Below are 72,089 nucleotides of genomic sequence, written 5' to 3' on the forward strand. Positions count from 1 at the left end.
TGTCTGGCATATATGTCCCCGATATAATGAAAGCATCTTTTCTATTTGAGCTGAAATGTATGCTACCCTTGAATGCTCCTGAATGTGCGTGTCAGAAGTTTATGCTAACTATTAATGGATAGCCAGGTGTTCCGCAGTGTGCTTAAGAATAATCTGCTCCACATTTCACCTAATTGCAATTTTTGTTCAAATAGTCTTATTGTTGCTGCCGCATTGCTGAATATTGCGAATCTCCCGATGGTGAAGCTGAGGCGACGTAGCGAGAAGTTGTGCAACATTCGGAAAGCGTTGATGGCCTATCTAGTAGCAAGACTGCCACACGGCTATATTCATGACCATCTGAAAAACGAGCCCATTTTTTGTTAAGCCATCAGCATATCTGCTATTTGTGCTGAGGGGTGTTATTTGAGTTAGAGCCCCGTTAACTCAAAGGTGTAAATATGAAGCCTTTTTTAAAAAAAATAGACGGGCCGATGATACCACGGTGTAAATATTGTACGTAAAAGCTAGAGCAAAGCTTTTCTTTCAAGTTGCTGACGGGTGAAGAGAATACAAGGAACGAAAAAATACAATCGGAATACCCGCATGCGGAAGCTAGCCTTGGACAGCGTAGGACAAACGTTGAAAGCCAGTCACCGTTCTGAAAATCTTGAAGGCGAAAACAGCAATCACAACGCCTGACTGTGCTGCCTTCCCTAAATGTAAAAGGGGACCCAGTCGCGTTCAAATAGTCAAAAAGCCAGTCTCCGCGTGGAGAGTCGTGAGGATCAGTGGCCGCCGCCAAAACAAGCACGGGCGCTTGCTCAGACCGGACAGTCCGCTTGCGCGTCACCGCCGGCGCGTCGACCGATGACTGCGACAGGGTCGCCCCTGGAAGCAAGTAGTGTAGCGGCAGCTACAGTGGTGCGGCGGGTGCGGCGCCGAAATCGCGGCGGCGGGGCCTTTTCCCTACTTGGCCAAAACGCGCGTGCGCGTGGGCCGTCGCCAGCGAGCAGCAAGGCCGCGTACAGCGCAGCAGCGCAGCAGTCGACCGGGTGCGGGCCAATCACGGGGCTGCTCGCTGCATTCGGGCGCCGCTCGCCTTCGCCCCCCCTCAAGCGCAGGCGACCCAGCCAGGCCGGAATGGCGGACACAGCGCCGGCGGCTGCGATGCTTGGACTCAAGATGGGCGCTGCCCTGTTCTTCTGGATTGTCCTCGGTCTGCTGTGCTGCAGTCGAGCCGACGGCTACGCCGAGGTAGGCCCTGCACGTCTTATCGGCTCCAGATAAACCATATCGTTCCGATACCATTGTGCGCCGAGCGCCTTCACAGCGACATGCCTGACGCACGCACGACCGACAGGCGAGAGGCTTCACGCGCAGGCGGCGCGCCGTGTTTCGGATCTCGCAACGACAGGCCCGTGTTCAGGCTAACGGCGAGCCTTGCTTCAGCTATGGGGCGGCCGTTCTAAAGCGCGATGCTCGTTGGTGGGGCAATCCGTGACGGCACTTCCCGAGCAGTGCGGCTCCGCGTCGCAGGTGGTCCCCGCTCGATAACGTCGTCGCCAGGGCGGGGCGGCCGCCGACCGATCGCTTCTGCTGCTTCGCCGTGTGGTCTGTGTGCCGCTCGACTCGAAGGACCTAGGTTCTGGCTCAGGCTTTAGTCGCCTTTTTCTGTCGCCGACCTTGATTGGATGATTGCAACCCGCAGCTGCAGGTGCCTCGGACCTTACGCATTTACTGGCAACTTGCCCTCCCTCTTTTCTATTTTTTCTCTCTCTTTGGTGCCGTTTCGTCTCGTTATTGTTATGCACCGATAAGCAGCAGAGCGGCATGCTCACAGGCTTAACAAACAAGCCGGAGTAACGCTTGAGAGTACTGGTGGAATCTCAGCAGCAAGTATCAGTGACCGAGTTTCGCTATTGAGTACCGTTTGTCAGTCGGGACAGACAGGGGTTCCATCGAAACGCCGAGCTAGGACTAGTTTATAACCGCACTCCATGTAGTGCTCCGTTGATGTGCTCCCTAGCGTCATAAATCAAAGCGTCACATGCCAATTACAGGGAGCCTGAAAGTGGGCAGTACGATTGCCCTGCTTAACAATGTATTATCATATACATTATGCGTCGCCCTACAGTGGGCGTAAGAACTAGTTGCTCGCTTAGGAAACACCCTCGCTCTGCTTTTCTGCATTGTTCAGAGGTGGAGCCGTAAAACTAACTTATTTGGCACTGTGATATATCTGTGGCAGAGGGTGTTTTGGCACACTGCGCGCTTCAAATGAAAGTATATGTACTGATTCAAGCAGAAATCAAGACGCTCTCGAAGTAGGCATATTTTCATAAAAATATTTGTCACCCACAAGAAGGTGGCAGCCCAAGAAGAATACAACACATTCAACACATAAATGTTATTAAAAAGTAATTTGAAGGAAATTGGTGTGCTGACATTAGTTCTTAACCCCTTTAATGGCTGCTATTTATATGGCCCTTTTTTTTTTGTTGGGACACTTGCAGGCGTATCGATCCTTAACGTGTGAACAAGTTTCATTAGTTAATGTAAGTAAACAAACTAGATATTTTTACACTGTACATAGAACATTTTTTAACTGAGGCCTGGAAAACAGCCTCTTGTCTACATTCCATACCTTATACCATGTAATCATGTTTAAGTGCATCCAGAAAAAATTGTCTTGAAATAAAAGTTATGTGCTAATAACTGGCCTGCCTTAACATAGCTTTATGTTACCTTTGGACGGCACTATGGAAAAAAAAACGAAAATTTTATGAAGTATCACAGCAGTAGTTACCTTGACAACTAGTTGGTCCTACTAATTTGGGCCATGTAGGACCTGCTCATTTTTCGAATGTGGCATATTTACTCTCATCATTATTTCTGATAATTACCTTTACATACTGAAGCTTTAGGCAGTGGCAATAAAAGCTGCTCATTGTAAAATAAGGATTCAAAAGAAGCAGCAGATCTTGCAGCGTTTCTTGAAGATTACATAGTCATTTTTGTGCACTTATGGGGTAACTGCAGGATGAGCATAAGTTACTGGACAATTGCAGTTGTAGGACCCATCATGGCATGGCTCCTAGCTAGCCTCAAGGTCCCAAGTCCTTGGTATTCAAAGGGTCTTGTTCAAAGACAAACCTGACTCTTTCTTGAACTTAGGCTGTGTTTGTGTATTCAAGAATAAGGGAGCAGAATTTTGTAAAGATTATTAATAATAATATTTATTTGCACATAACTGGACAACCATGGACGAAGTGCGAGGCTGTGCAGACAGGTGAAAAGCCTGTGTGCAAGTACACCTCGCAGCACGCCGTCCACAGTAAAATATTGTGTGGTTATCCCATCCCTGCAGCTACTCAGTTCTGTCATTCAAGTGTAGTGTCGCTGTTTACATTAGCAGTACCCAGTGCCCGACAACTGCCTGACACTAAACTTGAAAGGGGTTCTGACAATAACAATATCAGTACCCAGGTTGTGTCTATCACAAAGGAAAAATCTGCAACTCTAATTGCTTTGAATCAGGGAAATTGGTACATAAAGCAGTTATGGTGAAGCTAGCAGTATGCCAGAAGAAAGCAAATTTTTCAGCCTGGATCTACGGAGCGCATGGATTTCAATTCCCAAACTTTATGGATATAACGTTCCCATAAACTTTTGATGCAAAAGGTGCATTGACATTTTCAAAGTTGTGCTTTAGCTTTTCAATTCAGGAACTTTGTAGGTTTAATGTTCTTATAAACATTTGACGCCAAAGGTGCATGGCTTTTCTTAAGTCGTTCATCGGATCATACGAGACAAGCCGAATCAACACACTATCAGACAAGTTGACAAAGTATGCAGCAAGGTCTGATGAGACGAAGCGTTCTGGTGGTTCATTTGTGCCGTCATGTCACAGGAAAGAATAGCAAAATTTTTTTTCAACCGCGCCAAAGCATCCATGTCAAGACACTAATGCCAGCAAAGGTAAACACATTCTTATTTATTTTTCTACTTTGACTTTGATTCGCGAGCACACATTGAGTCACTTCACTTGTTCTCGCTACGAGCGGGCTGCCAGAGCCAGCCAGAGCGCATGCGTTTTTCTCGTGTTGCCCCGACCACTGCGCAGCACACTTCGGTGCACATTTGTTTTTCTCTGAGTGAGTAGATTTTCGCCTGGCAGAATTTTGGATGCTTTCTGGCTAGCAGACGAGAAAAAGAAACAATGTTTGATTGCCGCCATCACTGTGGGGACTCGACAGATTGTTCACTTGGACGCAACCTCTCCATAAAGCCTTGTCTCGCCGATGTAGGGGTTCTCTGTGGGCCAAGTGGCTCGCGTTTTCTTCGATATTCCTTCGGTGGCCAACATGCTTTCCTTTGCATTTCTTTTTTTTTTTTTTTCATTTCGGTGCCTCCACCCCACAAAAGAAAATAAGAAGCCATTGTTGCGGCGCAGCAAATTGTCACGTGGTGTAAGGTCGATATTGTTACTTCTTTTGCGGAAAGTAATGGGGCACGGGACGCTTCAGTTGCCGGATACTATTATTATATTGTTGCAATAGCAGTTATAGGGACACTGCAGGCGAATTCGTGCCGTCGTCGTCGCCCTCATTTTCCGTTATAAAGTCCAAGGGCAATAACATCGTGACCGCACGCTGCATGCTGTATCTGCGCGTAAGAGCGAGGGGGGGGGGGGGAGGATAGTGGCATGGGTGAGCGGACGATAGTGGCTGTCTTGTGTGCGCAAGGGAGAAAAGCGGGGAGGAAGCGTGCCGCCTTCCCTCATGCATGACACATACATCAGGGGGAGTGGAGGGAGGCGGGTGGACCCTTAGGGTTCTGTGAATCTGTAATTGCGGAATATGTTTATTTGCCTTGTTTGGCGAGTTATATACAGTGACTTTTTCTTAGATACGTAGATTTATTGGAGACTTATACGTATATTCAAATATCTTGTTGCGAGGTTTTGTGTATACGTGCAGCAAACTGTTTCCAGTGACACTTTTTTGCCCTTTGTCAAGCTGTGTCTTCGCATTTGTATATTCCATTGTATCTTCGCATTTCTAATCTACGAGGGCGAGTCGATGAAAGTGAGCCAACCCACCCCGCGCAATAATAGTTCGGTTCATTATCTGTGAGGCATGCACGTCGCACACAGGCATCTCTCATTTACAAAAGTGACACGCAGGTGTGAGGATAAATGTTCTTTAATGCTCTCATACATTGGGTTGAACATTGTTGCGTGACATAATGGGCGCTCCAACAGTTTAACAGCATGGTGTCGTGAGGTTTTTGACAGCTGAAGGTGTTTCCCAAAAAGAAATTAGTAGCTGTATGACTGGCGTGTACATTGACTGGTGCATTTCATTGGCCACTGTGAAGCGTTAGAACAAACGGTTCAAAGAAGGACGTGAAAGATTCAAAGATGACCCAAAACTGGGATAAATTATTATTATTATTAGATATGAAAACATGCAAACACTCAAAGGAAACGGGGAGGGAGCAAGCTGACAACTGCCACTGAGAGTGGCACAGTATCTGCCTACCCTTTCGGGAGGAGAGAATGAAAAGAGAAGAGAAGAAAAAGATAGGAAACAGAAATAGGAAATAAACAAATGGCGGGAGACACAGACAAAAGAAAGTAGGAACACGAAAAAAGCGACTATACACGGGAGGCCAAATCAGTTTTCTGCATGGAAGTTAGCAAGGCTCTATGGGCTTGGTCGCATTGAGCAGCCAGCACTCCCTCTCGGAAACAGGCAATCAACAAAGGTTGTACACTCGAGTCCCATCAGTCCATATTCCTTAATTAGCAGTGCGCGTTGTGTGACGAATGCGGTACATTCCAATACAAGGTGTTCAAGTGCCTCACAGGAGCCACAGGACGGTGCACGGCAGACTGTCCACACGTCCACTCTTCATTTCACTAACCGTGCTTTAGCACTATGAGGTAAGCCACAACTACGAACACGCGGATGGAACAAGCTGTTTGCAACATGGTCGTCTGGGTGCTGCTTTAGGAGGTATCGGCAGATTAACACATGTTTTTTCAGTCATACAGAAAATTTCTTGGCAGTCACTCCCGTTGTGAGAACAAGTCGAAGTTAGGCGAACAGCCTCTACATTTCCAGCAATACCCACTTGTGAAGGTACCCACTGGGCAGTATGGGACACCCCACGAGAAGTAATTTTGTTGGCGGACTCTTATATACTGTGTAGAATTTGGCTATTGGCATCCTTTCTCAACAGCCTGCTAAGGGCAGCACGGGAGTCTGTAAGGGTGACGACCTTCGATGTGCTTATTTTTTCCTGTACTTACTTCAGAGCAACATCAATTGCTGCCAGCTCTGCAGTTGTTGATGAGTATGGATGAGGTATTCAAAACGCCCTTCTTATGTCAGTGGAAGGGCGGAAAAAAGCTGCTGCTGCACCTTAAGCATTGCTGCTTATTGGTGCGTCCGTAAATACTTTAAGATGGTCTCCATATTTTTCAAATAAGCGCAGCTGGGCCAACTGGAATAGTGCTGAAACAGGTTAGTCAGACATTTTGCATATCTCGGGAATCGAAAGATGAATAGGGAAGGGGCATTTGTTGTTGTGTTTCTTCGGAGTTGTCAGTGAGGTATATCTTCTAAATTGCCAGCAAGGGCAATGAACAATGCCGCCATTTTCCCCATGTGGGAGAATGGTCGCTGAATCTGTGGGTAATAAGGGCTTGTCTGTCTGATGCTCGATGCAGACACTGCGGCTGACTTAGCAGGTGCAATCTGCAGACCAGCTTCATCCATGTACTCTGATGTGACATTCAGAGCCAGTGGTGTAGCTAGGTCGTCCGGCACCCGGGGCCCATAGGTCTTCTGTCACTCCCCCCCCCCCCCCCCCCCCCGGGGGTGTATCCAGCGGAAAGAGGTGTGTCTTCAGACGTATATGACACCCCCCCCCTGGGCCCTAGCACCCGGCCCCCCCCCCCCCCCCCCTGTTGCTACGCCATTGTTCAGAGCTCTCTGCAAGATTCCCCGAAGATGTGGACCGTGGTGTGAAAGACCACTGATCCAATGTGCGATGTCATCACCATAAATTGCTATGCCTATTGGAAAGTCACATTCTTGAGGCAGTCGGCTTAGAAGCTCTGCATTTATGCTGTTGAAGAGAAGCGGTGATAAGACGCTGCCTTGCGAGACACTACACTTAACAATGTGAGATTCACTTGTTGCTCCTCCAACGCATTCTTTCATTTTGCACTCCGATAAAAAATGGCCCACAAAACAAAGCAAACAACCCGAAATTCTCAGTCATAAGTGCGAAAACAATCGCCATATATGGTACCGAATCAAATGCTTGCTGTATGTATAGGAATAGTATATATGCAGAGTGTTTGTTTTCTCGACCAGTTTCAAGCGATGGCCAGAGCCACCATGCAATCACCCCTAACACAATTGCAGAGGTTGATGAGCTGATTAGACAAGAACGGAGGATGAGCATAGATGAACTGGCAGAGCGTGTGAACATCAGTTATGGTTAAATTCACACCATAATTCATGAATGTCTCGGTTATCGGCTCTTGTGTGCGTAATGGATGCCCAAGATTTTGAACCATCGCCAGAAGATGGAGAGGTTCGGCGCTGCCTTGACTCATCTGATCTGGTATCACAATGAGGTGACGACTTCTTGTCTGCAATTGTGACCGGGGATGAGTCATGATGCCACTACTACGAGCCTGAAACACAACAGCAAAGCTTACAGTGGAAACATACGAATTCAACACCCCCAAAGAAAGCAAAGGCCATTACTGATCGAATTTGGTAAACCTGGGGAGGCTATGAATTATTTCCGATATTGTGAAATGCTGGATTGGCTGCTTGTTGCGATCAAGAACAAACGACATGGAAAATAGACGAATGGGGTCACCTTCCTCCATGACAGTGCCCATCCTCAAGTCGCTGATGTGGTTAACACAAAACTGGCAAAGTTCAAGTGAGAAACGCTGCAACATCCGCCATACAGCCCTGACCTGTCATCTTACGGCTTTTACATTTCGGGGTGATTGAAGAAACAGCTCAAGAAAACCAGATTCGTGTCGGACAATGACGTGAAAGTGTCACTTAGAGACTTCTTGGCAGCTGCATGTCACCCACCGGCGCGTTTTTGATGTTCACACCTCATCATTCACTTTGCTTCAAGATAACAATGTCACCCTCCTGACCATCACGAAGTGGCCACTTATCGATGACAGGGCCCTTGTGGAGAACTCCTGAGGAAAAGCATCAACGGCAGGCGTTTGCCTCCTATTGTGACACAATGAAGACAGGTGCATGTGTCCGAGGGGTACGATGAAGACAGGTGCACAACGTACCCGAGCAGCATGTGGAAGACCAGTGAAGGGCGATAGAGGTGGTGAATGATTTGGCATTTGTGATTGAACAGTGGATTTCCTCAATGAGGGAAAGAAGGGTTATTTAAGGCCATCCTAGCCCCTGTGTTAATCGGAACCGCTCGGGCTCAGATAGTTACAACCATGTACCAATGAAGTGAATACATTCTTTTCAACTTTCCTTCATCCTCATGATGCCTGTCTTCGTCGTTGTTTCCTGATTCTTGTGGTGAAGAGCCACCTCACCTAGTCAAGATTTGTATCACTGAGTTTCAGTGCAGGGAACGTGAAAGTTGGTGCCTGAATGCTTGATGTCGCTGAGAAAGCGATCCCGGCCTGCAACTGCTCAAAAATTTCCAGCGTCAAGCCTGCAAAGACAACAACTTAACAAAATCTAGCATAACCTCGCAAAACCTACAAACAACTTAGCCAAGCTTACCATAACCTCGCAAAACCCAGAAACGACTTAGCCAAGCCTAACAACTTAGCAAGATCTAGCATAACCTCGCAAAACCTACAAAGAACTTAGGCAAGCCATGTAAAAGCTAGGTGATCACAAGCTCCACTGTTGACTCCAGCCTTGCACCACTAGTGCAAGGTGCGCACATTTTTTAAATCTAATAGTGCATCCTGTCTAATTTACCTACAGCTTACTGGTGGTAGTGGTAGAACATTATGGACTGGCATAGTAACTTGGCATGCTATAAACCACCATTTCTTTTTCTTGCACTTGAACTTCCAAAGTGATAGACTGTGAGGGAGTTTTCATAAAAATGGTTGAGAAAATGTTGGAGAAATCGGCTTGTTTGAAAGTGCTAACGTAATGGTCACCCAGGTGGTCCCTCATTCATATCATTGACAGCTATGGTCGCCATTTTGACTTACTGTATTTAGTGAAACCTCCATGTTCTTGATCAGAAACCAAACTAGAATTTAAAAATATTATTTTAGAGATGGCAGAGTATTTTAGAAAAAGTTCAGTGAAATGACGTTTCTTTTTTTTTTCACATATGTAATGGCTACTGCAGAGAATATAATTTTTTTTACTCTTTTCAGTAAAAATTTGATATTCGTAATTTACTGAACTCTTAACATTAGGTATTCAATTCTGATTGCTTTGTTTGTAGAAACAACTTGTTCGGAGAAAGGTTAGTTGGTAGTTACATAATAGGCAGTCATTTTCTCTGGCCCTTTTCATAGCAAGTTTCATTGTAACACACCTTTTTATACATGATCTGGTCAGAGTCTAGTCACATATTAATGTCAAAGACATTCATGCGAGGCATTCATGTGCATAAGAGTTTCCCCTTTTCAGTTCAGTAATAACTAATTTGCCATTATACAAGTATTATGGAAGTTGTGGGTTTGGATCCCACTGGCAGCAAGTTGTTTTTTTGGTCCAATTTCATTTCCCTTGAGCTTATAATTTCTACACTTCAACAAAAATCAGCCCGTTGGTTTCCTCTCGTCTTGTTCATATGTCAGCAGAACATGATTGCTTGAATATATTTTGTTTTCATGATCTTTATGATAAAATTTCTTTTGCCTCTGAAAGCCACTTTTCTTGTTGCTGAGTCTATAATTTATACAGCTTGTGGTAATGATTGATCTTTGTGGGCTTTCTCCAAAATTGTAAAGTTGTTTGAGTAGCTTGTATACATTTTTGTGGCATACTGCATGAAAATGCTGCTTTCTTGCCTATGCAGACTTCTTGCATATTGAATGCAAATTGTATGCCTTAAGTACTGTAGATGAAATTAGGAATGAAGATCAACTTGAATTTTTAGAAAGCTACAGTACAGAATCCCTGCCCTCAGAGCCCATCTTCAGAGAGTGTTTGCTATTGTTTTCTTTTTTATATATAAACATTCATTACATTTGAAAGACATGAATCTCTGAAGAGTGTAGGCGCGAACTTCTGTTAACATGTGACAATTTGAAATTCTCGTGAGACTGAAAAGAACCTGAAAAGACACCAGTGTTGCAAGATCGCGCAGCAACATTTTTCATTGTATTTGGCGGAATAATTCAGCGACTGCAGCAAGGCATGCACATGTTTGCTACTTCGTGCTGCGGTGTAAAATTAGCAGATACTGAATCTTTAGCCAGAAAGGCAACAAATATAACCAAACTTGTGACTTCTTCGACCATTTCAACTCACTTAGGTACATTATTGTACTGTTTAACCTCTACCATTAATTTTGTTTGTGCCTGATTTTTTTTACAAGTAAAATTAAGATGACAGTACAGTGATAATTTAATTTGTTTAGATTTATGCAATCTTTAAGTTTGCAGCTCTTTTTGAAAGATAAACTATTTAGCACTCAACAATCTTTCATTGCAAAACATTTAGACTGATGGTCACTTGAGACTGATGTTTGTCGTGGGTACCATTTTTGTGGTTAATTACAGGGCGAGTGAAAATACTATTCATAAGAATGGACTATCCCCAATTTATTGTAAACAAGTTTGTTAAACAAGTGCATGATATCTCCAAATGAATTTGCCTTAGTGAGTGGCATTATAGTAACTGTATATCTTTGAATTAGTTTGTACCTTGCTCGAGCAGAGCTTGTAGTTTTATAATTGACTGAGGATATGTACTTTTTGTAATCTGTTGGCTTTATGTTGAATATTATCAGGCATGCAACACTTTGCAACAAGTTATTTAGAGATGTTTAGCTCTCTTGAATAATTGTCCAGGCCGATTTTTTATGAGAGATCTTCTTACAAACTTGCATTATTTCTGAGCCATGCTATTCTAAATTGGACAATTCTAATTTTATTCTAGGCTTCAACCTTCCAGTCCCTCAAGTCGTACATATTTTTCAAGCAAGTACTGGAGACACCTCCTTAGATAAAACATCTATTGGGATAAAATCATTGAATTGCATGTTCTCTTGCGGAATATTGCCTACACTTGATTGATGGAGAGGGCTCACTGATTATTCGAGAAAATTACGCTTTAAAACTGAATGTTTCTTTCTAAGTTCTTGTGCCCAAACCTTGGTAGCAATGAAGCATCATGTCCTGAAGCTTTCATCATCATTTAAAGATGTTGAATATCGCATCTCAATTTTGTTTTTACCGTGTTTAAGTTACTACGTCAGAATTGATCAAGTCTAGCTAGACTTGTATATTCTGGATGAATTATTGAAGTTTGTCACAGTGAATGCACAAGCCACAGCATGTGTGTCTCAGTATGCACTTTCATACAGCAGATTAGTGCTCTGCGCAAGAGGATAAAAACTACCATGCTGCACATTGGTGTGCTCTTCGGTAGAGCATGGAAGGAGGCTACATAGACTGAATCACAATTGCAGCTTCCGCTTTCCTGTAGCCAGGCTGATCTGATTCTGAAATGTCCACTGAAAAATAAAAACAGTGACATTTGAAGAAAGCTTAAACTACTGCATCGTTATCAAGTTGAGTTGTGACCTTCCCATATCGGCCTGAGAGCTGCACTTTTGGTAGTGCACAGCTGTGCTCTGAACAAGTGTTCGTTGCATGTCTCTTGTCAGGCATCAGCATCAGCAGCAGCATCTGGTTCAAGTGTAGAGCCGGATGTGGGCCACTTTCAGCCAATGGTGGCTCTGCTGTGTGGCCACGGGCGACTCAGCAACCAGTACCTGAGTGAAAACCAGCGCTGGGTCTCGGATCCTGACCCTAAAGCAGTCTGCACCCGAGAGAAGCTCAGCATCCTCGAGTACTGCCGAAAGGTGGGTGAGCGGATACCATTGGGAACGGCTTAAGGCCTGGCGGCTATGATGAGACAAGGAATGGATGATGTTCAGTAATGGGAAGCATTTGGCTCTTGGAAGAAAGAAATGTGGGGAAGGCTCTGCATTGGTGGTGCCATGGCTCAGCCATGTTAGTATAACAGATCAGGAAGTAATACACAGGCGTTTTATTAAGCGTTCTACTGCATATCTTATCACTGCGACAAAAGTTCTGCGTGGGTTTTGAGATTAGTGTTCCATTGTTGCAACAGCTTGTCATGCGATAATGCTGAAGGCTGTGCTTTTGGTGCACTGCAATGTCACTGCTCATTGTTTGACCAGTGGAAAATGCAGCTTTCAAGCTTAGACTCGCAGAAAAAGTCAAATTTGGTCAGTTGCATTTACATAATTAAAGGCATGGTTAGCTAAAATTCTACTCAAAAACACTTGACTAGATGACGGCCTCTTGAAACAAGGGTGAAATGTGTTCTGGACACCATCTGTGGTGCTGATGCCCATCTGCAGGTTCTGCTCAGTGGGTGGTAGATAAGAAAAACAGTTGAGTTAAATACGAGACTCATGGCCATAAATAACCTAAGCTGTTTATTAACTTGGGAGCTTGTTGATATATCTTAATGACTTTGTGTTGGTTTATTTCACTTCGAGAAGGGCCCCTGTGCCACCGTAAAGGCATTTGCCACTTACCATCTCTGGCATAGCTGCATGGTCATCTGAATGCACGTTGAATTGTTTTCATTTCCACAGCTTATTTCAGCATTGCGTTCACAGTATATACAATGCTGCATGAATACACAAAAAGCTTAGAAAGGCTTGACCAGGTCTGTACCCTGTTGTGCAAATATTCGTTATGAAAAGAAGCTTGTCTGAAAAAGCACGCCTACATTTCTGCATGCCATACTGTGTTACAAAACGTCCAGTTTGGTACTCATCAAGAAATAAATTTCACAGTATGTTCTTATAACTGTAGCATTGATACATTTTGATATTAGTATATCTTAGTCGTACAAGTATTAGCATTAAGAAAAATGTAGCCAAATAATAGTTTGAATCAAGAAAGAGAAGTAAGGTACCAAAATATGAAACATTATTGGGAATGAAAATATGCATCGATAATGTACTCGAACTGATTAATGCACTTAATAGCACACTAATTTTAATGACTGGTGTGCATGATGTGAACTGTAGATGATCGTCGCATCTTTTGTAGTAAATGTAGGTTCCTTCTGTTACACACTTGAGCTCTCTTATGAAGTACAATCCAACCATGGAAGTTTACATACTGTGGGATCTGATAAAACATTGAATTTTTAAGCAGCTTGTGGGCATAGCCAGTAAAACCATACAACACTATGTTGTGTTGTTCTCATATACAACTATAGTACAGGCTGGAAATTTGAATACCAGGCTTTGTTACGGCATTGTGGAGACATTTGGGTTTTTCTTAAATTCTGTGTTTTGTAAACTTGCAGTTGACCGTCATGTTATTATCCTCAGTGACTTGTACCACGCATTTAGTGTGTTAATTTGTGGAGGTGAAAGGCCAACTGCAACTAAATTTCGGGCCATTCAAGAAGGCTAATTTCAGATAGCATGGATAAAAAGCAGGACCTGAGCAAAATTCATTTGTCCGAAATACAAGTGGATGCATCACAAAAAGTATCACAAAAGTAGACGGTTGTGATACCAAAATTGTACAAAAGAAAGAAAGTCACAGACGTTTGCTGCACACGCAGCACAGTCACAGCATAAGCTGGAGGTGCGGCTACATAGCTCCATTTTCTGCACTACGCAGTACAGGCCTTCACGGCGAAGTATCTTCGCCGGAGGCTACTTTATGGGACTTAACATCATTATACGGCAGTCAGCCAGTGCACATGTTGTATGCTTAGGGGATTTTTAATGGTAGCTAACAAGAAAACTACATAATTACCAGCTTTGCTAAGATTGGCTCAGTACTGTGTGCTACTCATTTGTTACCAGTTCAGCCAAAGTGAGGCCTTAAACTAGGATTTAACCTCTCAGGTGTACCCCAAGCGTGACATCCGCAACATAGTGGAGTCGAGCCGCTACTACCGCCTTGACGGCTGGTGCAAGGCCGGCCAGCACTGCTCCAGTGGTGAGGGCAGCGTGCACTGGGTGAAGCCCTACAGGTGCCTCGAAGGCGACTTCCAGAGTGATGCCCTGCTGGTGCCCGAGCACTGCCTCTTCGACCACATACACAACCAGAGTGTGTGCCAGAGCTTTGACGAGTGGAACCGCACAGCAGCGCAGAGCTGCCGCGGACGCGCCATGCGCCTGCGCAGCTTTGCCATGCTGCTGCCCTGCGGCGTCGACATCTTCTCTGGGGTCGAATTTGTCTGCTGCCCACCTGCCTCATCGCCATCGTCCGACAGGGACTCGCAAGGTGTGTGTGCTCCACTGTGTCACTGCTGTTTCACAGTGTTTTCAATAAGGGAAACTTAAGCACTCAATATTGAGTAACAACCATGTAAAGCAGACAGTGAAGCCAGGGAAAGTTTAGGGTAAGTGAATTACTTTATTATTATAGTTTTTATTCAACCATAGAATAATTATAGATAAGGCTTAAACTTGCGGTACATTTCACACTCTTATGAAGTATTAAAACCGAATTCTAGAGTTCTACGTGCCAAAATCATTATCTGATTATGGAGCATGCTGTAGTAGGGAACTCAAAAATTAATTTTGAACACCTGAGGTGCTTTGAAGCGCACCCAATCACATGCATTGTTGCATTTCACCCCTATCAAAATGCAGCTGCCGCAGCTGGGATTTGATCCTACAACCGTGTGCTTAGCAGCATTACGCGATAGCCACTAAACCACCACAGCGGGTTCTCTTATTAAGTATAACAAAAAATGAAAGGGGCACAAAAGGAAACGTTTGCTACTGGTGCGAGGCAAACCTGCAACCTGTATGTGACAAAGACTGTAGCTTGCTGTAATTGAGCTACAGCTTCTACTGTTCCTCTGTCCATTTTCTTGGCCATTTGTGCACACTTGAGGCAAATAGCTTGGAGACTACAGATGCCACATAAAGTGAAAAGAAAAAAAAGGGTATTTTTCACAGCCCTGGCATGCACACTGAAATCAAGAGGTTCAACTGGCACGTTCATGTTCTAGAGGTTAAATGCACTATCACAATTCTACATTGCATTGCTGCTGCCGTGGTCTTTAAACTTTTGTGTTGCAAGAGTTTTATAACCTTGTCTTGGAAGTGTTCACTGAAGTGCAAAATTCTGTATTTACAAACAACGAACTGGGGAAAAAAAATGTTTTCCTTAAGGGAATCTTGAAGCTGTAAAAAAGAACATTTAAAAGAAAAGTAAATAAAATTCAGATGTAGAATGAGTTTTATTGCATTTTGTTTGGCCAGCAGCCAAGAAAGGTTGTTGCTATTTTTGCCCACTCTTACACTTAAGTTCACTTAAAGCGCTTAAATTTATGTTTGCTTTTTAATTTGGTTTTCTGTTCTCCATTGTACAGCGTGATACACCTAGTTGACTCCCAATATAATATACAGTCAAATCTCATTACTACGAACCCCACATTAACGAATTTCTCAAATTTATGAATACTTTAAAGATCCCCGCCAGATTGCCTATATTTTCAATGTAAAAATATTTCAGAACTACAAATTTCTATACAGTGCATATTTCAGAATAACACACATAGTTTATTTTCCCCTTTATAACCGAGGAACATCAGTATTACGAATTCAGCTAAAAGTAACAGCACCACAACTCTCGCATGAAACAGAAACCATGAGTGCAATAGCTATCATCATCATCATGTTGAGTCCCAACTGCTTCACCACAAACTTCACCAAGAACTTCAAGAAAAAGGTTTGGTGATGTTCGCGCAAGATCCAACAATGAAGTCAAAACCAAGCTACTGCGAAAGCAACTACTTTCGCCAAGAAGCAAAAGCAGTTTTCGCTGCAGGACAAATTGGACATATTGCAGGAAATCAACGCAGGGAAAAAGCAAATCGATGTGTGCAGACAGCGTCGCATTGCCCCACCGACAGTCACGACCATTTTGAAATACCAAGACAAGATTGAAGCTTCACCGGGAATTGCAACTCGCTCGTACGAGGAAGTGGCTGCGACTGGGAAACATTAAAAATGTGGACCAAGCTGTTCTCACGTGGTTCAAAGATGCCAGACTGCAAAACGTTCCTATGTCTGGCCCAATGCTCCAAGAAAAAGCCAGCGAATTTGCCGATGCACTTGAAATAACTGGGTTCAATGCCAGTGCGGGTTGGCTTTTTCGTTTCCACCAAAGGAACGGAATAACTTGGCAGCTAGTCTCAGGCGAGGGAAAGGCTCCTGACAGAGAAGGTGCGGATTCCTGGCGCAATGATCGTACTCTGAGAACAATATTTTCAATGCGGATGAGACCACATGGTTTTATCAGCTCCTGCCAGACCGGACGATGCAGTTCAAAGTGCAGCAGTGTAAAGGAGGAAAAAGGTCGCATCTTCGCGTGACAGTCCTGCTCTGCTGCAATGCAACAAGCACGAAGAAAATTAAACTGCTCATTGTTGGCAAGTACGCGAAGCCTAGCTGCATGAAAAACGTCATGTCGTTACCGTATGACTACTACGCCAACAAACGAGCCTGGATAACCAGAGAACTCTTTTCCGAGTGGCTCATAAAGCTCGACGACCAAATGAGGAGGGATGACTGAAGAATTCTACTGGTTGTGGACAACTGCTCTGCTCACATTGTGAATGTTCGCTTGACATACGTTTGCTTGGAGTTTCTGCCGCCAAACAACACGTCCTTGCTGTAGCACCTAGACTAAGGCATTGTAAAGAGTATGAAAGCAGAATTTCCTAAGCCCCTTGTGCAGCGGTTGACTATCAACCTTTGTCTAAAGCAGCCAAATGCAATAAATATTCGTCAGGCAGCGGAAATGCTCACAGGAGCTTGGTGGAACTTGAAGGCGTCCACCATTAGCAACTGCTGGCGAAAAGCAGAGCTTGTTAGAGCACCTGTGCAGCTTGAAGATGACCTGGAGGCGATCGACAACAGCCCAGGAGACCTGTGGACCGTGGTTGCGGAACTGCTGCCCACCGTCTCTTCCTTCGACGACTAAATGGAGAGCGACAGCGCAGCACTAACGGCAGTGAACCTGACAACCGAAGAGATTGTTAACTGCATTCACGACGTCTCCAGTGATGATGACGACCCGAAGAAAGATGACTGTAGGTCACCGAACACAAAAGATGAAATCGTGTCGAACATTCATGTTTTAGTGCACATGAACAAAGTCCGCACTTTCATCGCTCGATGCAATGATGTAACCGATGAGGTATTGTGCAAAGTGGAAGATGTAGACGCATTCCTAATCGGTCGTGCATGCTGCACGCGCCAGAAGAAAATCACTGATTTCTTCAAATAAAGCAGCCTTGAAGGGAGTGAAACTTTTTTATTTGAGAGTATGCTTGTCTGCACACGGGTCTACTGCCAAGGTATGTCATTTTCATTCCTAGGTTTGACCACTGGCTTATAATCGCAAGTTTTTCATTACAACAATATTTCAAGATAACGAACAATTTTTGGCAGTCCCGAGGGATTTGTTATATTGAGATTTTGCTGTAGTGATTAATGGATATAACGAATTTGGATGGCCAAGCTTTATTTTATTGGGCCAACCTACGGCGATCATGAAACCGAAAGTATGAGATCCAAAGCAATATAATATAGCAAAGCGAATATTTGCTCGCTCACAGTTCAAGACATGTTTCGAGAGAGAGAGAGCCATTCTGGAGAGGCACTGCCGAGTCATGGAAGTCAAGCGAAATCTCAGAAAGTGATCCTATCACTGACCAAAGCGCGCCGCATTTTATTGCGCGAATCACGGGAAGTGGTGCTTGTAGTGGTAGCTTTGTCGTCGCTTACGATTGAACACGTCTAGCAAACCGTAGCCCCAGCATATGATGCTCATTACCACGATACGCCTTCAATATTCAGCAACTGCAATTATGCCTCTTTTCTCCATTTTAATAAATTAACATTTGCAGTCGGGGTGTGCAAATATTAAAATTTTCTAATACGAATGGAATATGAATATTTAGCGTCGAATATCGAATAATAATATGCACATGCATTTATTAGCAACTTGGTTCATTTTAACATGTTCAAACATTGCAACTACATTGTCATTGGTAAAAATATTAAACTAGTAAGCAGTTATACCAAAATATTGTGTATTTGGCTTATGTTTGCATTGGAAAATTTAATAATCTCTGCTAGTTGTCTATTCTCGTCAACCTGCGCCTTATTATACTGCATCAGTTTCCCGTAAGCTCGAAGGCATTTGACCCTGTACCAGTCGTCACTCATTGTATTTGCTGTAAAGCAATAAACTCAGGTTTGGTGGTGGAACTGGCAAAAGAGTGTGCCTTCGCTGCTCGCAAACCCGGGCCCCTACTACTACTGAGAGGCCGGCTTTCCTGCAAAGCTTAGACGTCCAGTGGCTAAGCGTGTTTTACAGTCGAAATTTTGTCAGCAGCTTGAAATTAGCACAAAATTCAGCACAATATCAGACGCACTTTCTTAGGTTAGATAAAGATAAACGCTGAGAACCATGTTTGCTCCCGCGCAGCCAGCAATATATTCGATTTGTTTCGAATATTCATATCTAATCGACTATTCGAAAATCTTTGAATACCTAGTTCTCGTGTACGATTATTAAGAATATAATATACAGTATTCGGAATTTTCAAATATTCGCTCACCCAAATTTGCAGGTAAGCTAGCGTTCACGTGTTGTGTGGTGCAGTGCTTGCGTGCAATTGATCTGTTGTCGGGGAAGCATGAGTTTTGCTGGGCTCTCATGGGATCGGCATTAATTATCATAGCTGTTAGCTCTGGAATCAGCCACAAGGCACTGAGTGGTCGATCTCAGCGATAAAGGCGGTGCGGCAGCTTGCAAGTCATGTCGGACAATGTGCTTGACACAGTGCCAGGAGGACATTGTCTGCACCGATGAGTCAGTTGCTAGTTGCGCGAAATGTTGCAAAAGTGATTTCATCTCCGAAAGTGATCAGCCTTGAATACTGCTCTTGCTAGGTAGCTTGCAATGCCAACACATGGTGTTATGGTTGTGTTTATCTAATGTAGACACAAGCTTGGATTATTTTTTTGTCTTTTCATTAATATTAGTGTCTACTTATATAATAAATATCGGATATAACCGAGTGATTTTAGTGGCTGCTGTGACTTCGTTGTAACGAGGTTTGACTGTATTCACAATGTAGCGAAATGCAGAAGTGTCAAGCAACCTGACTACTGGCAGTGCATGTATTCTGTCCAGAGCTCTGAACAATGCCCTGGGTTTTTCCATTCTGCTTTCCAACTAACACTTGTTAGTTTGCCACTAGTTAAGTGCAAACTGGCGTGTCACTTCTGGTAAACAACTGTGATGCCAGCAGAGCGCGCCGACATAATCTGACTCAGTATCCATAGAGAACTGATATCTTTTATCCATTAATCGTTTGAGGGTCGATATTTTTAGCCATATGCGATTGCCCAGGGTTGATTTCTTTTTATTGCAGATTGCAATTCTTCTCAGGGACCCGTTTCGAAAAAAATTTACTGTAATTTTTCTAGGTTAACCGTAAAATGAAAAAAAATTATTTTGCATTGGCACATATGTACTGTTTATTAATGAGTAACAACCATAAAAAAAGGATATAAACTTGTAAGAATTAAATATTTGATGCATTGTTAAGGACATAAGGCTTAGAAAATGCACACACGAGAGTATATCGCAAGTGTCAAATGTTCCTGCTCCTACATATTTACGTCCATAGCGCAGTCGAACTGCGTAGGTGAGCGCACTCAAGAAAACTGTAGTTGTGTGCCCGTCAAAACAGCAAAACATGTGACGAACTTCCGCTAATCTTCATCTTATCGCCAACCAGAGGCAATTAGTTTTTGCAGGTCTCCAATAAAAGAAAAGAAAAGGAAATGCATGCACAGCGGCATCCTTCCTATGTGCACCCCTGTGAGCACTAAATGAGCGAGAAACAGGCGTTCGCCCTTTGAGCGGTTAGTAACGAGACAGCCATCAGTTTTGCGAGCGCAAGAAGCCGAAACCGCCCGCGAAACAAAACTTAAACCGCCACCCGCCCGTGTGCTAATGCGCGAGCGATAGTATATAGATGCGCCGGAGCAAACTAGCTCTAAAACAAACCGTGCAACAAAAAACCGAGAAAGGGAGGCGCGAGAAAAAAATTCCTTGTATTCCCACATAGTGGCAGCACATGCCAGAAACGAAAAAGTTAGGAAATTGGCGCTAGTTTTAAACGTAAAGACGGCGCCATAAATATATGCTATTAACAATTTTGGTCTTGTTCGCGGTGCCGTATATTTACGTCATTGACCCTCAGAGGTTTAAATGGTCCCTGCAACAGCTTTTATTAAAGGTATGGCAAGATATCTTAAATATTTTAAAACAATGTTTTTGAATGTGCTTAGTATGAACAGAGTTATCAGCTCTGAAGTGCAGTTGCTGCCACACGTTCATGCCCTTCGTGTTCTTTTTTGTAATTTCCATTTCACTCAAAAGCTCTGTTGCTGCACCGAAGTGATTGTCAAAGGCCATAGTAGCATATCATTAGTGATGTCAGTTTACACCGCCAGATCGCACTACCACCCATCAGTAACCTGATTGCTTTACTTTTGGTTTTGCCAGATACACTGCTTAGTCGTAACATTGAAATGAATCTGGCCATAGGCTATCATGTTAGTAGGCATGAAAAGTGGCTGCGTTCTGAAGAGTTTAAGCAAACATGTGGTTTTTTGAACAAAGGTGTACTCTTCCTACTGAAAGTAATGACAGTACAGTTGACTTCTGTTCATTTGACTCTGACAGGACAGACAAAATTGATTCATTTATCCGATGGGTTGAATTAAACAAGTGAAGAAAAAATTACAAAATGCACTGCAGATTCATTTACTGTATTTTCCCTTAGTCTAAAGCACCCCCAAATCAAACGCACGACCCATTTATGTGTGTTCAAAATAGAAAACTAACATAGAAATGACATTAAGGCTCCTAAAAGTAGAAATCGAATGTACATCCAAATTTTTAGAATGGCAGTTAATTTCGTAAAGTCAGCATCGCCGCAGTGCAGTCATGTTATGCAGCAAAGTGTATGAATGTCGCGAAGGCGGTTTGGTTTCGTTTCCAATTGCACCTCTCAGCCAATTTTCGTCCTTATTTCCTTGAAGAAAGAAAGACGGATGTTAGAGCCATTGAATTACCGTAATCAGACATTATGAGCTTTCGTTTGCTTGAAAATATTCCTAGGGCAAGCCAGAAATAGGCATTTTCAACAAGAGATGACGTGTGTTAAATGAATTCACTATACCTTAAGCTCCGCCAAGACAGATTCCACTAAAGGGGTTATTATTGGGGTCACCATAGGGCTCAGGTGCGTGTGTGCTGACTGGTCAAGTTCGAATTATCCGGCGAATTCCAATTTTATGATCGAAATAATGAACTGTATTCCACAGCCGGTGCCCAGGCCTGTAGAAATGCCTGGGCACCGGCTGAGACCTTCACTGTGGAATCGAATTAAATGCAAAATTAGCGGACGTCTACTGGACTAGGCTCAAATGTTCATAACAGTATCTTATAGCAACCGAGAATGCCATGTCCAAAAAGTTTTACCCTTAAGAACACACAGTTGAAGCCGACATGGTGAACAGCAAGCAAGGCGAAATGGACGGAAACCGAATTCAAAGCTAATTTTGAGTTGGAAAGCTTAGTAGTATTCTGCATTGATCTTTAAAAAAGGCGTCATCCCATACCCGATGCAGCTATGCCAATGTATGTTGCACTGTGTTGCAGGCAAGGACACTTCTAGTGAGGATGACTACGATGACGACTACAGTGACGAGGATGACGATGATGATGGAACCACGACCACTTCAACCACTACGACCACAACAACCACTGAGGGACCAGTGGAGCAATACCTTAGCCGTTACGACAGCCGACACGAGCATGCAGCGTTCCGTGCAGCACAGCACAGCCTCCAGGAGAGCCACCGGGCACAGGTCAGCGGCCCAGCATTGACACAGTTTGGCCCTCTGTGTGCCTTGTCAGCTAGGCTCTCGAGCAATATCAGATGCTAGCAGTGAGCGTGTTTTGTTGCTAAATAAAGGGATGTGAGCCAGAGTGATAAGTTTTGCTCGTGAAGAGCTGCAGCAAGAGAAGGCACTGGAGATCGGGATCTTTTACTAAACATTGTTAACTTTTTTAGGACAGGCAATATGTTACAAACACTTCCAAGTCTCCTGAGTAGCACTTGAATTGCACCCACTGTCGCGAAATATTGGGCCTTCATTGACTCCACATGCAGTGCTTTGTTGTACAGCAGTGGGATGAAAAGCCCCGTAACTTGAAACTTAACTCTACAATGTGATGCAGGTGACACGGGTGATGCGTGAGTGGAGTGAGTTGGAACAGCACTACCAGGCAATGAAGGCGCGGGACCCAAAGGGCGCAGAGGAGTTTCGGCGTAAGATGAGCGCACGATTCCAGAAGACTGTGCAGGCGCTGGAAGCCGAGGGGTCGGCTGAGCGGCACCGCCTAGCAGCGATGCACAGGCAGCGTGTACTCACTACTCTTAACCGGCGCAAGAAGGCGGCCCTTGATTGCTACCACCACGCACTGCAGGAGAAACCACCAAAGGTGAGTCAGCACTGCTGGTGCAGTCCAATATGCTTGATCACACTGCCCGCTTCAAATGTGCTGGGCCTTCATTTAAAGACAGTGCTGTAAAGACAATGTCCCCCTTTCTTCTTTTTCTTTTTGGAAAAGAGGGAGTGCCAGCTGTCAGTAAATATACAGTAGCCAACGGACTTTTTGGACTCCAAAAATTCAGACTTGTTAGATATTCCGGACTTACCCCGCCACGTTACACATCATCTACCCGGACATCTACCCAGACGATCCGTGCCCCTCATGCGGGGTCACGGCGACACTCGCACACGTGCTCTGGGAGTGTAGAAACTCTCCGCCCTGCTTTACCTCGGACAAGTGGGAGAAGAGCCTACGAAGCCCGCTCCTACAAGACCAGCAATGGGCTGTCCAGCAGGCTCGCACAGCGGCCGCCAAGTACTCCCTGTCGTTCCCTGCATGGGATTCGCCCACTGCGCGTTGATGTGCGCCCTGCAGGGCCTTTATTAAAGTTTGTCCAATCCAATCATAAATGCATCGTCAGGGTTCCCACAGAGCTAATGCATTTTTGCGACCAATTTTTCGGACATATTTAGGTGCCACAGTTCAATTTTCCAGATTAAATTGCTCGTTTTGAGCCGTGCTACCCATAGAGTTTCTCGCTATATTACCTAGAGGGAAATCTGGCACTGCTGCGCTATGGTATGCATGGGAATGCCAGTATATTGTGACTTCGGATTGGCATCGTTCTTGGAGAGCCAGGCAAGCACTACTCCGTCTGTCACAATGGTTAATTTTCTACTAAAACAGCATGTAAAAAGCTGTTTTAGCTTTATTATTACACAAAAACATGTTTTGTTCAACTATGAGAACTTCTTATTGCATGTACAATTATGTGATACATAAAAAGTATCAGCGGGCCACTAAAGTTGAAGGACAGACGTCAAGATTCACGCTTGCTTTGAAGCAGTTTGTCATCTGTTCTTGCTTTTCTTCGCTTGGTCATGCATTGTAGGTGAATAAGCTTCACTAGAAGTAATATGCGTGAATGCATACATTTTATGAAGATTGTTTCTTCATGTGTCAGACGCTGTTGCATCTTTGTGTGTGTTTGTGTGGCTTCACGTTTGTGGAATCTGCACCACCTCCTGTGCCTTCACGAGAGCCAAGTGGTGCGAAGAAACCTCGCTTGTTTCTTTGATCTTCATGGCGATCTCTGCCAAGGGATATCACCAACGCAGTGACGCTCTTGTCGACTGCATACGAAGACTTCACTCTTGTGCAAATCCAAACAAATCTGATTGTCTCCAAGTGATGGCGGGGCATTATTAGGAATTTTCTTAACCCTTTCAGGGTCAATGACGTAAATATATGGCGCCGTGAACAAGTCCAAAATGGTCGATGCCGTATATTTATGGTGCCGCCTGTACGTTTAAAAAGCTTGCCAATTTCCAAATTTTTTTCTTTCCTGGCATGTGCTGCCACTATGTGGGAATACAGGGAATTTTTTTCTCGTGCCTCCCTCTCTTGGTTTTCGTTGCATGGTTTGTTTTAGAGTTAGATTGCTCCGGCGTGTTTTTATACTACCGCTCGCGCACGCACGGGCAGGCAGCGGTTTGGGTTTTGTTCTGCGTGTGGTTTCGGCTTCTTGCACTCGCAAAACTGATGGCTGTCTCGTTACTAATTGCTTAAAGGGCGGCCGCCTGTCTCTCGCTTGTTTAGTGCTCACAGGGGTGAGCATAGGAAGGATGCTGCTGTGCATGCGTTTCCTTTTCTTTTTTTGGGGGGACTTGTGATATCTAATTGCCTCTGATTGGCGATAAGATGAAGCAGATGTTTGTCGCACGTTCTGCTTTTTTGACGGGCACACAACCACATAGTTTTCTTGGGTGTGCTGACCTATGCAGTTCGATTAGCCTATGGACGTAAATATTAGTGTAAGAGCAGGAACATTTGAGACTTGCAAAATATTCTCGTGTGCACATATTCTAAGCCTTGAATTATAACAATGCATCAAATTTTTAATTCTTATAAGTTTATTTTCTTTTTTTTTTATTGTTGTTATTCATGAATAAAGAGTACATATATACCAATGCAAAATATTTTTTCTCACTTTACAGTCACTCTAGAAAAATTACGGCATTGAAATAGGTCCCTCAGAAGAATTGGAATCTCCAATAAAAAAAATCGACCCTGGAAGGGTTAAGCTGCTCAAAGCCTAATAATTCGGGGGGGGGGGGGGGGGGGGTGTAAACAGAGTTTTTCGGACTGTTCAATTTTTTTTACTATGTTTCGGTCTCCGCGAGGTCCGGAAAATCGGTCGGCTACTGTATGATGGGTTACTAGTAGGGCTGGGTTGGCTACCAGTAAATATATATCTGATTAGCTCAGTTAAGGCTTAAATAATTACATACATTAAGGCACACATTGCACTTGTGGAATTAAAGATGGTAAAGCGCAACACTGTGTAGGCTTAGTAGGAACCATGAGACTAGTACCAGTTTTAAGATAGTCCGCCATGGTTGCTTTGTGGCTTTGGCTTTGTGCTGCTAAGCAAGAGCTCGTGGGTTCAAATCCCAGCTGCAGCGGGCACATTTCGAATGCCTGTGTACCGTGCATTGGCTAGAACCCCAGGTGGGCAAAATAAATCAAGAGTTGCTTCGATTTTACAATTGCAACAGGTTCTCTAAAATGGTTAACATTATAGGTCCATAGCAAATCATAAATATCCACTTGGTTATCACACATTTACTGACGTCTTCCGCCACTAGTAATGTGTTCTTAACCCTCTGCAGTGGCTCAGACGTGCTGTTAAGCACAAGGTCGTGGGTTCAATGCCACCTGCAGCAGCCACGTTCTGCTGGAGGCAGAACGCAAGAACGCTCATGTACAGTACTTTGGGTGCACATTAAAGGACACCAGGTGGTCATAATTAAACTGGAGCCCTTTACTCTGTCGTCCTTCATAACCCACTTTGCACTTTCGAGATGTTAAACTCCACAATTTAATTTTCTTTAATATGTTCCTGTAAAAAAGGATGTTATCCTTTTCGCTGCCTCTTCCCATTTGGCACTGCCCTAAATTTGCCAGTGCTGATATAAGGCAGCTGTGACTGTGGTTTGGTCACTTTATAAGGGAATTTTTGTGACTGGTACACTTGAGATTTCAACTTGATAGTATTGTGATGATAAGGGCTGCTAGCAAGTAAAACAGCAGCACTGTGAATCATATGCGGCGAAGAAAAACTTGACTCATTGCTTTATGTCATGCAAATGACGTAGTTAGCTGTACACAGTCAGCGTCCAATTTTTCAGACTCTCTAGGACCCACATAAAAGTCGGCAAGAACGTTGCAGTTTCACTCGAAAGGCGAAGCATTGATTGCAATAGCAAGTTATTTGACAGCTATACAAATACAAATTAACTACAACAGCAATACAACTACAAATACAAACACAAATTATTAAGGGTAGTAGTTTACCAGGCACGTAAACTGCTGTAACTAAATTAACAAGCATGGTATCACACGCACACTGGCATACATGAACAGATTTTACTCGATGACCGTGGACACTCGCAATCAGGATGTTGATGGGATGAAGAGCGTTAGCACCGGCAAGCAAAATGCTGCCTCTCTTCATTGCAAACTAGGCATGTAAGAACACAGCGCACATGAAGCCATCAGCAACCTTGGCTGCCTAGCCTTTGCACCTACCGCAGATTAACTCCAAGATAGGGCACACATTGCCACAGCCATAGTAGAGGAGGAGAAGCACACTAACCTGCCCCCTATCTTGGACTAGCGCGTGCGAAATGATTCCGCAGATTCTCCCCTCGCTTGTATGTTTGAGGTCAAGCCACCACCTTTCTCGGCTTCCTTTGCATGCTTTCCTAGCACCTACAACACAAGGTGCGCAGCTGCAATTTTATCTCACTTGAATATTATGCGGAAAATCACAGCGACGCCAAGATCAATGACTACGGCAGCGGAAATTTGCTTGGAGTGTCCATATAATTGTTATCACAATATAATTAATGCATGCCTTTTACTAACCCCAAGGGTTGAAATTGCCACAGGCATGTCCGAAGTAGCTCTGAAGGCATACCGGTACACTATTAGAAGTGCCAGTGTTCGTACTGTGACAGAAGACGGTGGGTGCACATATGTATAATTAAGGAATACATACTGTGTCTCGTGACAGCGGCCCTGCTCGACTTTTATGGCGCGTTCACACTGAGACATTCGGCATCTGGAGCGGCGCAGAACCCAGTTCGGCGGCGGCAAGATCCGCCGGAATAGCCCCTACCGTGCCAATTGCTCTCGGACCGATTTTTGCGGCAGGTGTTGCCGGATTCCCTCACAGCAAACAAATCGGAGTGCGTCTCAGCAATTCGAAAGATGGCAGCCAAGCTTGACGCACTTGTCATATCGCAGTCTTCGAACGCACCGCGACATCGGAAATGCTCTTCGAATTGGTGCATAACCGGCCAGTCCTTTTCGACAAGTACCATGCAAAGCACAAGGACTAAGCGACCTGACAAGGTGATGTGACCAAGCTACGCGCGCTCTTGCAAAGCAGGACGAACCCACCAACGCCGTTGGCGTTGGCTCTTCAACGAATGCTTCTGCGCATCACGCAACGCCAGATAGGTGCTTGCCAGCAGGCCTAGCAATGCTGCCTCTTCTTGCTCAAGGTTTATTATTGTGGTTGCAAGCAGTGATGAAGAGGCCAAAATAAAAACACGCAAACTCTACCCGAGCGGAGATAACTGCGCAGTTTTCTATAGGGTATACTAGAACGTGGGAGTGGGGCCACGGCGGACTCTCCGCTGAGGATTTTTTTATTAAAAGATTTGTGGCACCACCGTCGCCTTCACCTGGATGAGCAGCTCCGCATGCCGGTCGGACGCAGTCCCGTCGGAGACCCTACCTCAGCTGCATGGAGCTTTGACAGGCATTTCACTCTGCTGCATGTAGTTCTGATACTCGGTGGCGGAAACAGTGATTTCCTTCTCCGCCGGCCTGCAGTCAATAAAATGGAGAAAGAGCGATGGAAACAATGCTAACGACACGAAAACGATAGTGCATCAAGCAGACGACAGCCACTCAGCCCGTGAGCTCGCCTCAGCCAATGGGCGCTGCCGAAACTGGTGAAGCTTCAGGAGAAGGCGACAGCAGCGCGGCCATAATTTCAGCGTTTTTTGCAACGCCCTCTGCGCTTGCCAAACCGTCCGCTGGACCCACTTCCCCATTCCAGTACCCTCTAGCTTCGTGTCGCAGGAACATCCGGGATATCCCGTGCTTGCTTGGAGGTGAGCGTTCTACACGGCAGATGGCTCTGAATAGCGTTCCAGCGGCACGGTGGGCAAGCAGTGTGCAAGACGCGAATTTCGGTGGAAGGAGAATTCCGTTCGCTGGGGACGCTGGATTCCCCAGTGTGAATGTGCCATTAGTATGCTTCACCGCAATACATTGCATGTGGTTGACCGCATAGCACCGCTGTACTGCGGCGAAGCTCACTTTTGTGAACTAGCATTATGCAGTGTTGAACTTTTGCTGTGCTTTGAAGCCATTGGCAGGGACGTCAAAAGTGGAGTCGGCGTAGTTACTAAAGGTAAAGGCGGCGAATTTTTTCAACGAAAGAAACATGGCACCCAACAGCAAGAAGCTTATTAGCGAACGTTCAAGAGCCTAGGCCTAACGTTGCTGCAGTGGTGGCTAAAGCTGCCGGCAGATCAACATGCGACAGCTCTGGTTTGAGGCTGCGAGAAAACCAAAATGGCTGCGGCAGTGGCTTCGCCTAATGGCGTTTCGGACCTGCGGTCATGGCAAATACCATGTATACTCGTGCAGTCGCCGCAGGTTTTTTTTTTTTTTTTTTTGAAGATTTTGGGTGAATATAGGGCATGCGGCCATTATACAGGTAAAAAAGGCACAATTTTTTTTTATAAAGGTTTAGGTGGTACTTTCCTTTATTGAACTACAGTACTCACTTTTACTGGCTCTGGCTATTCTTGGCTATTCCCGTAGCGCATCACCTGCTGGCTGGAATAAATGGTGACACCCCACAGACCAGCGATGGCAGCATCTCAGAGGCAGCCACTGAATCTCTGAGGCCGTGCTTTTAATACCTGGAGGTGGCGAAAACTGGGCACGGCTGCCTTTTCTCGCCACTGATTTAAAAAGAAAAGCTTCTGAATTCCTGCACCGGTTCTGGTTGCGGCTTTTACACAGATGTGGCCATTACACAAGTATATATGGTACTCTGGAGAATTAGACGGCGATGGGTGTAGGCCTCCGAAATCTTTGACGTTTCTATGCATTGGCTCTATGGAGTGCATGGCAGTGATGTGAAGACGTCCGAAAAATCAATTGTTGACTGTATATCAAGTATGACATGTACATATTGAAACCTGAAACATAGTTTTACTTCCCTTGTTAAATTTTCTGCCAGATGATGTAGATGCACGGTTCCCGCACCTAGCTGCAAATTTTTGTTAAAAAGGGCCACCTCATTTATGTCCAACATCTTTGTAAATAACTAAATCCTGCATTGTAGCATTTCGGAATTGCTAGCACAGCTGCCATCATTTGTTTTCTTTGAGAACTTGTGATACCTTTTATCTCCAGAAATTTAGTGGATTGTAAATACGAGAGTGAGGTGGGGTTCTAGTCGCCTAGAAACTTGCACTGTGGCAAGCGAAAATTTTTCCAAGGTTCTACCATTACAGCTGCGCATCAGCAGCATGAGGCTCCAATGCTGCAGTAACTGCTGTCCCTTTGCACCTTTGTGTGCCACTAACATGTTGTGCTGCATTCATAACGGCAACAATAGCAATGCTTGAGTGGCCGTTGCATGGCTTTCTAGAGCAAGCTTGTTTCAGTGGCGCTCACTTTATTCATCTTGATATCTTTCTTGCGGTTGGGCTTGAGTGGGAGGCGTGCCCAGTTCCATCGCACTTTTGTGCTTTGGAAGGCATATTTTTTACCTATGTTTCTTTTCTTGTGTGCACCCTCATTTCATTTCGACTGGATTTGAAGGGCTTGCTTTCATATTATGGTGCTTTCAAAAATGCTTGTTACCGCAGTTTGGACTGGTATAAGTGGACATTTGTAAAAACCTACATGTGGTCGTTATAACGAATAGTTGTTATGCAGTCAATCCCGAATATATCGGACTCAAAAGAGATTGTAAAATAATTTGATATGTCAGTAATTTAAAATATAAAATATGCCTGTCAGAAGCTTATCTAAAAACACCACACGTATTGGACGATCTCCTGAGACCGTGAAACATGGTTACTTACCAATATGTTTCTCCAACGCCATGTCGAAATCACTAAAGTTTACTTATTTTGTGTGTGTGCTTTTCTTTATATAGATTTTTTTTTCCAGGTTGCTCATGCTACGGTATGGTCTTTGATAATCAAACTGTTAGCAACACTAACTCTAAAAGCCACGTCACCCGGCCACGAGACTGCCGTGTACCTTGCATGCATCGAAGTGCTTGTGTGTTTTTATGCATGATAAGTTAAAGATGGGCACAGTGCGGATGCAAACCAGCCTGTATGGAGATGCACCATGCCACCATCAGCTCACTTGTACCGTTGTGAATCTCGTGTGAACGTGCTCGACCACGTGTCCATTAAATCCGCTATTTAAAAGGCTGATCTTCACACGTCGGCAGGGAGTCAAACAGGCAGGCACTCAGATAGCAATGAGTCTTGCGTACTTCGGCCACGATGGGCCTTTCTGCAAAGGGGGATGTGGCATACCATGGGTTTATTCAATCCAAACTGTGATGTAAAGATCTATCCAAGTGGGAATTGGGGTCAGATCTGTCCTAGCTGCACTCAGAACTCTAAAATGCCATTCAAGAAAACTAGAAAAAATTTATTCCGTTGCCAGGATTTTGGAATAGCAGTCTCTGCTGCTTGTCAAAGGGATCAAGGAAACTTGAAAAACATGTAGTGCTGTAGCAGCACAACTATTGCCTGCAAAGCAGACAAAGAAGAAAATGGGCTCGCGTGCACACTAACATGAACACACTAACATGTTCTATTCTCCACACTTTCTTGGGTAGCGCACATATCAGACCAAGAGGCCGTTTGCGATTTTGAAGCAGCATGGTGATCCTCTTTTCGATAATGAACGACTGCAGGCAGTATCCTTCACTGAACAGCAATTAGTTCTTTCCACTGTCTGTATGCTTCTCTGCAATTCCTGGCTATGTTCCTGTGAATCTTATTAAAGCATTATGGAGCATAAATAAGACCCTTGCTGCACGAGCCATCCATATTTTGACACATGAGCGCACCTTACTCATTTTTCCTCCATGGCATGCACTGCCTTCAGATTCAATGCCTTCTTTGACAGCATCTGCCAAAACAATGCTGTTTCTTCGGAATTAATGTTTCTGATGACGCAAGAAGTGATCGTGGTGCCATCAGAAGAAGTGCACTTGTAGTGATGCAGCATGGCACACCGTTAGATATGTGGAATGTGGTGGTGAATGGGATTTCGATATACGTGTAGCAGAGTGCTATACCTTTGCATGGCAATTTCAAGCGGATGTTAAAACGGTTTGATATAGACAATAACTCAATATATCAGTGTTAGATATATCCAGGATCCACTGTATCTGGAATCATTATAAATCCATAGGATCATTGTAAGACTGTAGTTTGTGCAGATGCAGAACAGAGCAATCTTGCAGCATAAAGAATTTGCATACATCCATTCTACTACATTTTTTTTTTAGAAAGAATGCAATTCCTTATTCAGATACATATTGTGAACATCCCTCCCCTTAATTTTGAGCTTCAAAATGCAGTTATGCGATGGTACAGAGCTGGCAGAATGATCCCATTAGATCCCATTACCTGCTACCACAGTTCACTATGCACAAATGCAGCTTCCTGATCTAAGGTCTCGTTTGGTCACTTTAGGGGATGCTTTCTCTTTTCTGCAACATGGTGCCTCATGCAGTGCTTCATTACGCTAATGGCCATCCTCCCCAACGGCTTAGGCAATCAGTGCCGTATACAATCCCTGCATTGCATTGTATTCATGCAAGCATTGTGTAATTGGCCTCACTCTGTCAATATCACGGGAACCAAGTGTAGCGCTGACACTAGCGCATAGGTAGCCATTCAACGTCTCTGCAAATTATTGATAACCATGCGCAAACATAAGATTCTTCAGTGTCATCAATGACACTGCAAGGGGACTGTGTCATTATTGCTCCTCTTGGTGCATGCACTCAGACCAAGCGCGTGGAGCGCTGCCTGGAGCGGTTGCTGCGGGCCCTGGAGAAGGACAGGAGTCACACACTGCACTCGTACCGGCAGCATGGAGGGGATGCCGAGGAAGTGCGTGCCCACCTGACTTCACTGGACCGCCTAGCCAACCACAGCCTGGACATGCTTCCCCAGTCACTCAAGGGTCGCCTTGGTCAGCTTTGGAGCACCCTCCGGGGGGCCACCAGCAGCGAACCCCTGCTGCCACCTCCACCACCGCCGCCACCGACCACAGCCGGTAGGATGTTGCTCTGGGCTTTGAACTAGCTCATGCTTCATGACTCAGCATGACTGCACAAACGCTGCAGAGTTAAAGCTCATAATAAGGAAGGCACATATAATACGAAAAGACCTTAGTTATGTCTAATATTTTTTGAGCAAAAGCTCTACTCCTTGAGGTACAACTTGCTGCCGACGCCCAAGTGTGAAGGTCACGTCACGGGATCCACTGCGGAGAGGCATCACAGCTGCGTTCGTTCGAGCCTCACCGCTGTGTACCACGTCACTAGGCGAGGGTTTCAAGGTCTAAATATAGTCTGACGTAGCATGAGCGCATGCACACATTAAGTCACATTGACAAGAACAACAGTGTCTATGGTTCGATCAATGGTTCGACGCACTGGTGCAGTCACAGTAACCGGATGCTACCAACGCACTCCAGTGGAGCTGCGTTGAGTGACGCTCGCCCGTGCGCCGATAATGTCGGTCGATAAACGCGCCTTAACAGCTGCTTCAGCAGCACTTGGTCGCTCAGTCTCGCCATGGATGAAGCACGCGTCAGTGTGAGCGCGTCAACTCTTCGCCACAGGCTGAGTTTGAGCACCCTGCCGATACAGCTTGCTGGAAAGAACCACTGAAGAACCGCGTCTAACCATGCTTAACAGAGCTTTTGCTCGTATAACTAAGTTCGAGCCACGTTTAGCCCCATCCATCTTTTTTAAGCGTGTGTTCTTTACGCATTAATGTCAGCAAAAAATTGCTTGTTTTCTCTGATAACATTATATTGATGTTTGTTATGTCGAGGTTCGACTGTATTTGCTCAAATTCAAGGATATTGGTCTTCTTCATATACAGTAGCATACCTCCAAGTATCCCAGATTATCTGGGAGATACCGGGATATCGACCATTTCTTCCAGTTGTACGGCTGACAGTTAAATCTCCCTGAAATTGCAATTGTGCCCCGTTTCTATCCGTGTTGAGTGCTTCACCTGGCCACATTGGCAAAAAAAGTCCAATCGAACTTCATGGCGCATAGCGTTATTAAGAAAGTAGTAAGGAAACCCTAGACGGATTATTTCGTTAACCGCCATGCCGCTCATTACGCCCTAGTGGCCCTAGTCTCATACAGCTAGCGAACGAATGCCACATTGCACAACTAACAATACTAGGCTCTCCATCGTTCTCTTTGGTGTCAGCCACTTTGGCATTGCATAGGCCTACTGTCAGACATGGTTAAGCAAGGAACGTGAGCACAAAAAGTATCTTCAAGTATTTTTAAAGTAGTACTTGACAGAAGTGATGTTGGGTATTTTGTTGATACCACGGAGCAATGCAGATTATGAGCGGCAATTGAACATCGTCAAAAAGACAAGAACATTGTTCTGCTTATCCATGTACGATAAGACTCTGGGAAGCACGCTGCTTGCAAAACATTAAAAAAAAGGAATTTGTTACAGTCAAACGTATTCTGAAGAATTTTCAAATGCCCACTGTGGTCTCTAATGAGGATCAAATTCCATCCGCCGCGGCTGCATATTGATGGAGGTGAAATGCAAAAATGCCCATATACCGTGTAATGGGTGGACGTTAACCATTTGAGGGTCGATGTTTTTATTGCAGATTCCAATTCTTCTTAGGGACTTATCAAAAAAAATTTGCCGTAATTTTTCTAGGGTGACTGTAAAGTGAGAAAAAAATATTTTGTGTTGGCATATATGTACTCTTCATTCATGAATAACAACAATAAAAAAGGAAATAAACTTACAAGAATTTAAAATTTGATGCGTTGTTATACACATAGTTCAAGGCTTTGAAAATGCGCACACGAGAGTATTTCGCAACTCTCACCTGTTCCTGCTCTTGCACTAATATTTACGTCCATAGTGTAATCAAACTGCGTAGATGCGCGCACTCAAGAAAACTGTGTAGTTGTGTGCCCATCAAAAAAGCAAAACGTGTGACAAACTTTCGCTAATCTTCATCTTATCGCCAACCGGAGGCAATTAGGTTTCGTGAGTGTCAAAAAAAAAAAAAAAAATGGAAACGCATGCACGGCAGCATCCTTCCTATGCGCACTCTTATGAGCACTAAACGAGCAAGAAACAAGCGGTAGCCCTTTGAGCAATTAGTAACGAGATAGCCATCAGTGTTGCAAGCGAAAGAAGCCGAAACGGCCTGCGGAACAAAACCCAAACCGCTGCCCGCCCACCCGCTAGCGCGCCAATGCGCGAGCGGTACTGTATAGATGTGCGGGAGCAAACTAGCTCTAAAACAAACCATGTAACGAAAACCGAGAGAGGGAGGCACGCGAAAAAAATTCCTTGTATTCCCACATAGTGGCAGCACATGATAGAAAAGAAAAAGTTGGGAAATTGGGGCGCTTTTTAAACGTACAGGCGGCGCCATAAATATACGGCATCGACCATTTTTGGGCTTGTTTGCGGCGCCGTATATTTACGTCAATGACCTTCAATATTTGCCTTCAATATTTGAAGCCAAAATCAGCAGCTACAAAATGCTTGTAAAAGTGAGACCTTGATGTTCCTTTGGTCATTTGTAGATCTGTAAATAAAGATCTAATCAAGTTGTCTATGGGCAGATATGTGTGTCTGTCAGTAGTACTTGAATAAATCGTCAGGGGACACTCCGCTCCGGTAAGAAAATCTCCCAGATTTGGTTTCCCCAAACATGGCAGGTTGAAGGTTGAAGGTTTGAAGGTTTATTTCCGCAACTGGTGTTGCGAGGACAGCCAGGGAAAAAGCTGTATAGACAGCTTGAGAGGTCCTGGCTTCCTCTTACAGTGCAGCATTGACGGCGGCGGAGTACAACAACAGACAAAACTTGAGGAGAAAAACAAAAAAAGCAAAAAAAACACGTACGTTCGGTACAGAGAATGAGACATACAATTTCAGTACGCAGTACATTGTACTTGTACAGTACAAAACTACGCAAACATTTGGGGCAATTCTTTCAGAGAAATATTAGATAAATCAATATTCTCGTAGCAGTACAAATGGTTCAGAAGTGTCGGAAAGGTATGCTGCAACATTTGTTTGCCATAGTTTGTGCGGCATTTCTTAACATTCCAAGGTTCTGTTGTGCGGGTATCATACACAGTTCTGCTCTGCTCTAACCCAGCAAGTCTAAGCAAGGAGTCATCATTTTTCATCATGGCGAGTTTATATTTATAGCACAGTCTGTAGTTATACATGGACTTCATCTGTATAATGTTGTGTTGATGGAAAAGGCCAGCAGTGTGGAAGAAATACGGCACTTTACATGCAATGCGTATAATACGTTTTTGTAAGACACTGAGTTTGTTAATGTTTCCAGCTGTTGTTGTTGCCCACACCATACATCCGTAGTTGGCTATGGAAGAGAACAAAGAGTGGTAAAGTAACAAGTTAACTGATGTAGGAAAATTAAAGCAATTGCGGCGCATGATACCAACTGTTCTGGAAAGTTTCTGAACTACGTAATTAATATGATCATTCCACGACATATCTGCTGCAAAGTAAACGCCCAGAGTTTTCACAGACTGCACAAATTCTATTCTGGTATTGTTTAATTCAATTAGAGGAGGTTCAAAGTGTTTGTGACGTGGGTGAAACATGACTGCTGCAGTTTTGCTAACGTTAATTCTTAAGTGATTATCAGCCGCCCAAGTATTTATTTCTTTTAAGGTTTTATTAGCTCGATTTGCGAGATCAGCAGTTGAAGTACCCGAAAAAAACAAGCTGGTGTCATCTGCGTAAATTATGTACTTAGCAGTGCTGTCGATGTGGACAATATCATTGACATAAAGAACAAAAAGAAACGGACCCAAAATGCTCCCTTGCGGAACGCCGGAAGCTACCGCTTTCAACTGGGAGCATTCACCGGCAATACTAACAAACTGAGACCTATGTCGCAAGTATGAGGCAATCAGCATATGGGCTATGCCTCTAATACCGTAATGATCCAATTTTTTAAGCAGCACAGAGTGATTAACAAGGTCGAACGCCTTTGAAAAATCTAGAAATAATCCTAGTACCATGTTTTTTGATTCAAAATTTTTTAGTATGAATTCTTTTTGAGCAAGGAGAGCTAACTCAGTAGATCTGTTTTTACGAAAGCCATATTGAGCTGTAGTGATAATGTTGTATCTTTCACTAAAACAAGATAGCCGTTTAAGAACAACTTTTTCGAGGCCTTTAGAAAACACAGGTAAGATGGATATCGGGCGATAGTTTCCCACTACATTTTTGTTCCCTTTTTTATATATTACTATAACTTTTGCCCTTTGCATAAGACGCGGGAAAACGCCGGAAACTAAAGATAAGTTGAAGATATGGGCAAGGCAAGGTGCAAGAATGTCGATAGTAAATTTTATGGGCTGTATCTGGAAACCTGACGCATCTGTAGCTTTACTATTATTGAGTGATAAAAATTCTGTAATTACTTCATTTACTGTAACCGGCATTAGAAATATTGTTTCGCTATTTCGGGCACTCATATTAGACAGATTTACATCGCTGTTTGATGTGTCCGCAAAAGAAAGAAAGTAGTCATTAAAGGCATCTGCTAGGTCAGCACCTTTTAATTCAATCCCTTCATGAATAATTTTTGTGGTCGGTTCGGAAGAATTACCAAAGATAGATTTTAAAACCTTCCAAACTTTTTCGGACTGTCCACCAGTTGAATTGAATCGGTTATAAATATATTGCTTTTTAGCGATGCGAAGTTGCTTTGTAACGAAGTTCCTAAATTTTTTGAACGTTTTCAGCGCTTCAGGACACCTACTTTTTAAAAACAGTCTGTAAAGTTTATCTCGTTTTCTTATCAATTGCAACATATCTTTGTCGACCCATGGTTTTCTACTTTTCTTTGATTGGGAGAATTTTTTCAGTCGGAAGGAAGCATTATAAATGTCAGTAAATATCTCTAAAAATTTTTCGTATGCTTCATCAGGGTCGGTTTCCTCAAAAACATGTTCCCAGTTAAGAATAGATAAGCGTTCCTTGAACTCGCATAACGTCTGATCATTTATAACTCGAGTAATGACGTTTGGTCTGGTTGTCGTTGGGAATTCGGAGTGAGATTGACAGATATTAAAATTGGCATGTGATCACTCAGAGCATAAGCGATGGTGCCAGATTTCAAGCTATCTGTTTTGAAGTTTGTTATGAAGAGATCTAAAAGTGTTTCTGATTCTGTCGTAATCCGTGTAGGTGACATGATGACATTTTCACAGGAGTGAACGTTAAGTAAAGTATTGAACTCGATTGTTGTGTTATTATTGGCCAGCATGTCAATGTTAAAATCGCCACCTAAAATTAACTGATATTGGTTCATGTTAACAAATTCTAGGAATGAATCAAGAAATAAAAAAGCAGCAGGTATGCAGTAGAACCTCATTTATACGTTTTAGAAAAGAATTAGAAAATTCGTACTAGCTGGGAAAATATACAATTTGAAGGCAGACTCGGCCTTAGTTGACATACACACAATGTGAATCATTTCAGCATGAAATGCTGACATGCGCCGAGCTGGTGGGGGCCCAAGTGGCCCCGAGATGCACATTGTCGTTTTCCTATTGCTTAGTCTTCTAACGAGCCAACAAGAAACCTGAACGAAATCACGCTGGTGGGCAGTGCTAGAATACGATGCCGTCAAAGCGAAACATGACACTCACTTCACCCCGCATGCAGCAGGGAACAGCAGCATGTTTGGGTTATTGCCTATTAAAGCTGTGTGGTATGTTTCCAATGGTACTATACGTCCCACACCCTGAGACAGATAGGTGAAGATGCTTATCGCACTAAGGCTGGCGGCGATAGCTTTGAACACGGCGTGCAACGACCTGGGAGGAGATTTGCTGGTACTGGAATTGGAAACCGAGTGTGCACTGGTGTTTTCACGTGAGACAGGTGGGCAAATATTGTGTCGAAGCTGCTGCGGTTCGCAGCTACGGTTCTCGATCACGCACGTCTCGCACCTTTTCTTATTTACAGGGGACCTAGCAGCCAGAACGCGTATTATATATGATAGAAGTTCGACGATGTACTGAACGTTGGTGCCAAAGGATAGTGTTTTCAGGAAACATATTACCCGGTAGAAAAAAATGATAACTGTGTTTGGTCAATTTTTGTGTTCGTGATTGCAAATGTTGCCGCTAGAAACATGTATAAAGTGGTACAATATCAATAAGGTTCTACTGTATATGTAATGTTATTTTCATTCCTGAGTTGTCATCACACCATAAGCAACACCATAAGCAAAACAACCTGTGATAGCCTCAAACCACACAGAACATTTTTGGTATGTGCAAACATGGCACAGACCTCCGTAGACAATGTGAGCCAGCACAACATGTTCTAGTGAGCGCTGCTGCTTCGAACAGAGGACATTGAGGGGGAATGAGAGAAGCAAACATTGCGCCTGAATTATATCCGTTCATACTAGGTTTTAAAAAAATTAGTTCTCTAATATGTTCCCTGGAAGGCACCCCACTTGTTCCAAGGCATTTTTGAGGCTTAAAAAAAAGGTGATTCAAGGCCCCTCTAAAGTGTTTTGCACACATATTGGGCATGACCTCAACATGAACATGGGTGCCTACCAAGTGCCAAAGTGGCTAAAGGCACAGTGACACATTTCTTGCATCATTTTCATCTGGAATGCTGTCACAGAGGCTGTCAAAGTGCCCTTCATTAAATTGAGCCCATGGTGTGATATTCACAGAATCTACAGAAATAGTGTGTGGTACTTAATGAAAGGGTTTGAAATTTTTCTTGTAGAGATTTTATTAAATCAAAGGTCATTTTATCAATGCATCATTGCACATGCAATTTACTCAATAGCTAATTATGAGTGGGTGAGCAAAGGCAAAGCCTGAGCCCCTGCAACACCTTCACTATGATTTTGTCATGAGGCTTTACTCGTTCGCCCACTGGTTAATCAGATTAGTTCATCTCCATTCTGTCGTCATTCCTTTGTCCTTGTTTAGTTAACTTTAGCACTGCTTGAGCCAAAAGGTTACTGAGCAGTGGAGAGTGTTCCTGCCTTATCTTTCCAGTATTTGCATGGTGCAAGGTTTTGTCGGAGTAGTGGTATCAGGGCAGTGTACAGGTGCTAGGCTACATTCATGCTCAAATACCCGGTAGTCGCAAAGGCATTTGTGTACTGCTCACAGATTACACACTGTTCCAAAAGTCTGTGCGCTGCTGCACACCCAGATGATGGAGGTCCCTCTTTTTGCTGGCTCACTGCAGAGGACTCAGAGTCGGTGGAAGACGAGAGCATTTTGCCAGCCAGCAGCAGCACGCTGGCCCCGCCAGTTGCACCAATGGCCCCCGTGGCACCGACTGCTCGACCAGCACATGCCCAGAGCCAATTGCTGCAGCACGCCGAACCTGCATACACACTTCGGCGGCCCTCGCACGCCGATGCCTTGGGACGGCTTAAGTGGAGCGGCAGCGTATACATCACACTTGCCTTTGCCGGAGTTGCACTACTCACCGCACTGCTTGTTGGGGCTGTGCTGCTCAGACGCCAACGCTCGCCCCATGCTCGTGGATTTGTACAGGTCAGTCGATGTTGTAGGGTTTACTGTCCAGGCAATAATTAGAAAAGTGCCTCTGCCATCTCTGGCTTCATTGTCTGTCTGTTTATATGGTCACAACTAACAAAAAATTGAGCTCCTTGGATCCCCTTAATTCTCTGCCATAGCATACTGCGATTTCTAAAAGAAATATTGGTTCTGTAGTTATCCAGTCACCACGGAGCTTGGTGACTGAGCTGGATGATGAGTATAATACATAGTACATGGATTTTTAATTTGTTGCGGCTTAGTTGAGAAAATGCCATGTGGCTTTTTTTGTCATTCCTTGAATTTCATATGTTTTATGCCAGTAACAGGTTTCATTAGACCACTTAAGTGTTATAAGTTCAAAACTAATTAATTTTGTCATGTGGTTTACAGTGCACGCATATTGCTACACCTAGGTGGAATTTGCACTGTAATACATAGCGCTGGCAACTATTTTCGATAATTTAAGGTTTTTATAATTAATGTTCTAAAAACAGCATCATCGAAGCATTCGCTTTCTAGCATTGTACTAATCATTGCCATACAACAAATTTGCAATGACAAATTGGGCTAAAATCTGAAACCAGAAATGTAGTTGAGCTTATAAGGGCGGTCCTTGGACACCACCATGTGGTACGGCCTCTTATGCCCATGCCGTATCAAGCATTGTATGGGTGTGGCATGTGCAGACACTAGCACCAGATTTGTTTGTTACATTGTTATTATAAACTGCAGCCTCTACAGCAGCTCAGCATGGTCCATTTATTTCAAGCAGATGCTACCATTTGTAGGACTTTTTAGTAAGGCCTGCTGGAAAGGACACATCAAACTGCTGAAAAGAAAGCCTCAGGATGGCTTTCAGTCATCAACCATCAGCTTTTCAGTGAATGCAGGAATTTCAAGGTCATCTTTTATATTACAATGGGCTCTCTTTAAACAGAACCTCAAGAGACCAAGGAAATTGGTTGTTTATCAGGAGTTCCATTTACTGATAGGCAAAACTGAATACAGTTGCATGAATACAAAACCAACCTACCATGAGGATGGTGTTCCGTTTAAGAGGCAGTTCCATTCAAGCGATTTCTGTTTATCGAGATTCCACTGTACTGTGGTGTTTTGTGCAGCACACACGATAGACATTGGTTCAGTTTGTGTCCCATGTTGGAATGATGCAAGTCTTTTTGCGACACATGTGGCTCCACTCTATCAGCATTTGGCAGCGCCTGTTTGGTCTCACCTCGGACACCTTGTGCTGCAAAGCACATTAGAAAGCGCCTTTAATATTTTTCATATGCTTCATCTTCCGGAACCTTTGTTGGGCACCCACTTGCGTGCATCTGAAGGGTCCTTTTTTCTGCATGCAGAGAGCACCTTGCCTGCACATCCCGAGTGCCAATCTTGTTACCTTTCTGCTCTGTGCATTTAACTTCCAAAACACTGAAATTCAGGGGGATATCTTGTTGAGGTGTTTGCTGCCTTTTACTGCAGGTGGGAGGAGGACCCACAGCTTCTCCTGAGGAGCGCCATCTGACGGCCATGCAGGTCAACGGCTACGAAAACCCCACCTACAAGTACTTTGAGGCCAACTGAATACAACACACCATGCCCCTCTCTCTTTCTGTACATAGGCTCCGTTGCGGCCGCTTAGGCGTCTTAAAGTCCGAGGGCAAGGCTGGCGCTAAAGGGACGTGGCCCGGGAGAGGAGCAGATGACAGTGCAAGCAGGGGGACGTGCCCCAGGGTTGTTGTTGTACCACTTGCGAGAGGGGTGGGATTTATGTCAACAACATGATGCCAGGCAAGATGACACCAAGTTTGAGGCACTTCTTCCCGAGAGGTTGTGCTCTAGGACAGGTTCGTGGAGCAACACAGTGGAAACTGCGGCTGGCATCTAGCAAATTTCTAGCAATGTGTTGTCAGCTCGTGTGCATGTGTGCAAATGAACGTCTTGTCCGCAGTCTCCACTTCACTGCAGCACCGAGGTGTCCTCGAGCAGCATAGGGTTGAGGCTAGGTAGCCGCCACCAATGCAAGGATTCACTTTTTATTTAGAGATACAGTCTGGAAAGAGGGTCACAAAAACGGCATGTTGAATAATTTATTTGTGAAGTGTGCGTGTCTACTTAAAAGAATTTCCTTCCCTCGCTTTGTGTTGTGAAAGATGTGAAATTCATTAAGGTGACGGTAGTGATTGACACTGTCAAGGCAGCTTGGCTAGCTGTCACTTTCAGAGCACAAAAGATTATGGGTGTTGAGTACTCGTCTTGATGGGGGGGGGGGCACTGGTTGTTTTAATTGGAATCGGGGTGGCCAGAGCATAGGTAAACGGTAATCCTCGGGTTGGTGGCATGCCACTTGTGTTCTCCGCTCTTCTTCCGGTTGGAGTTTCTGTAGCGCCACTTTCTTTTTTTTTTTTTTCTCGACCCTTAAGGTGTCGCACCACCAACGAGCCGAGCTTTCCAGCAGCTAAAGGCCTAGGCATCTTTTTGTACAGGTTGTCCAGCGTTAGTGCCTCTCTGCATGCCCCCTTTCTCCCCTGACCGGAAGTGCGTGCGTGCGTGCATGTGTTTGGTTGGAGGCCAGCAGCATCGTAGGGCTTGTTGCAAGGGCAGTTTGTGTGGTCATTTTGTCTCAGTGAACATATCATACGTCGAGTGTTGCCACCCCTTGTCTCCGTATGTTCGTCTCTGCACACGGCCCTGCCACCTCTCTCTGCTTTGGCTTCGTACAAGTGTTCCACCCCTTATTTTGCAACACAAGGTCACACAAGTGTAACCCACTCTGTGTAGTGTATTTGAAAGAACAGGCTGACAATAAAATTTTGTGGCTCGATCAACTGCTTGCTTGCATTTTTTCACCAAAGAATGAAGATCAATGTCCACAAATTTCAAGACAAGGATCGATGTAGAAACTGTTAAATGACACAACAGGTCCCCGTGACGCAACAGCTGTTGTAACTTGGTCCCCATCTTTGAATTCATACTCATTTACACTCAAACCTTGTTATAAAAGAAATGAAGCCGGCATGAAAATGCAGTAAACTCTCATTAAAATCAAGTGAATGGGATGGTGAAAAAATTCTATATAAGTTGAAATAGCACAGTAGCTTTGCAGAATACGGATGTTGCACAGTGCAATTTCAATCGCAACCGAAATCGATCGTACACAAGTACAGAGGAAGTAATAGAAAGTCTTGGTACAGGGGACTCTGGACATGCCAGGCACATGAAAGGCTGTGCGCAGTAACATTTTCCTGCTGCGCACTACTTCCATGATGGCGGCGCTCGCTGCTGGTAATGCGCTGGTGCAGCATGGAAGAAAAGGGTTCACAGGTGCCCCTATGACACCTGTGAAGAGGGTTGCTCACTCAATGCAAAAGGGAGATAAGACACAGGTGCAGCGTACAGGAAAAGAATGCACAAGCACTATGATGGTGTAGCTGGCAAGGGAGAAGGTTGCTTGCTCGAAGCGAAGGGTGCCGAGCACCAGTGCGAGTGTGCACAAGCCCCTGGGTAGTTCACTCGAAATTGGACCAGCTTATTGGTATGCTTGGAGTAATCCGGTTTAAAATGCATGTGTTCGGGGTTGGAACGTGGAGAAATTTTGAAAAAAGCAATAGTTTGAGTAAAACAATTTTGAATAACAAGGATTTACTGTGCCTTCTTTATATCTGGACCAGTGTATCATAAAACTATTCCAATGTCTCTTGATTCCAAATCAGCCCTCTGTGATGGGTGGGTTGATTTGACCTAGCCTTCCGCAATGGGTCAAAATGGTTCGAGTGCAGCCTATTTGGGCAGGCGCCATGCCCATATGGGCAGAGCCTGAGCCATTTTGACCTATCATGAAGGGCTAATGGCTGATTTAGAGTAATTGCACATAGGAATAGTTGTACGTTATACCGGCCCTGATATTTGTTATAAAAGTATGTGTTGCATGCTATCAGCAGTGAACATTTTAAATTCACTTTCACGTATGTACATAATTTGTTATATCCATTATTTTCTTAAAATGAGGTTTAACCATATATATCTGTAAGTACAGTGTATGGACCATATGCAGCCCAGCAATCGGTAGCAAAGACGGAGCAATGCTGTCACTAATGCTTGATATGATAGAGACTGAAGCAGTGATATCAAACACAAGTTATAATTGCTGTGAAAGCATTTGCTGCTACTTGCACTGGAGCAACGTAAAAACCATTTCAGTAACACCTGTTGAAGCATTGTCATGTAGTTGGAAGAGCTATGTTTTGTCTCAAGGACATGCAGAATTAGTGACCTAGAATTATAGGTCACTTCTAGGTAACTAGCAGTATTGGGTCAAATTATCCAATGTGCGAGTTAAGGGAGTTGTTGGCCAACCAGGTTCGCCTATGGGCATGACCAGAACAAATTATGGTGGCTAATTCTGTGCCGTGCTGTAAATTTTCACGTCCGTTTCAGTGTGGCAGTTAAGTAGAAATTGGCCTTCCAAAGGCTCAGCTTGAGGGGACGAGGGCAGTTGGCGCTCACACGTCAAGCCATTGGCACTGTGATAACGACTTTCTTCATCTCTGGTTTCGCTTATTGTTTCAGTTCTGGAATAATTTCTGTTGTTCCACTTTGTGTACCTCTACTGTCATATTGTTAGCATCATGAGGCATGTGGTGCTTTTTCTCCCAGTGAAAAACCCCAGCATTCCCATGTCACATGCGAGCAAAAATTTGGAGGACACTTGAGCTTTGCCTTTAAGAGTGGAACGCAATAGCATTCAAAGATCCCAGACTGCTTCTCACGTTTCCCGGCAACTGCAGCTTATGTAACTTTAATGTTTTCCTGGAAACGCTGGTAGCGAACACTATGCACAAAGGCGAGCTTTCTGGTTAGTTCTTTTTTTCCCACGGCATGCGCCGCTGCAGCCGTGGATGCGCAGTGGCGAGCACCATCTGGATGGTGTACGTTACAAGAAACCGAGCGGTGCGCTCCGTTCCTACTAATGGTGCCGTTCTCAGTGCACTTGCGCGGTGCCGCACGTTCGTCTGAGGCGAACACGACACGAGTCTGCGCCAGTAGACGACAAAGAGCGGGCCGTTTCGTTCAGGCGCCATTTTGTAGCAGGCGGTGACGATGCAAACCGTGTCTCTGCTTGTGCCGCACAAAATTTTTGCTTCTTTCTGTAGCTCATCGGTCAGCAAGGCCACACAGTTGATCATCGCCTCTAACCGGGAGCTCTGGCAACAACAGCCGCGGAAGGTGAACCGATGTAGCGACGTCATACGATGATGAGTTATGAAGCATCGGTTTCTGCGTTTGATACTGTAACCATAGAGAAAGCCATTCCATAGAATAAAGAACCAACTTTCCATTCTTTCTTTTCAGTTCTGAAAACACTTCTGCCTAACTTGGAGTACATATGCAAGGTGCTGACAGAGCAGTTCCCCAAGCATCAATCGAATGGCAAGAATCATTCGTCACTTCATATTTCAAGCATTTGTCGTCAACAAAATGATTGACCTTGTTCACATTGCTGTGAGTCACGGCGAGTGCAAGTGATAAGTGGCCTATGTAATCAAGCGTTTTCTGCCGAACTTCAATTTGGCATGTATCTCCCAGAGGGCGCTAGTCACAAACTACCGTTTGGTGGCTCGCACATACGTAGCCAAAACTAAACTGATTGAAATTCTGGCCTTGTCATACTAAGGGCTGAGAGGACAGAATACACAGGTGTTGAAAGTGAGAGAAATACAAAACGTTTTGAGTCTTCTGCTCTTCAGCCGACATACTTGGTTTTTTTTTTTTTCATTGGGCACATATCTAACAGCGCCCATGTTGAGTGTGTTTGTATATATCCCTTTCCCCACGAATATGCAGAGCCTTGCTGTTGCGTCGTAGTTGCAATTGTTTTCTTTTTGCTATGCCTTGGTTTATATGAGAAATTTTTTTCCTTTATCAGAGTCGTGAATCCATCTGGAATCGCTAAGTCAGCACCGACGCCCGTGACACTCTCTAGATATGTTAACCTTGCTTCCACTTGTTCTGAAAAAGACTGTTTATACAATATGCTTTACGTTAAAAAAGAAGAACAAACCTCTTCTATGACCAACTTTTGCTGGGTTCAGCCCTTAAGCTGTCAGCCAATCAGCAGATGTTATAACGCACCTTCCCGACTGGAAATAAGTGAAATCACTTGTTCTGACTATTAATCACCCTTTGCATAGCAACTTTCCTTATAACGTCCTTCTTCCCTGAAGAAAAAATGAATCAAAATCTTTTTTTTTTTTTTTTTTTCGTGCCGCTTGTGACTTTTTCGTTTTTTCAGCTGAAACATGATGCAGTAGAAAACAAATTTGCTCAATTTGTTAACTCGTCATCACCTGGTTGAATGAACGAAATGTGGATTAGCAGAAATGCAGGTATTACTTGGACGCACAATTATCTTTAAAAATTATTATTATTATTATTTTTTTTTTTACGTGCATGTTGAAGCTCTATCGGTGTCAGTTGCATTCAGTTTTTTATATGAATGCTACAAAGAAAGAACTCGATGCAGTAGACATGGAAAGATATTTTTTTGCATGTAAAAATGTAGAAAAACCTTGAATGCAATGGCCGGAATAATGCGAAAGCTTCCAACCAGCATCTTAAACACATTGAGGCGAGAAATTTCTACCTCGCTACAAGTTGCATCTCTCGCGTTGATGCCGCTATCAGACATATAGCCCATGCTACCCGCAACTATAGTGCCGTGATTCCTACTTTCCGAGGCCGCTGTTTCTTCGCGTTGCGTCATATTACGCTTTTGGAGGAGTGGAGGAGCTTCGGAATACCACGTTGGGCTGACTTGTGACGACACGCACGCGTACACGCGTGGAGAGCAGGCTTACTTTTGTTTGTATTGTGATATTCATTGCTGCCCTGCTTCATATGATTGTATTCTTGAGACAGGCAAAAGAATTAAAAGCAGGACACCACAAAATCTCAACCGAAGCTGGGCTGACTTTAAAAAAAATTAATCGTTATGCCTATTTAAATGGCACGCCGATCTCGCCGGCAACAAACATCGGTGGCGGCGGCGCGGCGACGTCTCTGCGCACGCCTCTACTGGCACGTAGCGAAACGTGAAACACGTGCGGTGTTTGGCGTAATTTCCATTGCACTGCCACCATAGAATAAAGCCATTGATAAAGCTGCCACGGTGCCAGGGTGGCTCCACAGAACACATAGGGGGGGGGTTGGATGGATGGATGTTATGAGCGTCCCCTTTGGAACGGGGCGGTGGGTAGCGCCACCAAGCTCTTGCTATTATACTACCTAATCTCCTACCTAAGTTAAACAATAAAAAAAATAATAAGCACTATTTGATTTGATTTATTGATTTACATTTACACACACACATGTACAGAGGAGTGGTAAATGGAGGTGGATGAGGGAAAAAAGCCGCACAGACGCGGCTTGAGGTAACCTCACCCCCTTAGGTACAATATGGCTGCATGGGGTAACACATCAAGCGCCATATAAATTACATTTATCTAGTGGCCACAAAACATTGCAGTTATACAATATATGAAAGAACAGTGAAATATTTCCACAATAACAATGCAAAACACACTGCGGCATTGAAATAAATAAATGATATACACTTGGTAACATAGACAAAAAAAGAGGAACATAACACACATTATTAATCATTAACAAACGTGCTCTAAAGAAGTGAAAGCAATAGAGTTTTAAGTTCTGACAGTGATAAATCCTGTAAATTGAAGCCTGCTCTGTCGTATAAATTCAGTAATCTTGGAAGGTTGTTACACAACATTTGACAACCGTAGTTAGTTCTAGAGCGCGGAACCTTCCAGACTTCAGGTGTACAAGTTGAATAACGGTATGAATACACGGATAGATTTGCAAGTTCTACAAGTAAAGTATTGTTACGTTTGGTATTAAAGTAATATTCGCGTAATAGTCTGCAGTCATAGATCTTATGGGCTGTCGCAATGTTGTATTTCTTGAACAGGTTTTCAGTATGGGCGGCAAACGGTACATTAGCGATGACACGTATTATTTTCTTCTGCATACGAAATAATTTACTCAAGTTACATTCAAAGAGTCAGAGTCAAAGAGTCAAAGAGTTTATTCAGACAACATGTGGTACAGTTGCCTAGGGCGCAGACCAAAAGGCAAGTGGTTGCCTGACAAGGAGTCTGTGCCCTTGCTCCCATTCGAGAGCACAAGACATTCAGCGCATAAAATAAAACACTAAACGAGATGGAAATACAGAGTGGTTGGTAACATTGAAACGAGAGTTATTTCATATTGAATATTTATGTACAATTGGGAAAAATGCTGTAAGAAACAACAAAAAACAAAACAAAAGGAGTGGTTATGCCTGCAGTGACAATAGATACATAGTGATGTTATTTTTTAAAGCTTTGAATGATTTACTTTCTTGGATAATGTTTACAGCAGGATGGTGATCGTTTAAAAAACTGGAAATTCTGTAGCTAAGTTTCTGGGTGCCGTAGTTTGTACGTATTTTTTCCTTATTGTAACATATGTGCCGGGTGTTGTAGGTGTGTGTTTTCGTTAGATATTGCTGAAAAAAAGCTGTAGGATCGGAATGCATTTGTAGGTAACTAGCTAACGCTATCTTTTTGTTATCAGTTGTGGTGCCCCATACAAGATGCCCATAATGTATGTGAGACACGAATAAGGCATTATAAATTAATAATATTACAGAGACGGGTAAAGTATATCTGTAGCGATTTAAAACACCTGTTATGCGGCTAAGTTTTTGGAGTACAAAGCTTACATGGTCGTCCCATTGCATGGTACTCGTGAAGTGTACCCCTAACACCTTTGCAGAAAGAGTGAGTTCTATATTTGTGCATCTATACACTAATGTTAGATCTGGAGGAAGAAGACTCATGCCTTTGGTATGAAAAATTACGGCCTTTGTTTTCGCCGTATTTACTTTTAGACAGTTCTCAGTGGACCAATAGGATAGGCTGCGCAAGAAGTCATTTGCCATACTAATTAAATTGGTACAAGAACCGGACGAGATGAAAACACTTGTGTCATCTGCGTAAATTATAAATTTCGCCTTTTCGTAGATGGAAGTAATATCGTTAGCATATAAGTTAAACAGCAACGGGCCCAAAATGCTACCCTGTGGGACGCCACAAAGTATTTCTTTGGTTACCGATGTATTGTGGCCTACAGAAACAAACTGGCGTCTGTTATTAAGATAAGATTTTAATAATTGAAGTGGAATGCCTCTAATTTCTTGTTTCTCTAGTTTGTAGAATAAAATGTTGTGAATAATATGATCAAACGCCTGTGTAAAGTCGACAAATATGCCATTGTTAATAGCTTATGTTCGAAGTTCTGCAATATAAGTTCTTTTTGATCGAGAAGAGCTAATTCAGTCTACCTGTTTTTACGGAAACCGTATTGAGCATTTGAAATTATCTTGTACTTTTCACAGAACGAAGAGAACTGACTTGGAATAACTTTTTCAAGACCTTTTGAAAAAACAGGGAGGATCGAGATCGAGCGATAATTTTTTATATCTAATTTATTTCCCTTTTTAAATAATACTACTACCTTAGCAACCTTCATATTTTCTGGAGATACGCCTGTGGAAATGCACAAATTATAAATATGTGTCAAAATAGGGGCTATATCATATATAACAAATTTTATAGGTAGAATCTGAAGACCATCGGCATCGCAGGTGCAAGATGTCTTAAGTCTTAGGTACACAGAACAAACATACGAAGGCATGAGTGGCGGTAAAATATTGTGTATGAACTCCCACACCCAAATTTTCTGATCCCCTATTGCTGACTGTGCTTTTGTACGTCTCCGTTTTTTGTCGTTTCCCTGCTTTTCGTCCACCAATTGCCTCCTACTAATGACTATTGCGGACATGTTTACTTTTCCACTGCTCCCGCTGAACCCAAGGGCCTCAAGGAGGCCAGTGGTGCCTAAATCGACCGCTGGGTTTTATGCTAATAAAAGATGCTCCATAGTTTCCCTAGCTTTACCGCAGCAAGCACATGCTTCTTGTTCCTTCTTATATCTCGCTTTATAGGTGTGTGTTCTAAGGCATCCCGATCTCGCTTCGAAAAGTAATGAGCTTCCCTTTGAGTTATCATAAATTGTTTATTTCCTGATTTCGTTTTTTACTCTTAAGTAGTTACTCATGGCAGGTTTCCTTTCCATTGCCGCCACCCATGAGATTATCTCAGCCTCACTGCCTTTCCGCTTGACTGTCTTTGTTGCTGTGTTGCCCACCCTACAGGCCACATACTTGCTGGTAAGCTTCCTAGTTCTTTTCCTCCACTGTGAATCAATGTTTTTCCTGTACAGATACCTGAACACTCTCCCAGCCCACACTTTCTTCCATATTCCTCAGGCGTTCTTCATACTCAATTTTACTGCGAGCTTCCCTCACTCCAAACTAGCCCAGCCCATATCACCCTGCACAGCTTCATTTGTAGTCTTCCTGTGAGCGCCCAATGCGAGGCGACCCATTGACCTTGGGTTCCCATCGAGTCCTGATTGTACCCCTGATTTAAAGCAAACAACCGCATTTCCAAAAGTAAGTCCTGGAACCATTACACCTTTCCACATACCTCGGAGGACCTCATACCTATATAAAGCCCCTCCATCCACGCGCCACCACCACCTGGTCGGCGGAAACGTGTATGGAGGGGCTTTACTCGTACCTATTGTATCCCCATAGCGCTCTGTGCTTCATTATGGCTGCATTTCTCTTCCCCTTCACTGTTATTGTTTTTTCCTGTTTTTTCATATATCTATTGCCCTCGTTTATCCATATACCAAGGTATTTATATTCTCTTACTCGAAGTATATCGTGGCCCTGTATCTCCACTGTCTGTTCACTGTTTTTGTTGAATACCATAACACCTGATTTTCTAACACTAAATTTAAAACCTAAATTGTTGCCTTCCTGTCCAAGCCAGACGTTGCAAATCACTTTGCTTGTTAGCTAGCAACACAATGTCATCCGCATAAAATAAACCTGGGAGTTGCTGCTCTGCTACTGTACCCGCCTGTTTGTATGAGAGATTAAACCCGATATTACATCCTTAATCGCCCTCTCCATCCTCACCATGTACATCATAAACAGCAGCAGGGATAAAGGGCACCCCTGCCTCAGACCCTTGTTGATGTGAACTTTCTCCTCGCTCCTCATCCCTTCCGATACAACGCAAACGGTATTTTCTAGGTAAATCTCTCTCAATAGCTGTAGACAATCGTTACCTAAGCCTTCCCCTTCCAGAATATCCCACAAAATATTGCGGTCTATGTTGTCGTAGGCTCGCTCCTGTAATGTCTAAAAAGGCCACATACAACGGTCTGCTTTCTGCTTTTGATATTTCAATACACTGAGTAAGAACAAACAAGTTATCATCCAAACGCCTACCTATTCTGAAGCCATTCTGAAGCTCTCCCAAAATGCCATTATTCTCTGCCCATGCTTGAAGCTTTAATTTGATTACCTGCATTGCTAGCCTGTATATTACCGATGTAATGGTCAACGGTCTATGCGAGTGAATTCTGTATTTCTCCCCATTACCTTTATAAATTAAATTCATTCTACTTTGTCGCCAACTGTCTGGTATTCGTCTATCTTTGAAAGTTTTTTCCGCTGCTTTCACCAGAGCTTCCTTACTTTTTGGTCCTAGTTCATTTATCAGCTTAACGGGAACCCCGTCTAGCCGTGTGGTTGTGCGCTTAGGAATTTTCTTTTCCACTTTCTTCCAGTTTAAATTTGTCAGCACCAGCTCCTTTTCCACGTGGGTCTCTTTCATGCTCTTTTTTTGTTCAAATACAACCTCGTCATTGCCTTGGAAAGATTCGGCTGTTACTCTTCGGATGTAATTTATTGCCGCTTCTCCTTCCAGTCTGTTTTCATCTTCGTCCTGCCTTCCTTCCTGCCTAATAATTTTATTTGGTTCCAAAATATTCTAGGTGCGGCCTTCTTTTTCTCACGTATTTCTGACAACCAACGTTCACTTTCACCTTTTAATTTTGCTTGCACCAGTATTTGAACCATAGACTTTTTCTCCCGGTACATTTCCCATTTACTGGTTACTTCATCCTGCGGCAACTGCGCCTTCTTTGCCTGCCTGTGCTCTCGAGATGCTTTCTGTCGTTCCGTGATCGCTTCCCGTATCTCCTTGTTCCACCAGCTTTTCGGTTTCTTTTTTTTTTTTCGGTTTCGCTTCTCATCTCTTCCCATTCAATGCAAACTATATTTTCTAGGTGAATCTCTCTCAAAAGCTGTAGACAATCGTCACCGAAGCATTCCCCTTTCAGAATATCCCACAAAATGTTGCGGTGAGGTCTTACGGAGTCGCCATCTGTCGGAAGCGCCTCCCTTGCGTAGTATGAGGAATCACGCGGCGCGCTCCTCATAGATCACGCGGCAGCCCTCCTGTACATTTCTGTAAGTACTCTCAAAACGAGGGAACTTTATTACTGTCGAAATAATAATCTTGGGCAGACTGAAAGCACAGAATCGTTTACAGACGCTATCTCTAGTGAATACGTACAGTGAAAGCCGCTGCGCGCGGTCGTCACGATGGGTTCTCTCGAACCGGCTTCTTGCGTGAAAGATAGGCAATCGCTGAGCGAAAAATATGTGAAATATGTTCTAGTGGGCGGTCTGTATAACGAAGTGGCACATTACAGAACGAAGCCTCAGTGCATGCAGCGATCGTCGCACGGGTTCGCTGCGACCGACCGCGCGTCTGCATTCATGTCCGCCACAATGTTTCGCTTTCACTGAGAGCGTTTTCGCACCATGCTGTGAGCTTTAGGCCGCAGCGTCTTAGCATTTGACAGTCCACAAGCAACCATTGTTGCGTGGACGTTATCAGAGCGGTTCAAAGCAAGTTCGTTTTAACAAGAGACTTCGACGCCTACGGCGACTGTGATGTGCCGTCACGACGATTCATTTTTTTTTCTACTAAATTCTTGGACGTTTCATTATTATTTCTAAAGTTGCGTCGCACTCTATGCAGTCAGCGGGCGATTTCGCGCTGCTGCTTTTTCGTAATCCAGTGTGACCATATGCCAAACATGACCATATGCCCAGCCTTTATTTAATATAATGTGCTTCTTACCACTCCCTTTCCATTCCAGTGAACTTGCCAGTGTCTAGCATCAACAGGTTCATAGACCAAGCCGTCGTGACATTAGCCGGGCAGGGAGCGCGGACGAACGTCTCAGTACGCGTTTTCTGCTACTCCCCGAACATCGCAGTCCCGGCGCCGTAGCAGAAATATTCCTCGCGTTTGTGCTTGCTGCATACCCGAGTTGTAGCCGATGGCTGTTTGGCGATTCTAAATTTCGCGAGCCAAGCTTCACGCAGCTCCTTGTCCTGCGGCTACGTGTAAGACTGACACCGGGCTCCGTTGCGTACGTCCAGCACTGCGACACCGAGCAGTAGCCTATCATGTTGCACGCCTCCAAGGGCAGCCACTACCTATTATAATGATTTCAAATGTCGTCAAGCAGGCACCCAAGGCGGTAAAGCATCGCCACTTAATCAGAACCGCAGCGCAGGTGGGACTTTAAACTTTCGTTTTCAGCTCGCTTCGACGCTTCCGGAGCAGCCGACGCGGCCGCTGTCCACGTGATCCCTCTTGTCAGGTCACGCCGACGGTGGCGCCAGCTTTCCCAGTGGTGGAGCTCGCCCCCAGTAGACGAAGTACAGTTAGGCTAGCCACCCTAGTACAGTAGCCGAAGTTGCTATACGCGTAGTGCGCGCCGATGGACGCGCCCCTGGTGGCGGCCTTGTGCAGAACACACGGGAGAGGAGCCAGCCGCGCGCCGTAGCTGCCGAAGTTTGTTGTGTTGTTGATAGTGCTTCTCTGTCTTATTCACGTTTTCAGAGCAGTATAGGCAACACCCTTCGCATGTGTGGGGTGGCCAAAGCTTCAAGAAATGTCTGAGAAGAATTGTACATTGCAGGGTGAGGGGTTCAAATACCGGCGAAAACGCGTCGGCGATACAGTTCTTATCATTCCCCGCAAGGCCTCATCAGCGGGAGCAATGGCAGCAATGGATCATCGCTTCGGTGGGAAATTTCTTGTTCTCATCCTTTCCTTTTTCGCGTCGGTGTTTTTTCCCACTCGATCATAGTTAGGCGCGCAAGCGGCGAAGTTCGTCTGCAGTGCAGCATGCGGTTTAAAGCCATTTCGCTAAAGTTCGGAATGCCGTTTGCCGCTTGTATTGTTTTCCGCTTCTTTACCGCGTTGCGCTAGCTAGGCAGCATGACTGCCCGAGCGCATTGTGTTGTACGGTAAAGCTACTGAAGTTTGCAAGAACTGAAATGTTGGTTTAATGTGGCCCGGTAAATTCTCGCACCAGCTGTCACGCACATGTTTAAGTTGCTTCATGCATAACTCTTGTTGATTCTTTTGAGCTGCGAGGTTTTCACCCTGCCTCGTTTGTAAAGGGTATAAACCACGCTGTGTCTTATCGGAATGATACCAAGCAAGTGCTTTATTCTTTATAATAAAGCAACAGCTTTATTCTTTTCGCCCGAGGGCATCTTAGATATTGTGGATTTTTGGGAAATGTGTTTAGAAAATAGGTAGTTCCGGGCGAGGATTGCTAATATGGTTGCTGCATATTGTATTTTTGTTCCATTTTTCGCTGAAAAGAATAACCCGTGCGTTTGGTGACTTCGTGGACTAGTGTACGCGTTTCCATCAATAAACTCGCAATTACTCTTCTTGGGCCGACTTTGACTGCACTTATTCGACCATGTCACATGTATTCATCAGCAGAAAAATCACAACGGCATATGCAGACATCGCACCATGTGGATTTTTTTTTTTTTTTTTTTGTATAAGTCTGCACTAACAACGGGTGTTTAGTATTGAAGTACAGAAGCAACATACGGCAAGGGTAGGATAAAAAGAAAAAAAAAAAACGATCGCGACATCGCATTACTCAACGAAATTTATCTGCTAGTTAACATGAGCTCCACTTCATGTAAATGGGGCTCATGGCGTTTGTCTGCGGGACGCACCTGGCACGTATGTGGACCATGTTGCCCCAAACACCGGTAACATCGTGTTAATACCCGCTCCCACAGAGGTCAGCGTCTTCCCTACAGCTGTCACCGCAGAAGAAGCAGTCTGGCGCCCGAACAAAGGAGAAATCGCAGCCGCGAACTTCAGCCATCCTTGCTGCAAAGCCTCTGAACTTAAACTTACAGCGCAAACACCTAAGACGAACCACAAAAGGAAGACACGACACACACTGGCGCTGCAAAGCGTTTACGTCTTTATGCATGTCTTTACGTCTGCTAATGCTCCCGCGCGTACTGTTGGAAGCGCCCGCTAGGTGGCCATCAGTGGCGCCTCCATAGGCGGTGCACGAAGCAGCGCCCGGTTCGTCTGCTTATAGAGGTTAGCTTACAGTGTACTAGTACACTGTAGGTTAGATCATAGAGTTTCCTACAAAAATTTTTGTAGGAAGCTCTATGGGTTAGATAACCTTGCTTGTGTACCGATTTTTGCCACTCGGACAAATATGAGAAACTCTATGCACTCGGATATAAATAACTTGGAGAAAACCGTTGTTGGGACATGTATTTGGACACTTTAACAGAAATACTAATATTATCAACTTAAAAACTTGAATACGAAAGAAGTATTATGTCTTTTTTATGGCTTCAAATCTAATCGCTTGACCTAAAATCATAAGCTTTGCAACGCCCTCTCTGTTTTCTACTAATGCCAGGTTATTGACACTATTTGCCAGGCCTGCCTCGCTAGGTGACAGCGGGGTGATGTCCGCCTCTGGTGGGAATGAGACAGCTTTGCTCGGAAGTTTCGCCAGGAAGCAGGTGAAGTACGGCAGCACCTGCAAGTATGTCTCGCGCAGCGGAAAGACAATTAAGCACGTCGTACAGCCGGGCGACACGCTACAGGGCATTGCGCTGCGCTACGGAGTCACGGTGAGCAGACAGTGCGTCGGTCAGTCTCGCTTTAGTGCAGGCGGTCGACGACCTAAGGTCTCTCTTCAGAAACGAAACTGCTGCTTTTGCGTCATATTTTAAGGTTTTAGATTCCACATAACCTTGTAGGTGGTTGGTCAGTGCCGGGAAACATGAGCGGGGAGCTGTGTATGAATGAAGCTCGCGGCCAACACACAGTACGTGCGTGCCGTTGTTCAGTGTTGCAATTAAAGCTTGGACATGCGCTGGTCGACTGGAAAAAATGCGATAAATTGAAGCAGGAACTAGCATTACGCCTCTGCGAGGAGCACAGGATCGAGGCCGAGCTATATGTAGGTCGCGGAGGAGATGTTGCGTCTAAGGTGGGTTTGCCCAGTGGGACTGGCATAGTTATCGCGGAAACAGCGCGTAGGAGCAAAACTAAAAATGTGTCTGCTCTCTCGTTCCAGCTGCGCGGATAGTCGAAGGTGTGGCTTACTAGAATGTGGCAAAGCTCGTATGTGGGTGCAATACAAATACTGTGTACTATTTGGGCACTATGCACGGTTCGAGAAGTTGCGAGTTTCGTTTGTCACGCGACCAAAGCGTGAGCTGCGTGCCGCCAATCCTCTTAATTTTTACTTTTAATATAATAAAAAAAAAGCGGGAGCAGAGAGCAGACCTGCGCAGGGAGCGCATAACCTGCGCTTGTATCTTTGACACTGCTCTTAAGGTCCTTTGCCCTGTTAATGTGCACCACGAATTTCCGTTGCCATATCTCCCGTTATACATCTTGAAGTGGAAATGTGACAAAAGGCGGCAAGTTACTTTCATTGGGTGGCTATTTTTACTCGAAAGCATAAGATGTGCCACAATAACTTATATCGCACCTGTTTTCTTCCCCTCTCATCTGCTAGGAGAAAATAAGCAGTAAGTATGCTGATCGGTTAGTAACACGACCGCTCTCTTCTGGACAGGCACTCAAATCATGCTCTTTGTAACATAAAGCCTCTAATACCGATTTCGAAGGTTGTAGCTGCATAGCACGTTATGACTGTGTAGCTAAAGTGTAGCTAAAGTCAGTACTGCGCTCATCATTGTTGCTATTGAAAAATCGGCGGATCTCTTTTCTGCTCGACATGATCACATATTTGCAGTTTTGCCGAGATGGTAGCGCAAGTGGGGATGTATGCTGGTGATTTTGTAACTGTGCCAAGCTGCAGCATTGATAGGTTGTATGTGGTGTCATAAACGGCCTTCGCAAGATCGCTGTTCACAGATGTCCTAGTGTAGCTCAGATAAGGACTGCAGATGAAGAGGTCGCGTTTCATCCTTCTTGTCATATCGTGTGGACTCGGGTGCACTTGTGTAGATATGTTGTTGGTTTCAGTGTTATGTCATCACTAACATGTGCCTGTTAGACGTGGAACCATTGAAGCCTTGCAAGCCTGGATTTCTTCCCATTTGCTTGAAAGCTAGTGGAAGTGTTGTTTTTGGTGTCAGCAAATTAGAAGTTGAATGTTCATTAGTGTCTTGAGTGTGCATAGCTGAATTAGGCCTTGTTCATGATGCTTGTAGGTGGCTTCGGTTACTTGAGAATTGACACTTCATGCTTCAGTTTTCATATGGGTATCAGTGGTTTTCAAACTGGACGATGAGCATGTGAAAAAATAAAGTATGTAAACTGTTTTCCTTAACTTTGCGTACACTAGTTGCTTTGATGCGCTTTAATTGCTTTGTGACCTTAACAAAACAAAACCACAAAAGAGGACCATTTTCTGCTTGCACAGAGGCAGCATAACAGCATCTCATTTGTTCAGGCATGTGAGTGATCTAGTATTTTCTTTTTTTTTTTTTCAACGTAAGGGTTGCTATGCATTAGCAGAGTTCTTCCTACATTTTCCCACTTTATCTTCCTTTTTTTTGCTGCTTTTGTTATGCTGGTTGTAAAACTTAAGCTGCACTTCAGCTGCTCACTGCCTACAAAGAATTTTAATTTCAGTAGTTGAACACGGTTGAAATAATGCCATGTTCATGTGAAATTATTATGGTTACAGGTATACAGAACAGTATTTGTTGACTCTATGCTAAACAGCTTGCCTTGTTTCATTGCCAGTCAATATTATGCCTCTGTTCCTTACAGCTTGGTTTTCTTACTGCGACATTATCTTCTTGCTCATTCACTCTAGTAACAGTGCGAATTTGTTCTCATTGTCGTTGCATATTATGCTTTAGTACTTCCTGCTTTTGTGCCTTATCTGAAGACCTAAATGCTAGCTGGTGCAAGTTTATGTAAGTGATGATTTGCCTCAGAATGTTAGCAGTGATACCATAGTCAAAGTTAGTGATTGTGAGAATGGATTACTTTTACAGACGGAAGAGCTGAAGCGTGCGAACCGCCTCTGGACAAGTGACAGCTTATTTTTGCGGACATGGCTGGCAGTGCCTGTGGTAGAGGCGGTGCCGGCAGTGGGTGGTGCCTCAGCCTCAGGAGGCAGAGACACCAATGGTGAGGACAGGGCAGGCCCTGAGGACACACCTCTGCAGTCCGACGAGAGCATTGCAGATTTCCTGGGCCGCATTGACAATTCTATTGCCAAGTCGCGCAGCCAGTTGCGCCAACTGTCTCATACGAGGTGAGGCAGCTACCCCCTGCGGTAGCCCAGTGCCTATGCCGTGGTGCTGCTTGAGCTCGAGGTGACGGGTTTAATCCCAGCCGTGGTGGCCACATATCAGTGGGGGCAAAAGGCAGAAGCACCCACGTACTGTGAATTGGGTACATTTAAAGAACCTTAGGTGGTGAGAATTTATCCGGATGGTTGTCTGTTTCACACAAAAATCTACAAGAACAAAGGGGGTTAACCGAGGGGCCCGATTTTTATTATGTCATGAGAAGCCAACTTCTTCTTGTTAATTACATAATGATGGTCTCGAATCTGGCAACATTGATGCCTTCACACGAAAAGATCGTGTACTCTTGATGCCTGTGGCAGAAAGGCTGTTCCACATCCGCTGCTAAGGTTTGTGAGTAGTGGCGCTGCCTAACACTCCCAAGGTTAGTTCTAGTAGTAAACATGAATACCCAAGAAAGTTGATGGGAAAACAGTGTTGCGGTAGCTCAATTTGTCAGAGCATTGCACGCGTAATGCGAAGACATGGGATTGTTCCCCACTTGCGGCAGGTTGTTTTTCATCCACTTTCATTGCCATTAATTTATCATTTTTTTCATTCACTTAGTAATCACAAGTAATTTCCCCTGTGTTATCCTTGGCGTCTTTGTTCGTTGGCTTCTCATGATAGGACACAAAAATTCAGTTACACTAGCCCAGGAACGTGTTCTTAAATACATTTCTAGAACATAATAGGGCGCTTCCTTTTGTGTTTTATCGGATAAGCTATACAGTGGTTTGGGCGAGTTGATAATGCATGATTTGATGTGGGTAATGCACCGAAAACAAGTACGGAATGAGAGACATGTCCCTTTGTCTTGTGCACATTTGAGATGTGCATCGGCCTGTCTTTTTCAAACCACACTCAGTGGCAGTCTAACATATTTCCTCATGGTAGAGGCATACCACAAGGAGCCATTGTTTTGCCGGTTCTATTTGACATGATGATGTGAGGCGTGGCTGTGGAACTTCTGCTTCGAAGTAGTCTATGCTGATATCATCACGCTTTAGGTAGATCCAAAAGACACCAGCTTCAATACTGATGAAGTCCATGACACCATACAGCTCAGCTCGACACCATTGATACCCGTTTACTACCTATTGGCTTTCACCCGTCCTATGAGTTAGCATTTCTCCTCGTGGGCAACCATGAAACAGAACAGGCCAGGATCTTCCCCCCAACCTCGCTGGCTGGCCTATCGAGTGTTCAACCAGGCAGTGGATACAGATCCTGGGTGTCTCACTGAATGAGACTGGCAGATGTAAGGAATGGCTGTGCCAACTTGGGGCCACCCGGTACAAAGAGTTCCACCTGATCCGGCCCGGCGCCTCAGTAGCTACTTTGGCATGCAGAAACCCACTAAATTTAGATGCTCTTCCTGGAGCACTGAGCTGTACAAGTATGTGGACTTACCATCACTCAAGGCAGTCATTGAGCCATACAACGAGTCATGATATGCTTAGGCAGCATAGAGAAGCTGGCCAAAGGCTTCTCGCCTTGCTCCTCTGTACCAGTGCACTTCAGCCACAAAAGTCCTCCAGACACTGACCATCTAACACTGCCAATTGCAAGACTCCTTGAGCAGTGGAGTGATGTCATGCTCAGAGTACCGAAACTCCTGATGCGCAAGTATCACAAGCAAGGCCACGTGGAATGCAGAACAATGGCCTCACGTATGGACCACATTTACTAATGTGGCCTGAGGTCCATCTTTTAAGATCTGCTAAGCTGGCGGTGGGGGCACCACACTCACTGCTTGCCACAAGATTCGTAAAGATGATCAGGAGGAAGACCTGCATAGACCGGAAAGGAAGGCAAACTGATTGTTTTCACTGACAGCCGGGACAAGCTTTTGCCACGAATACCTGTGATAGTGACCCCTCTCCTCTAGAAATATACTAGGCACTTTTTTTTTAAAGACAATGCAGATTTTTTATAAAAAGGCTATAAGTGCAGCACACATAGCGTTCTTGCAGACAAGTTCCTAGGCGAGGCGGACATACTGTGCTGCTAATAATGTGAGCTTCAGAAGACCAATCAACAAAATTTAACTCATTATTAGTGCTTCAGGGGCAGTTGTTTAAATCGCAAATTTGAAGCAGTCACACTTTAGTGCACCCTCTTTTTTTTTTTAATCTTGAATATTGCATCTCATTCAAGATTTTGTCAGAGAATTTCAATAGCAAATCCAGGCAATATGGAAATTGAGCACTGCAGAATGCAGAAAAGGTGGCCCCACTATCATATCACACCGAAAGGCCCCATCAGGACAAGCGCAAGAAAGTTAGAAACTGAATGTCTTGGCCAGTCACAGCAGCTACTGATACGGCACGCTTTGCCTGGCAAGCATGTTTGTTTGTTTGAATGCTTTATTTAGACAATAGTACGTCATCTAGGATGTAGGGGCTAAAGGCAGATGCAACTGCCTGACAAAGGCCCTCCTACCCATGTGCCGCTGTGTGTCGAGTCAAGGTTAGCCATGGCATGCTATCCTTCAAACGTCGCCCCACACTTCATTATGGGGCATTCCCACTTGCCCCGCGCAGGGACGCACTCAGCATCAGTATTGCCTGGATTTGCCCTTTAATTTAGAAGAACATCTTAAATTATGTGCAGTTTTTTTATTTCTAAAAAAAAAAGTGGGTGTGCCATAAATTGTGATGCCCTACAAGTTTTTCGTTTAGACAACTGCCTTCAAGTTAATAATAAAAAAAGTTAACAAATTTTTGGTAATTAATTTTTTCAGTGTAACTTAAGCAGCTTCAAGGCATTTCAGACCCGCCATAGCGCTTATGTGCAAAAACGACATGTGTCTCATGGTCATTACCATTTTATAAAAATCTGTATTGTCTAAAAAAAAAAAACTGTTATATCAGGCTTCGCTGACAGCAGGGACACGCTGTAGCATGCTGTTGCCACAGACACCTGTGGTAGTGACAGCCCCCTGTAGATATTATATACGTGACAATAACTTCAGAACGAACCCATTTCTCAGAGCACAGCTAATGAACAATGCCACGGTTTTGTAGATTGACTGTAGAGGCATAATTTCACAGAGTATCGCAGGATTTGTGAGATGCCATAATGAAGAGCTCCATACTAACTTTGACTGTGGTCAATCATTTCTGTGGAAACTCGCTATGTGGAGGAAGATTCATGAAAGGAAAAATTGTAATGCACACGACAGTAGCATGAAGCTACAATAAAACCCATACAGGTTTCTCAGATGGAAAGCTTCGCAAGTGAAGAAAAATTTGTCTCTACAAGTGGTCATAAAATTGTGTTACTATCGAGTGGATGACAATTTCCTCTTTGAAAGGTTTGGCTATGTGGGGTTTTTTAGCTTGTACTAAAAGCATGCCATATGAGTGTTTTCATGCTCAACAGTATTTTGTGCTTAGTAGCAGGTTGTGATCGTTGCTGAACTATTGTGGCACATCCATGCAGTTACCATGCTGGATGATTTTCTCCCTTGGCCAGCAGGGAGTTGGTGCTGCACTGTTATCAGCCAAACTCTGTTACCATGCTTCTGCCGACATAATCACTGAGGAAGAATGCAGTTGTATCTGTACTGCCAGAATTCGTTATTTGGCTACAGCTCTTGGCTCCATTTGAGGTAACGACACGTTTGTTAACAAGCACATTTTCAGAGGCAAAATAGAAAGATGGTGATATAGATATACCACTATGTAGTATATGTTTATCTGTGATGTTTAAGAAAGATTAATGCAAGAATGAACAAATCATGGCACTGGTACGCTCATTTCATGCAAAACTTGGCCTCCGCTCCTATATATATATATATATATATATAATGTTTGGTTTGCCGTGGGTAACAATACACAGGTGTGTTGGTGCCTACGTGGTGCTTCGACTCTGCACTGTGAGGTGAATTGAAAACTATGCAATCAGTCATGGCCTGAAGGAATGCACGCATGCATCTGTTTTCTGAACACTGTAATGAATTAGTTCTTGAGCTAACATTTTTGATGGCATGTGGAAACGTCAATCATCTCCAATTCCAACCTCCTGTGTGTTTCAGATGAAACCTTATTCAAAGGAAAGGCCATTTGCTGAGACCTTTGCATTCAGGCATCTCCTTGTCTGCCTCCATTTTTGGCAATGCTATTTAGTCAAGTTAGTGTAATTAAATGAAGCCATGCCAAAGACATGGCTTCGGTAGTGCCTTTTGTTGATATTATTAGTACCTTATTTGTGATTGGCAATATTACTATGGCATTAAGAGCATGGGCAGTAAAATGCGTTTTTCAGTCCAAATTTTTCAAGGAACATATGTTTAAAGGGGCACTGAAACACTTTTTGAAAACTGAGAAATACTCTAGAATGTGTGTGATGGCTTTCAATAAATATGTAGCTGAATGAATTCTTTAAAGGGACCTAATATGAATGCCACTATTATGACTTCAATGTTTATTTCCCCATTCCTCCACAACTCGTCGGTTCTTCTCATCTGGAACGGTGCCGATAGAGTGCCCTGCCTATGCTCCTTCCTTTCTTTTCTTTCTGCACTTATGGTGACTTTTCAAGATTGGTATCTGACAGGAGGTACCCAAGAGGGCAATGAAGGAGCACTGACAGGATGGGCATGATGCGTTAACAGCCCATGCATCCTTGTTCATAGAAGATCTGAAAAAGAGGGCATGCATGCATGAGCTTTTGCTCATGAGAATTCATAGCCACAAACTATTGCTCTGTGGCTGTCTCCTATGCATAGTCACACTGCCTGTAACATCATTTATGATGTAACATACAGCAGAAAATGAATGGGGCACCTCCAAAGCCTTGGGAGAGAACAAGCAATCTATTGTATGAGATCATAGGCTTTGTTTTGCATAAAGCAGAATAATATTTGGCTTGCTTGTTCAAGGCAGCATTATCTACAGATTACAAATATTTTCTTACTGTGTTCAAAAGTGTTTCAGTACCTATTTAAGCAAGCGTAGAACCTGCAGAATATGGAACTTAGATTCGAATTTTCAAAAGCAGATAAAAGAAGTATAAAACTGCCTTTAGTCTGTTTAATGATTCTGAAGATGCAATTAATGCATTGGAACTAAAGTTTTGACAGGCAGAGTCAGTGCCTGAGGAAATAATGATGGCTAAATGTCTAGACCAGCAGCTGCTAAAGATGCATAGAATTGCCTTTAGTGTCTGTTTAATGATTCTGAAGATGCAATTAATGCATTGAAACTAAAGTTTTGACGTGCAGAGTCAGTGCCTGAGGAAATAATGATGGCTAAATGTCTTGACCAGCAGCTGCTACAAAGCATTAGTATTTGTGACAGTTCAGTGAAGTCATCGTCTCGTATCTATGAGTGCCTAAAGGATGGTATGGCACTGGCTAATTTAAACTGTGTGCACCAGCACCATCTTTGCTGTACATGGTGAAATGTGGGGGCAGTGTTTTGTGTGCAAAGAGAAGTGAAATGCGGTGATTGCATTAATGAATTCACAAAAATAGTGGTTGTGTTTGAGAGAGCTCATTTGTCCCCTGCTATACTAACTGTATTCTTATAGTGGCTGGCAAAGAATTGCTATCGTCGTAGTACAACTGCCTAGAATTTTGTACAGATGCTTCATAGTCCCAAGCCAGCATCTCTTGCGCGGCTGTCGGCCCGTTTTTCTCAGAATCCAATGTTTACACCCTGAAACCGGTATCTTCACAGCAGAGGCTTATGCATTACTGTTGGCCACTAAACACATTAAGAAAGCAAAGCTCCCAAAGGCCATTACATTCACAAGTTCTTAGACACTAAAGGCAAATATTAAGTCAAGCTAAAGTGGTAGATTAGTGCTCGAGAATCTCTAAGGCGTCAATGTTATCTCGAACAGAGCCTTAATAATCGAGAAATCGGGGTAAATGCAGGACATGATTAGAGGCACCCCCGGTACATCCAAGTACTTGCCTGATGACGAAGGCACTCCTCAGTTATATTCTGTCACTAGTACTCAACAGCTCGTTGCAAAAAATGACTTCGTATTATAAGATGAAATACAATTCTACTTGTATAGTTCTATTTCATGTTTAAAAAAAAGAACTAATTGAGATTACCCTTGACAATGGCGGGGGCGGTCCCAAGGTTCTCGCTCTACTTCGCACTGCCCACGCTTTTGCGTTTCAGTTGTTTCATTATCGCGTAGTGCTTCGCTGGTTTTGATGGCTCGCAAAATGTGCACAAACTGTAAGTAACAGAGAATTCAACTTCCATGTGACGTCATGGAATGCTCGAACAGTCTACACCACCTGACCAAAAAGCAGCTGCAGCGGTGAAGCCACCGCTCTGTCTTGGCTCGGTACTGCCATCTGTCGGGTGCCGTTTTACTCACTGACGGCAGCAAAGGGTGGCAATGGCGTATGCAATGTCGCCACTCCTCCGGTCGGGTGGCGGGATATTTGAATTTAGAAAAAAGTATTCAGACCATTCAGATGCAATTTTCTCGTAAACTGTCTTGGCAAGAAACAAGCGTTGCAAAGTTTCTGGAATGGTATTTAAACAGTCCATGTCGACTTAGTATTTGACTTTAGTGTCCCTTTAAGTGTTGTCGAAACCTTACAATCGCTACGAAAACAAAAAATTCTGTAATGAACTACCTGTATTCATTGCTCTGCAAAATGTATGCATCCAACCAATGGGTTGCAACATGTTGGGTGCCTGGGCACAGGTGTATAGAGGGTAACGAGCTTGCAAATAGAACGGCAACTTCAATAGCAACAAAACCTAGAAATCTGACCATACCCGTTTCTGCCACACACTTGAAGCCATTCTTATACAAAAAACTCTGGAGCTATTGGCAACACTTATGGGATGAGCAAACATTGAATAAGCTCCATCTAATTTAGCTAATTCTAGGGAACTGGCCATCATTAACAAAGTCACAATGATCTGAAGTTCTCTTTTGCCGCCTCAGAATAGGGCATACATATGCTACACGTTCATACCTCTTTAACTGGTGCTGAACCTCCCCTCTCTGGCAGATGTGGTGAAAGGCTGACCCTACTCCATGTCTTGCTGGAGTGCTGGGAAGCAGGAGAGCAAAGACTGCACTTTCCTTTGGCATACAAACGGCGTATACCTTTACATCCGACACTGTTTCTTGGCCCAGAACCTCTATTTGAAAGCAAGGCAGTGGTTAACTTTTAAATGATGTGCTGCATGTTATTAGCCCGAGAGATTTGTAGCTCTCCCTCTACCTAGAGGGTTTTGCTGCGAACTTAGTGTTTCGTAGAGCACGTGCCTCCAGATCCTTGTGCTCAAGGCTCTTAGTGAAGCAGTAGTGCTAGGGGAATCAAAAAATTTTTTTTCAGTTCATTTTAGAATACTTGTTATGGTCATCGCTCACATAACTTGTCCTTGACATATTTTTAATATGTACTTGTATATTTTTCGTACCTTACAGGGAATATTTTAGGCCTCTATACAACCTCAGTACATCTTAGTTGTCACTCACCGCATTATCGACCCTCCCGTACCATTTCTTGGTGCTCTTTGGCCATCACTGGCCCTTGCGCCAAAAAACCCTATACATCATCATCATCATCATTATCATCATCATCAGAATTGCTATCCACTTGATTGTAGCAGAATGCTACAGGAGGAAGGAGAACAAATTCTGGGATTTGAATGGAACTTATTTAGTCATTTGTAAACTTGCTATTTCAAGCTTTCTGCACATTGAATTGTGGATAAATTGGCATGGAACCATCGTGCTGGCACCCTGGCTAGCTTATTTCGCAGAGAAAATGCACGGGCCACATGGTGGCCTTGGTGTCGAATTTCTAGATTAGGACAAAATTTTCGTGGTTTGTGAATTTAGACTTTTGATTTCTGGTTGGCTCTCTTCATAGACTAATGGCAATTTTCGCTTGTCTGAAAGCTCTTAAAATCTGTTTGGTTATAATTCTGGTTGGCACATTTTGATCTACCCTAAAGGCTCCCGAGTTTTTGTTGTCTCCTCTTGTGAAATCGTGCAGTTTTGTCCAATTGAATTCAGGTAATAACAGGTTGCCTGTGCTGTGTTTGTAGGTTTGAAGATGGCAGTGTTGAGGAGCCCACAGCTGGCGTAGCAGCACGAGACTCGGCACCAGCACCAGTGGTGATGACCCGGCAGGTGAAGCACTCGCTCCAGAGGCACGAGCGGGACCATGAGGAGATCTTCCAGCTCTAGCAGTGCTCCCCCACTCAGCCAAGGACCCCAGCTCTGTGTGTGTGTGTGTGTGTGTGTGTGCTCTTGTGCGTGTGAACCCTCCGCCAAAATTGGCAGGTACTACCGCTCCTGTGCTTGTGAAAAGGGGCTGTCAAGTTATGACCTTTTTCTCATCGTTGACATGTTCTGGCAATGGCAGGTCCTTGCTTACTGAACATTGTAATAAAGCCCTGCCATTTCCTTTGCCGATTCTATTCTAGCTGGAATAGGCAAGCATGTTCCAATTTGTCTGCCTGTTTTGAAGGAACGTAATGACATTGCCTCATCAGAAGTGGCATGCGGTGATGCTGGATCATCGCTGTCATGAGGCGGGGGTTTGCTGAATGCCTGCATGAATTAAAAAAAATGCTCCAGATTGGAACATGACCGTCTTTCATGGTACAGCTTTTGCCAAAAGAAACTAAGCCACTGTGTGCACAACAACAGCCGGCACTAGGATGTCTAGTTCGACTTCTGTCGCATCCACACTACACAAAACTACCAAATAAAAGCTGCTAACTCAAGAGCTTGTAGTGTCACGACTTGCATAACCACAAAGTGATGCAGTCAGAACTCAGAAATTATCTTGCTTTCAGGGGTATCATTTCTTTTGACAGATGCTGTACGTTCTCTCGTGGATCATGAAAGGCCCATCTGTTTTCATGGCGCAAGATATTATACTATCAAATATTTTGCTGTACTTTGTTCAAAGTTATGTTATTCTAAACCGACTGTCGGTATAAGTGAAACTTAGAGTATTTAGCATGACCCATCAAGTGCCATTGTCCTCGACTGTCGGTGCATGGCTGTTTGTTTACAAGATGTGGATGACTTCATGAGAATTGCATATCATTAGGACTCTGAATTGCCAAATTGGTAGCATAATTTCGCAGATCATCAATCTCCTGTACTTGCGAAAAGATGTTTGAAATGCTTTGCACCTTTTCCTTGTGATGTTTTGTCGTTCTGTTTTTCATGAGGCTATGCAGCACGTCTTGGGAGTATGGGAATTTTCAATGTTGGACAGCTTTGCAAGCGTACTTGGCTGACCACCCCTTCAAACTGCATATTTCCTGGCATGCTGGCCAAGGATGTGGATATAAAAGTTGGTTTCAGAGGACAGGCAGGAAGAAAGAAGGAAATAGAAGTGTTGTGAAAAATTCAGATGCAACTGTATAGGTATAGAAAAGTGTTTACCTGATGGTGTGATTCTATGCCTTTCGCTCTAACCTTTGTGTTGACTTGACTGCTTCAGCTATTTGTCATTAGTTGCAGCAAGCTGCTGCCGAGCCGTGCAATAAGCTGCTAGGTTTTTATTGAATGTGCACTCTTATCCAGAGGTTGCTTGAATGGAAAGTGAGCTGTATGGATACATCATAGCACTGGATCACTTTCACTCTGCTACACAGTCAGTTCATTCGTTAATGCATTGAGAAAACGGCCAGTGAACGCTGGCATATTATCCTCAGTTTACAAAACTGTTTAAGTAGTTTGTTGCAAGAAAATTGGTGCGAGATGTTTTATAACCTTACAGCATGTTTTTGAAGAATTAAATTAACACTATGCCCTAGTAATAACACCATAGTGTGTTAAGACTATAATATGTGGATGTTACATCCAGTTGCATACTATTTCCAGGCCCTTGCATCTCTTGCATCCAGGTGTATATTTTTTTGCTTATAGTATGTGATGCGCTATTTTTAGTAAAAGAAATGCAGGCAGTGCAAGAAGTTGCTTTAGCTTCTGTGGCATATCCTGCTATGTATGTATGTGGGCAGAATTGACATCAATAGCTAGAAATTTTTATAAGTTGTGCTTGTGCTCTAAGGTTAACATTCTTGTTTTATTAGTGGTGCAACTACTTTGAGTGCACGGAATATTAATTTTGTCTACTACATGCATTATGACATATAGACTTTTGCTGCAAGACTACATTGTTTTAATGTTCGCATATAAGAAGTGCAACACTTTGGGAGAGCATTAAGCTGGTGCTCTTAATTTCTAATGACTATTCAATGTGTTTGTGTTGGAAGTGAGAAGGATTCATCATTACCAAATTACTGATGCTAAAGTGTTACTCTGTTATGCACTTCATCTGGTTTACAATATACATGACATATCTAGAAAGTTTGTCTTGAAGTGTATAAATGGTACTATACTGTTATCCTTGTGTAGAATAGCCTGCTATGAAGATAAAGCAGTGTTGAATTACATTGTCCATTTGACATGCTCTTTTCTTGAATGCTCCTTGAGATGCCGGGCAGCTGTCGTAAACCTTGGAGCCAAAAGCCCTTGGGTGGCCTTGAAATTTCTGACGTACATAAGGCAGAGCTGCAAGAATATACTTAATAAACCTGCAGCATTTTAAGCTGCTGAACATATGCTGACTATGAAATTTGTTCTTATGCTGTGACCATAACTAGTGTGCTAAATATAGTTTGCCTCTGGTTACTTTTCAAAGGCCAAAGATTGCGATAAGGGCTAATGTCCTGCTGTGCAAGGCCCACTAATCCATATTCGCAAGTGCACTTGACTCTTTGCACTGAGCACACTGTACGTTAAGAAAGCTTTGATAAAAGCTCCCTTGCTTAATACGCTTGTGATGGAGAACTGTTTTAAGGTATGTGGGGTATTAGTGCAGTCTTTGCAGACATTTATATGAGCTCACACGTCACATAATGAGGACCAGTTTAAAGTCTGACATTGCAAAAATTAAAATATTTTTGCATTCTTCCTTCTTGTTATCGAATCACTTTGCATAACCAACTTGAGGAAAACATTACTGAAAACTTCTTGCTCAACCATTTGTGAACATTATTCAATTGGTCTCTTGGCAAAAATTTCGGATTTGATATGTTTGGTCAGAGAAAAGCATTATTTCAATTTTGAATTAATCTTGATATTTTTTGCCTGTGTGGCTGTGAAGTGAGTGGTCTCGCGATATCCTCCTGTAAATTTGCTTCAAGTAAACTCTCTAAATTAATGGTTATGCAGCTGCATGCCATTATAGTTTCATGTTGCATTTGTGAGATGCAACATTTATTATATATTTAAGGTTACTGAGCAACAAGGTCATACTTTTTTTATTGTATTTGAGTATTCCCAAGCAATTGCTAGTTAGTTGCACTTGAGCCCTGAGCTCTGATGCTGAAAATATATGGGCTTTAGGTCGGAATGCAGCTAAATGGTTTAAACTCAGCTTTGGAAAGGCATTTATTCTGCAACTCGCTATGGATGAGCTGTTCTGTAACTGTTAAAGATAGGTTTTGTATTTTGACTTAAAGGGACACTAAAAGTAAATATTATGTCGAGCAAGATTGAAAGATATTGCTTCTGTTATAATGAATTCTTTATTCGTAATGACGATAAGAGCGTTTGCGAACAAGAAAATGATGAAAATAGAAAATTCGAGTTGCACCATCTATTGTCAACATGGTATCGCTTATGTGTGGCGTCAGCACCTCTGATTGACAGGGAGCTGCCACACACAGTGTCTCGGCAGTGGAGGCTCAAGTGACTGTAACTGGTAACGTGAACCTAAGCAGAGCCACGGAATGACTTGTGCAAGCTGAACACCTACACTTGCCAAGCAGTATGCTTCGTATATGAGCTAAATAGTCTACAAAAGACATAATGGCATAGAGGGCGGTCACACGGAGATGACATCAACTCCTCCGCTTTGGCGCGGGTGGTTCAAATTGGGAAGCACCAGCGGGATTTTCGACGGCAATTTCCTAGGCAAGAAAGGATGTATTGGCATGCAGAAAAATATGATAGATTTCTATACGAATACTCGGTTGATCAAGCGTGACTTAATACTTTCCTTTAGTGTTGCTTTCAATTAATTGCTCTCAACTAGCATCAACTGAAGATGCTGTGCGGGGACAGTGCTGGCAAGCAATAATTTGTCTTTATCCTATGGAACACGCATGCATTAGCTTATTATCTGCGATGTGTTGCTGCTGTTAGGTGTGTAGCTCATCAGTGCCAGTGAGGCCTCCTTGCTGTTCTTGCAGAAATGTGCAGCTGTGGATTGTGCTTGTAATGTTTATTTAAAGGAATGTGTGAAAGTTTGTTGACACTTTCCTAGGACTTCCTTATTTCCATTCTGATGAACATGTTGGGATGTTTGTAATTATTGTAACTAGTTAAGGATGCGAGAACTGTAAATAAAGGATAATACAGAAGCAATCATCCTTTGATGGCAAGTAAGCTTGTTGCTCTGCTGAAGGTTGACTACATATCTTAGAACAAGACTAATTATAGTCTACCTGTTATTTTCCTGAAAGTGGCAGTGCACTGAATGCATATATTGTGATGGTGGTGTTGTGTTGTGGATTGTCTTAGTGAGCTAGAAAACAGGCTGAGAAGTTTTTTTGCAAGGTAGCAAGTGGATCCGAACATTGTTGAAATCATATGTGTGAAGCTTTAGTTATAGTTTATCTGTTAAAAAGGCCCCAAAAGCTTTTCCATGATCAATGCAATTTTCTGCTTAAGCATGTTGTCATGTGTAGTAAACACTTTATGAAGGCTGTTGAATAGGTCAAAGTTATATATTGTTTGTTGAGTGAGTGATGCAAAATAAATATCTCAATGTGGCAGCTTAAGAGAGCCATTTCTCATGACTAAAAGTGAGACTGAAATAATTTTTCACTGGATGTGGCTTCAAATGTGCTTGTGCAGTTCTACAATTGCATGCACTTTCATAGCTTTGTTCTCTCCCTACTTGTTGAAGCAGGACCTTTCCCTTCAGAAAGTGTTGTTGAAAGCCCTCGCAGAAAATGACTTAAATTTTTTAAGCAAAGCTTGTATTGGCTCAAATGGCGGTATAGTGGTCATGCAGAAAAACCCAGTTGCTCCCAGAGCAGAGCAGCTGCGGGAGAGGGCAGTTTGACGAGTGGACAGCTGTGCCGGCACTGGAGCATGAGTCATCAGCAAGGATTCTGCAACCAATCAGAGCCATTTCGCTTACACCAGGAAAGGAAAGGACAGGAAGGGATTTCGTGCACACTGCGCTGGCTTAGTTTCCATTTAGTTAATTCTTGGAAAACAGATTGGATGGCCTCACATTGTGCATTCCCATGAGAAACTGGCAGCATATGACGAGCGGCGGTGAGAACTCGCCTGTGAAAGGGCTCGCTGTCGGCATACTAAACTAACTGTTAGAACTGCTCGAGCCCAGGCAATCCGACAGCAACGAGATGATCCCAAGCTGAGGGAGCAGGAGTCCGAAGCAATGCGGCACTGTTAACTGTGGGTTACTTAACCGTAATGGTCAGGTGCACGCAGGACAAGCTTTGCTTACCCCCGTTTCCGGTAGGAGAAGGGTTGGTCATTTTTTTTTTCTACCTTTTGCG

At 43.8% G+C, this 72,089-nt stretch overlaps 2 protein-coding genes across 3 annotated transcripts; both read left to right on the forward strand.

Moving 5' to 3' along the window:
- The first annotated feature begins 834 nt into the window (after positions 1 to 834).
- Positions 835 to 42,730, forward strand: Appl (amyloid-beta-like protein). Its single transcript, XM_050179531.1, has 8 exons — positions 835 to 1,236; positions 11,872 to 12,069; positions 14,113 to 14,494; positions 21,977 to 22,185; positions 22,559 to 22,822; positions 32,077 to 32,347; positions 39,580 to 39,893; positions 41,385 to 42,730. The coding sequence occupies exons 1-8, from the start codon at positions 850 to 852 to the stop codon at positions 41,484 to 41,486; spliced, it is 2,127 nt and encodes a 708-aa protein (XP_050035488.1). The 5' UTR covers positions 835 to 849; the 3' UTR covers positions 41,487 to 42,730.
- A 12,940-nt stretch (positions 42,731 to 55,670) lies between these two features.
- LOC126531811 (lysM and putative peptidoglycan-binding domain-containing protein 2-like) lies at positions 55,671 to 71,363 on the forward strand. Of its 2 annotated transcripts, none has more exons than XM_055071496.2 (3): positions 55,671 to 55,767; positions 58,231 to 58,493; positions 66,573 to 71,363. In XM_055071496.2, the coding sequence occupies exons 1-3, from the start codon at positions 55,711 to 55,713 to the stop codon at positions 66,712 to 66,714; spliced, it is 462 nt and encodes a 153-aa protein (XP_054927471.1). In that variant the 5' UTR covers positions 55,671 to 55,710; the 3' UTR covers positions 66,715 to 71,363. The 2 variants fall into 2 exon arrangements, with proteins under 2 accessions (XP_054927471.1, XP_050035500.1); XM_050179543.3 differs by having other exon boundaries at positions 55,683 to 55,878.
- The last annotated feature ends 726 nt before the right edge of the window (positions 71,364 to 72,089 follow it).

This window comes from Dermacentor andersoni, chromosome 5, assembly GCF_023375885.2.
Source record: "Dermacentor andersoni chromosome 5, qqDerAnde1_hic_scaffold, whole genome shotgun sequence".
Classification (NCBI taxonomy): domain Eukaryota; kingdom Metazoa; phylum Arthropoda; class Arachnida; order Ixodida; family Ixodidae; genus Dermacentor; species Dermacentor andersoni.

Excerpts from the sequence above, each read along its gene's own strand:
- Appl (XM_050179531.1), top strand. The coding sequence starts at position 850 with ATGACTGCGACAGGGTCGCCCCTGGAAGCAAGTAGTGTAGCGGCAGCT. Across the intron at positions 12,070-14,112 it reads TCCTCGAGTACTGCCGAAAG|GTGTACCCCAAGCGTGACAT; the intron begins GTGGGTGAGCGG and ends TTAACCTCTCAG. Across the intron at positions 22,823-32,076 it reads TGCAGGAGAAACCACCAAAG|ACCAAGCGCGTGGAGCGCTG; the intron begins GTGAGTCAGCAC and ends GCATGCACTCAG.
- LOC126531811 (XM_050179543.3), top strand. The coding sequence starts at position 55,711 with ATGTCCGCCTCTGGTGGGAATGAGACAGCTTTGCTCGGAAGTTTCGCC. Across the intron at positions 55,879-58,230 it reads CGCTGCGCTACGGAGTCACG|ACGGAAGAGCTGAAGCGTGC; the intron begins GTGAGCAGACAG and ends TTACTTTTACAG. Across the intron at positions 58,494-66,572 it reads CGCCAACTGTCTCATACGAG|GTTTGAAGATGGCAGTGTTG; the intron begins GTGAGGCAGCTA and ends CTGTGTTTGTAG.